The sequence below is a fragment of the Miscanthus floridulus genome, chromosome 3 (genome assembly GCF_019320115.1).
Source record: "Miscanthus floridulus cultivar M001 chromosome 3, ASM1932011v1, whole genome shotgun sequence".
NCBI classification, from domain to species: Eukaryota; Viridiplantae; Streptophyta; class Magnoliopsida; order Poales; family Poaceae; genus Miscanthus; species Miscanthus floridulus.
Genome location: NC_089582.1, coordinates 97,782,108 through 97,854,196, shown reverse-complemented (window position 1 = coordinate 97,854,196; position 72,089 = coordinate 97,782,108). Strand labels below are relative to the sequence as shown.

At 46.5% G+C, this 72,089-nt stretch overlaps 3 protein-coding genes and 1 pseudogene across 3 annotated transcripts in view; all 4 read right to left on the bottom strand.

Annotated features, from left to right (window-relative positions):
- Positions 1–27,118: 27,118 nt before the first annotated feature.
- On the bottom strand, positions 27,119–28,937 carry LOC136546222 (myb-related protein 306-like). The gene is made up of 3 exons (XM_066538186.1): positions 28,540–28,937; positions 28,292–28,421; positions 27,119–28,199 (listed from the first exon to the last, which is right to left on the bottom strand). The coding sequence occupies exons 1-3, from the start codon at positions 28,847–28,849 to the stop codon at positions 27,494–27,496; spliced, it is 1,146 nt and encodes a 381-aa protein (XP_066394283.1). The 5' UTR covers positions 28,850–28,937; the 3' UTR covers positions 27,119–27,493.
- Positions 28,938–29,232: 295 nt separating this feature from the next.
- On the bottom strand, positions 29,233–46,354 carry LOC136544095 (uncharacterized; annotated as a pseudogene).
- A 15,743-nt stretch (positions 46,355–62,097) lies between these two features.
- Positions 62,098–72,089, bottom strand: part of LOC136541950 (uncharacterized) — a 13,350-nt gene continuing 3,358 nt past the window's right edge. The window contains exon 4 of the mRNA XM_066534138.1: positions 62,098–62,674. Within this exon, the coding sequence (XP_066390235.1) occupies positions 62,206–62,674 (469 nt within the window). The 3' untranslated portion in view covers positions 62,098–62,205. The remainder of the gene's footprint in view (positions 62,675–72,089) is intronic.
- Positions 67,322–72,089, bottom strand: part of LOC136541949 (uncharacterized) — a 4,873-nt gene continuing 105 nt past the window's right edge. Inside the window, exon 1 of the mRNA XM_066534137.1 lies at positions 67,322–72,089. This exon is cut by the window's right edge and continues 105 nt beyond it. Coding sequence (XP_066390234.1) covers positions 68,801–70,699 — 1,899 coding nt within the window. The 5' untranslated portion in view covers positions 70,700–72,089 and the 3' untranslated portion in view covers positions 67,322–68,800.

Below are 72,089 nucleotides of genomic sequence, written 5' to 3'. Positions count from 1 at the left end.
CCCCCTTGCTACTCTACCCAACTGTTCGGACTTGCAGATATATAGATCGAGTTTTCTAAAGACGGTGTTCATCCTAGAAAGGTGTGTTGGGGTGTTTAGTCCCACATCGTGTATCGATGGTGGGGGAGCACAACATATAAGGCGGGAGAACCCCCACCTATCAGTCTAGTCTTTTGGGTTGAGTAAGGCCCATGGGCCTTATATGTTGTCAGCTCCGGTGGACCTGGGACCCGTGGGAGCAAAGGCTCGTGGTAACGAGCAAGCCAGCTCCAAGATCAAGAACTCGGTGGTCACCACCGTTTCCAACAATTGATATCGGAGTCCATGGTCAGAAAAGCTAAACTCGATAAAAATCTCGAGCGTCACCCCGATGTGTGACTAACAGAGAGATTGTGTTGGGGTTTAGTCCCACATCGTGTAGCGATGGTGGGGGAGCACAACATATAAGGCGAGAGAACCCCCACCTATTAGGCTAGTCTTTTGGGTTGAGTAAGGCCCATGGGCCTTATATGTTGTCAGCTCCGGTGGACCTGGGACCTATGGTAGCGAAGGCTCGTGGTAATGAGCAAGCCAGCTCCAAGATTGAGAACTCGGTGGTCACCACCGGTTCCAACAATTGGTATCGGAGCCCATGGTTAGAAAAAAGCTAAACCCGATAAAAATCTCGAGCGTCACATATATGGCGGGGGCACCCCACGATGTGTGACTGAGGAGATTGTTGGGGTGTTTAGTCCCACGTCGTGTACCGATGGTGAGGGAGCACAACATATAAGGCGGGAGAACCCCCACCTATCCGGATAGTCTTTTGGGTTGAGTAAGACCCATGGGCCTTATATGTTGTCAGCTCTGGTGGACCTGGGATCTATGGGAGTGAAGGCTCGTGGTAACGAGCAAGATAGCTCTAAGATCGAGAACTCAGTGGTCAGTACCGGTTCCAACAAGGTGTACCCTCGGTCGGCTACGTGCGGGGATAAAGATCCAACTTTGCTCAAACTCTGATAATGTAATTTCTTTAGACCCTCTGGTCATTTTGTAAGTTATCATTTATGTAGTGAACACGGCAATATATCATTACTATTGTGGTCGCATGTATGAAACTAATCCTTATATACATGTGATCGATGTGCATTCGGTTTTGTCTTTAAATCGGATGTGACATATTGGTCTCGTTCGGCTCGCTGAATTTTGGCTGAAACTGGTTGAAAACACTGTTCTGGCTGAATTGTTATGAAAAAAAATACTGTTTCGGTTGAAAAAAGAAGTCGAACAAGTCGAATATGGAGTAAACCGACCGGGACCATTATCACTGTCAATTGAAGTATGAACCAGCGGTTATATATTATCATTATCTGTTCCAAAACAAACGGCGGTGATGGGCCAATAGTAATTGTATATTCTGTATTAGTGCTTTTAGGAGACAGAGGAAGTACGTTGTATTTTCACATCACCGGTCCAGCAGCAGTTTCTAACAGGATGACACACTATCAAATCAGCCACATTTCTCCATGGCCTGGGCCGAGTCTCGGCGACTGTGAAGCCCGCCCACCCAGCAGCGAGCCTGCAAAAAACCACAACACTGCCTATCATCACATCAGCAGGGGTAGCAGTATAAAATCAAACCTGTTACTTGTCATTATTAGCAACAGTCACGGGCTCTTTTCCGTTTATCTATAAACCGCTTGCGGTGACTTATACAGCTATACCATGACTAAGTCGGCTTATAATGACAGTGAAAGAGAGTCATACATCATTTGTCTCCCTAGCGTTGGTGCAGTGAATGCAGCAGCCACGTGTCAGTGAAGTCAGTAGCTTGCTGTTTATTTATGCAGCCAGTAACGGGCCAACATTAATCCATGGCGAGCAAGCCGGCCAGCGTGATGAATGACCGATGATCCAGCTCCGGATCGATTGATGATACTACACCTTGGATGGGCACAGCTGCTGTTCTTGTTCCTGCCGTAGATTTTTCGTGAGGACAGCGGAGCTAGCTACCGATCTGTACATAGCTTCAGTGCTTTAATTTTACAGACTGGGAGAGAGATCAAAGCTAGGCACAGGACGCATGTCACACCTCGCACGCATCTGCCGATCGATGCCGTCGTCTTCGATCTCGTGTCGTTCTTCAGCTTTATGATCATCTTTACAGCCGGTGAAGAGTACTGTGGTAAAGAGGAGCAAGATAGGAAGAGAGAGGTACAGTATGCAGCTGCAGCATGCATTCAGCTGATGATGATCAGCTGCTACTCCTGATGAGTGCTGGCTAGCTGCACTACCATACCAATAAGTCACCTCACATGTGCAGTGGTGTAGGCCATGCATTTATGCCTCTTTCGTTTTCTCTTTTGCTCTGCAGCATTCAATTCCATCCCTCTGAGTATGCTCCTGCTACAGCCTTGTTTAGATTGCAAGTTTTTTTACTCTCTCTTCATCACATCAAATCTTTGGACACATGCATGAAATATTAAATGTAGATAAAAAAATAACTAATTACACAGTTTGATTGTCAAATACAAACGAAAGCGCTACAATGCCAAATACTGATTCATAACCCCAATCTAAATAAGGCCACATTGTTTTTTCTGTCTCTAATCTCTTTTCCTCTTTGTTTCTCTCTCCTTTGCATTGACCATTGTCCTGTTCGTTTATGCTAAAATTTAGCTTATGTTGATGCTTACGATAAAATGGTGCGAGAGAAAAACACACTTCAGGTCTCATTGAAGCTTTCTTCAGTAAACAACAAGCAAGGACCAGCGTTGTTCAATTCAACCATTCATGCATGTGTTCCTTCTCCATGCACCTGCATGCACTGAAATTTTTGAGTGGTTTATGAAGTATTTCTCCAAACTCTCTAGAATATGTATGTGTGTGTGTGCGCGTGTAAGGGCCAGTTTGGTTGCCGAAAAATTTGGCAAAATGCTACTATAGCGTTTTCGTTGTTATTTGGCAATTAGTGTCCGATCATAGTCTAATTAGGTTTAAAGGATTCGTCTTGTGAATTTCGTCTAAACTGTGGAATTAGTTTTATTTTTTATTTATATTTAATGCTTCATGTATGCGTCAAAGATTCGATATACGGCTGATTCAGCAGTATTGTCATTCACATGCCTCAACTGGAGCACTCATGCATGCAACGGTCGAAAGAGCTGAAACTTTCCATCAACCATCATGAGGTCATGGCTTGCATGAGATCGAGCGCCTTGGCTGTTTCTTTTTTACTACAGCGTCAGTTAGGTGTGGGCTCATGCATGCATGAAGCAGCAGGGCAATGCCGAGAAAGCAGGGAAGGAAGATGTCAATGGCGCCCTACAAAATCTGCAAGCGCGAGAGCCGGACGGCATTTACTCCGATCCCGTCCGTCCCTATAGTACGTTTCCAAGGCCGGCCGCATCCGCATGGCATTGCACTCCGTCCGGGTCTCTTGTTGCCTTGCCCTTTACTCTGATGGCTTTCTTTTTCCCCATGGCTGGTTAGTACTGTACATGCAATGCAGAGCGTCGTCACGGCAGTCGTCCCGCTGTCCCGAACCAGTGCTGCATGCCGCCACACCTGCAGAAACCAAGCGATGCTTTGGATATGTTTCCTGTGTGTTTCAGAGCGGACTTGAATGCTGAAAAGCCTCACTATATGTCATAGCAAGGGGTAGTACTTCACATGAAACAAAAACAGACACCAAATCCATGAGAGGTAAGACCGTAAGAGAATTAGAGAAGTTCATTTACTTAGGACGGTATTCTTTTCTATTAGAAAAACTACTTAGGGCCATATTCATATATATTCTTGGTGTGACTTAAAATGAAAGTTCGTTGTGGACGAGATGAACATTGGATAAAATTCCAAGGACAGTCGACTGCAACTTAATAAAATTACAATGCAAATTTTATGGTAGATAGACAAAATTGTTCCACTTTTGATTAAAACATTCAGTAGTATAAAATAATAAACTTTGCTCCATGTGTCCGACTTAATAGCTGTAAAAGGTCCTCTTAATTAAGTAACTGGTGCGTGCATTCACAAGAACGCAAAAGTAATTTCATTCACAGATAGCAAAGTATATATACCACATATGCGAATCCAGCCAGGGGTATTGTTTGATTTCAGTGTGCACAAGGGCCAAAAGGCTCATCAATTTTAGCCGAATTTGTTATTACTAACAAAAATGCCCGTGCGTTGCTACAGGACGTATAGTTTATAGTCTAGTCACTTGGACGGCATGAAGTTTAGAAGATTTGTTCAACAATCGCGTCATGCGTTCGCATTCATCTTGAAATCATACTATATAACATGTTCGGACATGCTCTACTCGAATTCATATAGGTAAAGGACATATGAAGTTTTATCCAATGATCGGGTCATACATTTCAATTGTTTTGGAATCGAACTCCCCACCGTGTCTTAACATAGTACTCTAAATCATAAAGTATGGGAGAGAGAAAATGATAACAAAAGCAATAATATTTACTCAAAATAATTATAACCTTAATTTTCATACTATCCAAGCGTTGGTATAGTTAAATATCAAGTTTTTTTTACTTATTATGAGGATTCAAAAAATCTGTAGTTCATCCTATTAAGCCCAAAATATTTACTTGTAAATATATCCTAACCTTAATTTCCATACTATCCATGTGCTAGTATACTTAAATATCAAGTTTTGTGGCTTACTTTGAGGACCCATAAAATTTATGATTCGTCTTACTAAAACTAATAAGAGTTAGTTACTGACGTATCAAGGTAGAGGTAGCCTCTAAGCGCGCTCCACTGCCAGGCATGTCTCCACCGTGTCAATGCCGTCCACTCGTTGATTTTAATCTATCTTTGTGGGGTGTTTCACCATGATTTTGGCCGATGTCGGTGGGGGAGGTGTGTACAAAGAATTTTTAATCCCTGGTCAAGACAGTGTGAATTCATAGTAGGCGGAGCGCTAGAATTTTTAGCCATCCATTGAGCCTGTTCATCTACCATATCGACATTCTCGGTGTGCAAAAGCCAATGACAAGATCTCGCAAGGCTTAGTTCATCTACTTCGTCTAGAACTTAATTGCCATCCTTCAATCACTACTACAAAAAACATTTGTAGCAACAGAATAATTTTTTTGTAGGAGCGGCTGGTGATGGAGCCACCCCTACAGTGGGCATGCTCGGGACCCACGAGACTAGCCGCCCCTACAAATGGAACAGTAGAGGCGGCTGGTGATACAAGCCACCCCTGCAAATGGGTCGATTTATAGGGGCAGCTCACTCACCAGCCGCCCCCAGTGTTGTGATTTGTAGGGGCGGCTCAATCACCAGCTGCTCCTACAAATGCCCCACATATAAATACATGTGATTTGTAGGGGGCTCAATCACCAGCTGCCCCTACAAATGACCCAAGTATAAATGCCTGCATCTCCTTCTTCCTCCACGGGTCACTCACTCTAACCCGTGAAAAAAGGTAGGGAGGTCTTGGGCACCTCCCAAAAATTGCTCTACTAAGGGAGAATGTTTTGGTCTCAAATCCTTTGGTGGAAAGGCTGTAGAAGGTAAAAAAAATGCTATTCCACACTTTTTTGAAGTTTTAATGGTTAGTTAGTGAGTAATTAGAGTTTTGCTTTTCTCTCTCTTCTATGATGCTTGAGCTACTTATGAAGCAAATTAGACCCAAGTTTTGAATGTACTAGGGTAAATTAGGTAGGGGAACAAGATCATACCCTTATTCGGCAACCTTTGTAACTTTATATTAGACCAGACTATACACGTCAAATGCACCTACCATGATCGAGATTCTAACTTAGGTAGAAATCCTCAGTACCAACACCTTCGTGAGACTGAAAGACTAGCTCTAGGCCGTTGATAACAATGTGTATGGAATTTGACATTGGTCTTATCTTGTGGGACACCTACGTCGAGCGCCATAGCCACCAAGGTGCCACTCTTGACCCACCGGTGAACTCGCCGTGAGCGCACGAAGCCGTAGAGCCTCCTAGTAGCCCTGCCTATCCACCCTAGCGTGAGAACACGCGAGCTCGCCGCCGGCGAGGAGCGCCGCCGCGAGACAGAGAGGAGAGAGAGTTGCTGCGCCACTATCGCCCCGTTCACCCAGTGCACCGTGTGCCAGAGAGAGGGGAGGGAGAAGTGGAACGAATTAGACTTGTGAATTATGTCTATTTAATGATGGATTATATATATTCTTGTGAATTGGACTTGTAATTGTAGTTTATATAATACTCTTGTGCTTGTGGTCAGATTTGAATTATATATGTTCTGGTCATATTTGAATTATATATATACATACATATATACATATGTTCGGGTCGAATTTGAATTGTAAATTTGAATATTTTTTTGTGAAAAAATATATTGTAGGGGCGGTTCTAGACTGAACCGCCCATACAAACAGGTATTATAGGAGCGGCTGGTACTACAGCCGCCCCTACAAATCGATTTTGTAGAGACGGCTGATTTTACCCGCCGCCCCTATAAATCGATTTGTAGGAGAAGTCTGGGAACCGCCCCTACAAATCGGTGATTTATAGCCACGCTTTGGTAGGGGCGGCTAGCCAAACCGTCCCTACAAATGCCCATGAGCCGCCCCTACAAAGCCTGTCTGTAGTAGTGAATCTTGTTCTTTTTTTGTCTTTGTTTTGAGACATCCATTGAGGTAGAGATGCATATGGCTGTCATACTTTTCCTTTTATTTGTCATATTTCTTTCTTCCCTTTTATTTACTTCCCTGTTTTTTATGGATTAGCTTCAATGAGCTACAATTGGACTCCATATTCAACCCCCTTCGGATTGGACAAAAAAAATCAGAAAAAGGAAAACTTAAAAAAAACGGATAAAACAAGGAAACTCCTCACGGCTTATGTATTAGAATAGGATTTGAAAGGGACTTTAACTCAAAGGCAATCCTTGTTGGCCCATATATATTTATATGCATGTTGTGGACCACTAGTACAGAAACGGGCTTTACTCCCGGTTGAGAAACCCCTTCAATCCCGGTTTCTCAACCGGGAGCACGAATCTAGGACTAAAGGGTCCCTCCTTTAGTCCCGGCTTCTCGCCCAGGACTAAAGGTGCACCTTTAGTCCCGGTTGGTAAGACCAACCGGGACTAAAGAGGCCTCCTGGCCTGGCCACGTGGGGCGGCCCTTTAGTCCCGGTTGGTATTACCAACCGGGACTAAAGGTTTCTTTTTTTTCTTTTTTTTTATTTCTATTTTCAATTGATGATTCGTTTTGGTTTTCGAATACGCACTCTACGCTGCTAGTAATATACGTATTCTACACATTTATAATGTTTGAACATTTTGTACAAACTAAAGTATCAAACTAACGTATATATTACATGCATATACATATATTGTACGTTATTTTATGTACATATAATATATATATATGTATTACAAATAAAGCTTGCATTGTATATTCTATCATATCCTTGGGATAACAAATTCACTCCATCTGGTTTGGCTTCCATGTTTCATTGATGTCATTGTAGAACTCACCGGCGGGGTTGAGGACCTAGTCATTAAGAAATTATGCTATGGTCTCTTGAATTGCTTTCAGTTGGTCACGTCGTATGACTTGTTCCTTCAACCATAGGTCTTCAATAAAAGTTAAAGAAAAAGTATTAATATATATATGCATTGGTCACGTGATTACTTATATATATGAGCAACAAAAGAAATTATGAATATATGAATATATTTATATAACGTACTTTGAGGATCTCTTCAGGAGTTCTTTTTGCGTACGCCATGATGAACTCGCAAACATAGTATCCGCAGTAGTTGTTCTCCTGTTCTTGCCTCAGAACCCACTTTTACGAGAAAAAAGATCTGGTGAATTGAAAGTATACATGGTGTTAATTGAATTATATATATATATAAATGTAGCTAGTACTTATTTTGTGTGCGATTACATCCAGTGGCGCTTTGCAATGTTTCATGTGGTGTTCCTCAATGAAACTTTTCTAAACACTGCGCCCAATAAAATAAAAAATTAATTTGGCCTTTAATAATTGTTGCAGTTAAGAGATCAGGGTATATATAGTTGCTAGGGAGACCAAATTACCCTTGGATAATATCTATCATGTCTTGGTACTCTGTTTGCTCTTTTATTAACGAGTCTAAGATGCTCAACCGACTATTGGCCATATCGATGACAATCAATATCCAGTAATTGCTGCATATGTTTTTATACACAAATATGATCGACATTAACTAGAGTCAACATATATATATATATATGTGTGTGTGTGTGGGAGATAGCTTAGCTAGTAAGTAAATAATTGAACAAATGTCCATATGATCGACATTAATTATTTAACACTCACTTGAAGTTGTAGGGGAAGAGTATGTTCTTGTTTTGTTGGTTCACTAAGAACCTCATGAGATTTTTCTCGAGTTCAGCTTTCCATTGAGGCGGGGGGTTAGAGTGTTTGAATACGACATTTGGATCAATGAAACCAACATCATTATCCTTTCTCTTTCTGAGTTCTGTCATCTCATATCTGCATATATAAAAATATAGTGTGAGGATATATAATTTATATATATACATGTAGCTTTATATATATACACTTTAATAGTAGAAAATAATCACACTTATAGACAATAGCAGCTAATGAGACTTTTGTCGAGAGAGTCCAGGTGGCATAGTTGGTGTAATTCTACAAAGTCGACATATATAACGTCGTCGCCACGGAAGTAATGTTGGTTTCTAACTATGACAGGAACAAAGGCCTCTCCCCATTCACACGCCGCCTGTACCACTTGTTTAGCAGGTACATTTGCATACCCAGTTCACCTAAGGCCTCAGGGTTGTATAGACTCTTTCCATGTTATAATTTCTTCCAAGGATCCACTTTCAGAGCAGTTGGTCCTTCAGCGAGCACTTGGGCAAGGTCCAAACCAGTTTCCTCGTAAAACCAAGCCAGCTCCTCAAAATCGACGTCTAAGTCTAAGTTCGAACCATATTCATTACGAACGACAAGAGGGGAGACTGGTTGTTGCGATTGTTGTCCGAGTTGTGCAACACCTTTCCCTAGTCTAGTCTTTTTCTGCGCCGCCTCAAATGACTTAGTGAGAGAGCGGTCGTAGTCCGATTTTGGCAGGGTTTTTTGAGATTTCCGCTTTTTCTGGTCCACCTTCTTTCTTAGAAGATCTGGAGGTAGGTAGAAGTACGGTTTCTCTGGGTTCTCCCTCGCTTCTCGTTGCTTTTTCACTTTTTCGAAGAAACTGTCCACATCTTTTTGTACTGCAACATTTAATTCCTTTTCACTTTTCTCATAAGACAGTTTTTGGGGAATAACTGGATTAGATGAGGCTTTCTTCTTTGCCGGGTGGTGGGCCAACGGCTCCGTTTATGGGGCGGACCTCTTAGGAGCTGGCTTCTTCTTAGTCATCAAGGGAGGTGGGGAAGCCGTTGGAGACCTCCTTGGAGGCATTGGAGACCTCCTTGGAGGTGGCGACGGTGGCGGCGTTGCCACCTGATTTCCTAGAGCACTATGATGATCTGGAGATTGGATAATTGGACTTAGGTTGGTGGAGACCCTGCTGTGTGAGTACAAAAAAGAATAATTAGGTATAAGAAATTGTTATTTTTAATCATGCATGTCAATAGAAAATTAGTGAAAAAAATTTATTCACTTTTGTCCACGCCTATTGTCTGGCAATTGAGGAAGCAACGGTAGACTAGAGACCCTAGGAATAATGATGTAGCGCTTGCGCCATAGTATGGATGTCTTCTCTGCTTCTCCTAGAGTCTTCTCCCCATCACCTCCTGGAATGTCAAGAGCCAGATCACTAAAACCTTTGTTAACTCTATCCACTGAGACGCTAACATATCCAGGTGGTATTATTGCCCCATGGATTCTTGGTGTCTTGGTATGATTTGGAGGAGAAAAAACACCAAGAGCCACCATGATTGTGGCATTCTCTTTTGGAATATGTAGCTCACATGATATAAACGGTGCAGTGATGTCATCCACAGAGAAATATAGCATTGCGTCATCTTGATTTGGTAACTCCATGGAAGCGCAACTACTTTTCAACTGATCAAGGGGCTAATATTAATGTTGATTCCTGGATCTGATGCCTGCCTTTGGGCACTCATTGCTATTTGCACTTGCTTTATGATTTCATCCTGCATTCTAGCTTGCATGTTTTTTCGCGCTCTTGTGCTTGAAGCAATGCCTCCCGTGACTCACGAACATATTCCTCCAACCTGCTAATCCGCGCTGCTTCCTCATTCTTCCTTCTCTACCGGCTTCTGTAGGTATCTCTATCGTTAGGGAAACCATGCTCCTAAGAAATGTTCCATCCTAAACCTCTTGTTCGGCCACTGTGTTCAGCAGTCCCAATGGCATACGTCAGTTCATCCTTCTCTCTATTGGGCCTGAACGCACCAATAGCTTTAGCTTGTAGAGCATAAGATAATCTTTGTGTTGCTCTTTCGAGTTTTGGGCCATGAACCAGCTTCCCGGTCTCTAGGTCCAGTCTTCCCCCATGAGCGAAAAACCAATTTTTCGCGTGTTTGGGCCAATTAAGTGATTTTGGTGTGATACTCTTGGCAAGAATGTCCGCTTTCATTTTTTCCCACTTAGGAATGGCAGTCGCGTAGCCACCAGATCCCATGCCATGGTGGTATAGCTTCTGTCGGGCATTTTCTTGGTTCCTTCTCACCCGTTCCTCACCCTCTTTTGATGTCTTGTACTATACAAAATCATTCTAGTAGGGCCTCAACTTCACGAGCGGGCCCCTAGTATTGAAATTGGGCGTTAGGTTCTTCTTGACGTATTTCGTGTATAGGGATTTCTTCCAAGTCTGGAATTGTGTAGCCATCTTCTTCATAGCCCACTTTTGAATTAGCTCCTTCAATTTATCATCATTGATATCATCATAATCATCCGCTTGCAACGTGAAATGTTGAAGGATATCATCCCAAATTAAATTCTTATCAAGATCAGAGACAAAACTAACATGAGGCTCGTTGATCTTTTGCTTCCATTCACGGGCACTGATCGGAAGTCTATCCCTTACAAGGTACCCACAGTGTTGCACGAATTTCCTTACATGTGGACCAAGTGGTTCGCCTGTCTCGATATTGAATTTCGATATTATGTAGCGCCCCTCCAATGGCTTTTTCGGGTCTCGAATATTTTTGCTTTTCGCCGTTGTGGCCGTCGATCCAGAGGGCTACGTATAAAAAAGAATAAATAAATATGATGTGTACACATAATAGATGATAGATATTCAAATATATATATACAATATTCAAATATATATATAAATATATATACCTCGCCAGTATTTTCTTGCACAATATTTTCTTGGTTATCTTCAAGAGCCAGGTATTGACTTCCGTCATCTACATCCTGCTGGTCACCATCGGCAAATTGAGTACCAGTGTTGATAATATTCATCATTTCTTCATCTATGTTGTCTCTTGGGGCAGCCATCTAGCTTTTACTCCACTAGATATATCTATAAAAAATAAAACATGTTTCAATAAATAACCATCTGTACTAGTTGACCTTGCTTATGTGATCATCTCGGCGAGCATTTCTCCACCGGACGACACCGTACTTGGCCAAGGAAGAGCTCCGATTCTATGAGGAAGGGAACACGGTCTTCCACGACTATTGCCGCTCTCCCTCGTAGAATTAAAGATCCTCCTTGACGTCCGTTACCGCTTGGCAGAGAACATGCTCGCCGAGATGAACACGGTCCGCAAATTCAACTAATACGGATTTTCTACAATTTTCTAACTATTTTCTAAGTTTTTCATTTCATGGAAAAATTAATTCTAAAAAATAAAAGGCATAATTTCTAAGTATTTCATTTCATGGAAAACATAATTCTAAGTGACCTGCTCGATATCGGCGAGCTCGCGGGCGTTTAGGTTGCCGAGGATAGTAACATTTGTAGATGACATTTGTAGGTCTAAAGTTATCAAATATCTATCAAATTATAGCTCAAAAACATGTTTCAATAAATAACCATCCGTACTAGTTGACCTTGCTTACGTGATCATCTCGGCAAGCATTTCTCCACCGGATGGCACCATACTTGGCCAAGGAAGAGCTCTGATTCTACGAGGAAGGGAACACGGTCTTCCACGACCGTTGTCGCTCTCCCTCGTAGAATCAAAGCTCCTCCTTGACATCCATTACCGCTCGGCAGAGAACATGCTCGTCGAGATGAACATGGTCCGCAAGTATAACTAGTACGGATTTTCTACAATTTTCTAACTATTTTTTAAGTTTTTCATTTCATGGAAAAATTAATTCTAAAAAATAAAAGACATGATTTCTAAGTATTTCATTTCATAGAAAAATAATTCTAAGTGACCTACTCAATATCGGCGTGCTCGCGGGCGATTAGGTTGCCGAGGATAGTAACATTTGTAGATGACATTTGTAGGTCTGAAGTTATCAAATATCCATCAAATTATAGCTCAAAAACATGTTTCAATAAATAACCATTCGTACTAGTTGACCTTGCTTACGTGATCATCTCGGCGAGTATTTCTCTACCAGACAGCACCGTACTTGGCCAAGGAAGAGCTCTGATTCTACGAGAAAGGGAACACGGTCTTCCACGACCATTGCCACTCTCCCTCATAGAATCAAAGCTCCTCCTTGACGTCTATAACCACTCGGCAGAGAACATGCTCGCCGAGCTGAACACGGTCTACAAGTTCAACTAGTACGGATTTTCTACAACTTTCTAACTATTTTCTAAGTTTTTCATTTTATAAAAAGTTAAAATAAAATGTTTAGTCACGGAGTCCACAGAAACGACCATATTTTGACCTAGCAATGCATTGTCAATTGTCATTGTGTTGCACTGCACCCCGGATCAGACTCTAGACAATAAAATACTATGGTCGATCGATGACGTTCTTTGTCGTACAGTCGCACGGCGACAGCCGACGGATCCATAACCACCAAATATGTCAGGCCGGCTATTCGGGCGTATCATCAAAAGAGAACGAAACTGCAGCAACGCAACAAAATCTATCAGGCCGGCTGTTCAGGCTCTGATTCTACGAGTGAAGTGCACAAGACAACAACACAACCGCAAAACCATGACAGGCAGAGCTGAACGACGACTGACGTCTGCCTGGCGCTCCCGATGGAAACAAGCCGCACCGCAGCCGCGTGGAGTCGACAGCACGAGTTCTCTGCCGTCCCACACGTTGCGTTTTCAAGTGTTACAGAAACTCAAACATATAATGCTACTGACAGGCACATACAAGAGAAACTAATTACAACATAAAATCTTTCCTTGGTTCAGTATGCAGCACGTCCGAATGAAGGAAGCACATACAAGAGAAGGCTCGACCATGCTCCGATGAGGCAGCGTGCGCGGGGAAGGCTCGGGTGAGCTCTGGTGAGGTAGCGTGGGGAAGGCTCGGCCGCCCTCCGGTGAGGCAGCACGTGCGGGAAAAGCTCGGGCGAACTTCGGTGAGGCAGCGCAGGGAAGGCTCGGCATGCTCCGGTGAGCACGAGCGAGGTGGGGGCCAGGGACGAGGATGGCGCGCGCTCTAGTGAGGACAAGCGAGGCACGCTGGCCGGTCGGAGAAGAGGCGCACTGATGAGGCGAGGCTAGGGTGGTCGCCTAGGAGCGGCGGCACTGCTGGATTGATCTAGTGGAGAAGATGAGGCGACGGCGTGGCGGAGACAGAGAGGAAGAGAACTAGGGCATGGTTTATAAAGGGATACCTTTAGTCCTAATTGAAGCTACCAACCGGGACTAAAGACTCTTTAGTCCTGGTCTATTATTAGAACCGGAACTAAAAGTCTGAGCTTTAGTCCCGGGTGTACCCACGACCCGGGAGTAAAGGGCATTTGGGCGGGCCATGAAAACTGCAGCTCCACCTTTAGTCCCGAGTGGTTGATCCACCCAGGAGTAAAGGGGGTCTGTCCCGAGTTGTGGCTACACCCAGGACTAAAGCTCCACCTTTAGTCCTAGGTGGTTGATCCACCCAGGAGTAAAGGAGGAGCTGCAGTTGGCTTTCTCCAATTACCAAAAGTTTTTTACTTTTTTTATATATTTCTTTTATATAAATATGCAAAGAGTTATTAATTACCTAATAAATAAAATATTATCCAAAAAAATTATAAAAAATTCTTGGACTTGGTTTTGCATTATTATACACAACAAAAATTTGTAAACTAAACTCTTTTATTTTACTGTATAAATATTTGACATAGTGTAAATAATAATTACAATTTACACCATGCAAAAATATACTACTTAATTAAAATCATTAAAACTATTGTTTTTTGATAGGAAATTAGTTTTCACATCTTATTAACATTCATCATTTGGTTTTTCATCACATTCTCCACGAGAAATCCACCGTCTAGCAGAAAATTCATTTAAACCGTAGAAAATATGAAAACACGACAAAAAAAATCTAAAGTCACAATTATTACATAATAGGTCTAATACATCACTATATATATCAAGCGGGCATAGTAGTGAACTTCTTCTTAACATATATCCCTTGGTTATGATCGCGCCATAACCATGGAGTGTCCTCATCATTTAGCTGGATGCTTGGGTCTTTATTCACTGTGAAGGGTGGAATTCGGTCATCCTTTTCATAATCTTCTGATGTGTCTGACTTGTCTTCAATTCCGACGATGTTTCTTCTCCCTGAAAGAACTATGTGGCACTTTGGCTCATTGATTGGGTCGTTGTTGTTTTTCCCTCTCTTCAGTTTTGTAGCTATGTCCTTGACATAGAACACCTGATTCACATCCTTAGCAAGGACAAATGGTTCATATTTATACCCAATATTGTTGAGGTCCACGGTTGTCATTCCATACTGATTGTCGACTGCTACCCTGCCTCTAGTCGCCTTTACCCATTGGCACTTGAACAAAGGTACCTTAAAAGTAGGTGCATAGTAGTTCCCATATCTCCTCTATGCGGCCATAATATGTTTGCTTATTTCCATTAGGGTCAGTGGCATCTATGCGGACACCACTGTTTTGGTTGGTGCTCCTTTTATCTTGGGCTAGTGTGTAAAATGTATTTCCATTTATCTCGTACCCTTTGTATGTGAGGATATGCCACGATGGCTACCTAGCCAACAAATAAAGTTGCTCAACAATACTCTCATCACCCTGACATTCTTTTCGCAACCAGACATAGAAAGTTTCCATATGCTGACGCATAATCCAAGCTTTAGACTTCCCTTGAAACTCGGATCGGAGCAACTCTTTATGTGTCTCGATATACGGATCCACCAAAGAGGAGTTTTGCAGAACTATATAGTGTGCTTTATTAAAATAATTGTCCTACATACCAATATATGGTTTCTTCCCTAGTGTCCCCTTTCCACTTAGTCTCCCCTCGTGTCATGATTTAGGAACACCAATCGGGTCAAGGTCGGGAATAAAGTCAACACAAAACTCAATGACCTCCTCTATTCCATAGCCCTTGGCGATGCTTCCTTCTGGTCGAGCATGGTTGTGAACATATTTCTTTAGGACTCCCATGAACCTCTCAAAGGGGAACATGTTGTGCAGGAACACATGACCAAGAATGCTAATCTCCTTGACCAGGTGAACTAGGAGGTGTGTCATGATATTAAAGAAGGAAGGAGGAAACACCAACTCAAAGCTAACAAGACATTGAACCACATCATTCTGTAGTTTAGCTAGATCCATTGGATCGATTGCCTTCTAAGAAATTGCATTGACGAATGCACATAGCTTCACGGTGGCTAGACGTACATTTGGAGGTAGAATTCCTCTTAATGCAACGGGAAGTAATTGTGTCATGAGCACGTGGCAGTCATGGGACTTTAAGTTTAGGAATTTCTTCTCTGGCACATTTATTATACCCTTTATATTCGAGGAGAATCCAGATGGTACCTTGATGCTTGCTAGGCATTCAAACATGCTTTCCTTCTCTTCTTTGCTAAGAGTGTAGCTGGCAGGACTTAAGTAATGGCGTCCATCATCTATCTTCTCTGGATGCAGGTTGTCTCATTCTTTCAAACACCGTAGGTCCTATCGTGCTTCAAGTGTGTCCTTAGGCTTCCCATACATACCCATGAAGCCTAGCAGGTTCACACAAAGATTCTTCGTTAGGTGCATCACGTCGATCGCGCTATGGACCTCTAGGACTTGCTAATAGGGTAGCTCCCAAAATATGGACTTCTTCCACATGGGTGCGTGACCGTCGGCGTCGTTCGGAATAGGTTCGCTGCCATGTGCCTTTCCAAATATGACTTTCACATCCTTGACCATATTGAGTACATCCTCACTAGTTCGGTTGCCCGGCTTGGTCTGGTGGTCTGCCTTACCTTTAAAATGCTTGCCTTTCTTTCTTAGGGGGTGATTCGCAAGAAGAAATCGATGATGGCCAAGGTACACGACCTTTCAACATTTTTTTCAAGAATATACCTTTAATGTCATCGAAACAGTGCGTGCATGCATTATATCTCTTGTTTGATTGTCCTGAAAGATTACTTAGAGCAGGCCAATCATTGTTTGTTACAAACAACAATGCTCATAGGTCAAAGTGCTTCTGTTTGTGCTCATCCCACACACGTACACCTGGTCTGTTCCACAAAAGTAGAAGTTCTTCAACTAGTGGCCTCAGGTACACATTGATGTCGTTGCTAGGTTGCCTTGTAATGGAGACGGGGATCCCAATCTTCCATCAGGTGATGGTAACTATCGTTGTGGCAGAAAATGACACACCAATCTGGCTTCAGATCAAAAGATCGAACCCTACAATCTTAGCACCATAGCTCCTCTGGTTATCAACCAAATCACAGACCAGGTTGACCTTGCCAAAAAGGCTAATCCCTACCTATGCAATGAAGAACACAAGCAAGAACAAGAAAGAAAGCAACCAAATTGCAGATAAATGATTAAACTCACGAAGTTGGGGTCTCACAAATCGATGAACGGTGAAACTGTTCTTAACAGATTAATCTAAGCAAAACCCAAAAACCTAATGATGGCAGCGGCGTATGATTATAAAGGTCTTAGGGTCATCGCCTACCCTGGACGCGCCCCCTAATGGGCCCAAACATGATACATGGCCCAACGAACCAAAAGAAGGTGTCGCAGCACCCTGGCAGATTCTGGATGCTGACTTGTTTCGACAATTCCCATTGATTTCGAAGAGATTTTGATGTGAAATGACTTGGATTGGCTTCCTTATCAAATTATCTTTCCATCCATATGTGGATCATCGAAAATGGAGTTCGGATGCGTCCTGGGTGACCAGTTTAAGGCAGACTGATCCTAGATTCCGAGGCAGACTCGAACTTGAGTTGCTTTGGGCCTACACCTCGGGGACTCGAACTGAAGTAGCCTTGGGCCTCCTTTTTGACTTAGACACCCTTGCTGGCCTCCTTCCCCTCCATTCCATGTGCCAAACATGGTCATATACATGGGTGTCATGTCCTCATCATCCTCCCCTTCCTGATGAAAAGCCGTCCTCGGCGTCGATTATGCTTGAAACTGACCCTGCACAACATAAAGGAGAACGGGGTTGCGAGGACAAAGAAAACTGAAATAATTCTAAGAAGGAATGTGACCTTGTTTCCAAGTTTCTAGCATGTCATCTCGCATAAAAATTTCAGCAAGCATGTTGACTCCATGATCCGAATGCACACGATGTATGTCAACACTATCTTGCAAAAGATTAGAACTAACCAAAGACAATGCAGGAATAGATGGTCGAGCAGACATAGGTAGCAACCAACAATGCTCCCCTTCTTGGAAGTGAACTTGTTTCTTTAATGAACATGAGAAAATGTTTGTATTATTATGGCTGCCCTCTAAACGATCATAATCTTATAAACAAAAGGAGAATTCATATTATTACGAATGTATACTCGATGTATCATATATTGTCCTTTGTTGTCATATCTACCAATAACATGATATGTGTGTTTAGAAAACCATGGTAAATCAGTATATGCATAAAGTTTCTCCTCTAAAGAACTAAGATTACACGGAACATCAAATTTAATGTAACCCAAAGTATTTAAAGAAGACAACAATTTCAGCTCATCAACTTCACTAGCATTATGAATAACAAGTCTATTTTTAGCACAAGTTCTCATTTTCAGCACACATATAGCGTGATCATTCTTCAATGATTGCATGGGTATAACATAAATATCATCATGCAAGTCATCTTTGTCACAAAAAACATCACGCAAATCATCTTGTGACAAAGGTAAATCAAGCGAAGGTTCCACTAAAATTTGCTCTATCATAGCATGATTGGTGGAAAAATTCAGCACATCAAGAGAACTCTCACCTTCCGTGAGTTTAGCATCGTGGGCTTTACCTTTGCTCTCATGATCAGCAGGAGTAATAGTTGATTATTCTGAATTGTCACATGAGACTGTGAGCATCTTATTTTCTATCACGTCATCCTCGCTCTTTTGTATATTGTCCTGCAAAAGGTTAGGCATAGCAGGAGGAATAACAAGAGATTGATCTAGTTGATGCACCTCATCATTTGAATTAATTACAAGAGATGGGTTAACAAAGGTTTCTCGCATAAGATCTTTCATATCATTCCAAGTTTGAGGTTTATCAGAAGGATCTAAAGACTCCCACCAAGATAAAGTAGAATGTCGTAAAACACTAGCTGCATTTTTTACCTTCCTCCTTGGACACATAAAGCGAGTAGCAAATATGTTATCGATAGCAATTTCCCACTCCATGTACTCATCAGCACCTATACCATCATAAGTCGGTGGATACGAACAACCTGTCATTGTAAACACAAAAATAAGGAACAAACGGTGAAAGTTATCCCTACCAAATAACTACGTGGTTGCAGTGGTGTCACTTTTCACAGCAAGTGGAAACGTCTTACCAAGCTCTTACAAAGTTCTTACCAACGCAAGCAGTGGCGGTACAACCGGCGGCTGGTTCGTGATACCTGTGAGGCAGTGGTACCGAGATTGCAAAGCCCTTTTTCTATACTAATCTAAAGAATTTGTGGAGCTTGGAAGGCAAACAAAGAGTAATATGTATATCTAGCACATAAGTCAGTAATAGACAGCAATATTGAATAAATGTCCAGAGCACTTGTCCTAGTTGCTGGCCAATACGTGTTCCTATCACCAGTTGTGATAAACAAGAGAGGAAACAAGGATGAAAGGAAATAAGTATCAAAGGTAGCAACAGATGTGAACAAGGCAAAAGGTATCACAAATAATAGAGTTGTTGAGTGTTCCTTATGTGCTCCTTTTTGATATCTTCTATTCTCTTTTACTATTTTTTTCTTTTATTTTTTGTCCAATCTTTTTTTCTTCCTTTTGCCGTTTTGATATTTTTTTCTCAGCAAGGAGCACACAAGAATAAACCACAAAAAATTTAAGCTCAATTGAATAAAAGATGTGGCCTATAGAAAATTAGGACTGTGCTAAAAAGCATACCAAAACTTATGGGCCCAGAAACTCAATTTTCCTAATCGAATTTCGCAAATTTAATTTTTCTAAACCCATCCATCCTAGGATGAAATAGATCTAAAATTTTCTAGCGTTCTTTGTAGATATAAATTTTTTCCCGTTTCGAGTTCGGATGCAAAAGTTATGACTATTTTGAGGAAGCTGCTCGAATCAGGGATTTAGTGGACACAAGATGCAAACCGATGGTGATACGGAATAGCGGCGGGTGGAGGTATCAAGACAAACTAGAAAAGAACACAATCTAAATCAACAACAAGACTTTGACCTAGGGCACAAACTCAACAAAGCGAACTTTAAAACTGAATTATGCAAAGGCTATGGCGCGGATGGTTATAGGATAGGAAACAAATATGGCATTGGACTATGGGATAAAAGCAAAAACACTAGAACTAAGGGTAAGATGCGAACTTGACGGTATACCTGAAGCTCTGATTAACACTTAATGGAGACGGGGATCCCGATCTTCCGTCAGGTGATGGTAACTATCGTTGTGGCGAAGAATGACACACCGATCCGGCTTCAGATCGAAAGATCGAACCCTGCAATCTTAGCACCATAGCTCCTCTGGTTATCAACTAAGTCATGGACTAGGTTGACCTCACCAAGAAGGCTAATCCCTGCCTATGCAACGAAGAACACAAGCAAGAACAACAAAGAAAGCAACTAAATTGTAGATGAATGATTAAACTCATGAAGTTGGGGTCTCACAAACCGATGAACGGCGAAACTGTTCTTAATAGATTAATCTAAGCAAAACCCAAAAACCTAATGACGGTGGCAGTATATGATTATAAAGGTCTTAGGGTCGTCGCCTACCCTGGACGCGCCCCCTAATGGGCCCAAACACGATACACGGCCCAACGGACCAAAAGAAGGTGTCGCAGCACCCTTGCAGATTCTGGATGCTGACTTGTTTCGACAATTCCCATTGATTCCGAAGAGATTTTGATGTGAAACGACTTGGATTGGCTTCCTTATCAAATTATATTTTGATCCATATGTGGATCATCGAAAACAGAGTCCGGATGCGTCCTGGGTGACCAGTTTAAGACAGACTGGTCCTAGATTCCGAGGCAGACTTGAACTTGAGTTGCTTTGGGCCTCCATCTCGGGAACTCAAACCGAAGTAGCCTCGGGCCTCCTTCTTGACTTGGACACCCTTGCTGGCCTCCTTCCCCTCCATCCCATGTGCCAAACATGATCATATGCATGGGTGTCATGTCCTCATCATCCTCCCCTTCTTGAAGAAAAGCCATCCTCGGCGTCGATTGTGCTTGAAACTGACCCTACACAACATAAAAAAGAACAGGGTTGCGAGGACAAAGAAAACTAAAATAATTCTGAGAAGGAACGTGACCATGTTTCCAAGTTTCTAGCATGTCATCTCGTATAAAAATTTCAGCAAGCATGTTGACTCCATGATCCAAATGCACACGATGTATGTCAACACTATTCTGCAAAAGATTAGAATTAACCAAAGACAATGCAGGAATAGATGGTTGAGCAAACATAGATAGCTACCAACAATGCTCCCCTTCTTGGAAGTGAACTTGTTTCTTTAAGTAACATAAGAAAATATTTGTATTATTATGGCTGCCCTCTAAACGATCATAATCTTGTACAACAAAAGGAGAATTCATATTATTATGAATGTATACTCGATGTATCATATATTGTGCTTTGTTGTCATATCTACCAATAACATGATATGTGTGTTTAGAAAACCATGGTAAATCAGCATATGCATAAAGTTTCTCCTCTAAAGAACTAAGATTACACGGAACATCAAATTTAATGTAACCCAAAGTATTTAAAGAAGACAACAATTTCAGCTCATCAACTTCACTAGCATTATGAATAACAAGTCTATTTTTAGCACAAGTTCTCATTTTCAGCACACATATAGCGTGATCATTCTTCAATGATTGCATGGGTATAACATAAATATCATCATGCAAGTCATTTTTGTCACAAAAAACATCACGCAAATCATCTTGTGACAAAGGTAAATCAAGCAAAGGCTCCACTAAAATTTGCTCTATCATAGCATGATTGGTGGAAAAATTTAGCACATCAAGAGAACTCTCACCTTCCGTGAGTTTAGCATCGTGGGCTTTACCTTTGCTCTCACAATCAGTAGGAGTAATAGTTGATTGTTCTGAATTGTCACATGAGACTGTGAGCATCTTATTTTCTATCACGTCATCCTCGCTCTTTTGTATATTGTCCTGCAAAAGGTTAGGCATAGCAGGAGGAATAACAAGAGATTGATCTAGTTGATGCACCTCATCATTTGAATTAATTACAAGAAATGGGTTAACAAAGGTTTCTCGCATAAGATCTTTCATATCATTCCAAGTTTGAGGTTTATCAGAAGGATCTAAAGACTCCCACCAAGATAAAGCAGAATGTCGTAAAATACTAGCTGCATTTTTTATCTTCCTCCTTGGACACATAAAGTGAGTAGCAAATATATTATCGATGGCAATTTCCCACTCCATGTATTCATCAGCACCTATACCATCATAAGTCGGGGGATACGAACAACCTGTCATTATAAACACAAAAACAAGGAACACACGGTGAAAGTTATCCCTACCAAATAACTACGTGGTTGTAGTGGTGTCACTTTTCACAGCAAGTGAAAACGTCTTACCAAGCTCTTACAAAGTTCTTACCAACGCAAGTAGTGGCGGTACAACCGGCGGCTGGTTCGTGATACCTGTGAGGCAGTGGTACCGAGATTGCAAAGCCCTTTTTCTATACTAATCTGAAGAATTTGTGGAGCTTGGAAGGCAAACAAAGAGTAATATATATATCTGACACATAAGTCAGTAACAGACAGCAATATTAAATAAATGTCCAGAGCACTTGTCCTAGTTGCTGGCCTATACGTGTTCCTATCACCAGTTGTGATAAACAAGAGAGGAAACAAGGATGAAAGAAAACAAGTATCAAAGGTAGCAACGGATGTGAACAAGGCAAAAGGTATCACAAATAATAGAGTTGTTGAGTGTTCCTTATGTGCTCCTTTTTGATATCTTCTATTCTCTTTTACTATTTTTTTTCTTTTATTTTTTGTCCAATCTTTTTTTCTTGCTTTTGCCCTTTTGATATTTTTTTCTCATCAAGGAGCACACAAGAATAAACCATAAAAAATTTAAGCTCAATTGAATAAAAGATGTGGCCTATAGAAAATTAGGACTATGCTAAAAAGCATACCAAAACTTGTGGGCCCAGAAACTCAATTTTCCTAATCGAATTTCGCAAATCTAATTTTTGCGAACCCAGCTATGCTGGGATGAAATAGATCTAACATTTTCTGGCGTTCTTCGTAGATATAAAATTTTTCCCGTTTCGAGTTCGGATGCAAAAGTTATGACTGTTTTGAGGAAGCTGCTCGAATCAGGGATTTTGTGGACACAAGATGCAAACCGATGGTAATACGGAATAGCGGCGGGTGGAGGTATCAAGACAAACTAGAAAAGAACACAATCTAAATCAGCAACAAGACTTTGACCTAGGGCACAAACTCAACAAAGCGGACTCTGAAACTGAATTATGCAAAGGCTATGGCGCGGATGGTTATAGGATAGGAAACAAATATGGCATTGGACTATGGGATAAAAGCAAAAACACTCGAACTAAGGGTAAGATGCGAACTTGACGGTATACTTGAAGCTCTGATTACCACTTAATGGAGACGGGGATTCCGATCTTCCGTCAGGTGATGGTAACTATCGTTGTGGCGGAGAATGACACACCGATCCGGCTTCAGATCGAAAGATCGAACCCTGCAATCTTTGCACCATAGCTCCTCTGGTTATCAACCAAGTCACGGACTAGGTTGACCTCGCCAAGAAGGCTAATCCCTGCCTGTGCAACGAAGAACACAAGCAAAAACAACAAAGAAAGCAACTAAATTACAGATGAATGATTAAACTCACGAAGTTGGGGTCTCACAAACCGATGAACGGCGAAACTGTTCTTAACAGATTAATCTAAGCAAAACCCAAAAACCTAATGACGGTGGCGGTATATGATTATAAAGGTCTTAGGGTCGTCGCCTACCCTGGACGCGCCCCCTAATGGGCCCAAACACGATACACGGTCCAACGGACCAAAAGAAGGTGTCGCAGCACCCTGGCAGATTCTGGACGCTGACTTGTTTCGACAATTTCCATTGATTCCGAAGAGATTTTGACATAAAACGACTTGGATTGGCTTCCTTATCAAATTATCTTTCTATCCATATGTGGATCATCGAAAATGGAGTCCGAATGCATCCTGGGTGACCAGTTTAAGGCAGACTGGTCCTAGATTCCGAGGCAGACTCGAACTTGAGTTGCTTTGGGCCTCCACCTCGGGGACTCAAACCGAAGTAGCCTCGGGCCTTCTTCTTGACTTGGACACCCTTGCTGGCCTCCTTCCCCTCTATCCCATGTGCCAAACATGGTCATATGCATGGGTGTCATGTCCTCATCACCTTGGGCCTTGGATGAACACTGGCATCATAATAAACTTACGCTTCATGCATAACCAGGGAGGAAGGTTGTAGATATATAGAGTAACAGGCCAAGTGCTATGACTACTGCTCTGCTCCTCGAAAGGATTCATACCATCCGTACTTAAAGCAAACCTTAAGTTTCTTGCGTCATTTGCAAACTCCGGGAATTCTCTATCGATTGCTCTCCACTGGGACCCATCAGCAGGGTGTCTCAACATATTGTCTACCTTACGGTCTTCTTTGTGCCATCGCAACAACTTTGCATGGTCTTTGTTTCTGAACAGACGTTTCAAGCGTGGTATTATAGGAGCATACTACATAATCTTGGCAGGGATTTTTTTTCGAATCGCGGTACAAACACAATTACCTCTAAGAACATGTGCACACATCCTACCCTTATGAGCACCTCCGAAGAAATGATACTAGGTCGGCAGATTTCGAGATTGAGGAAATCACAACAATGCATAGGCGCTTTGCTTCCTTGTACAAAAACTTGACTTCTCTTTTCACATGCTTCCTCTGATAAATAACAAGTAGTCCAACAAACCCTACGCAAGGGCATATGTCATCACGGAGACATCTCTTATAAAAATGTGATTTCATTTACTACAAAGCGTGTCCAGCAGTAGTGGTGTTCTTATCTAGTTTTATGAACTTATTGTGCCTCTACTCTCTCTGATTGGAAATAATCTCAGACCCACTCAGATTTTATACATCAATATATTAAAAACTGGTATATTGAAAATACAAAAGTAATGTCAGTAGATATACCATTTAAATTAGATAGAAGCACAGGGTAGTATTTTCATTTTTATTTCCCATATTTTATAACAATCTTCAATTAAAGTTAGTTCTATCTTATAGACCATACCAATAATATTCTACATGATGCATACGACTCATCTATTTAGTTTCTATGCATTAGGAGCAGAGGATTGCATGACCCTCTTGCTGATAGCATGCCAATTTTGATTTTCAGGAACTTCTAGTACTAGGGCATCATCATGTCAGCAACAAGGGGATAAAAATGCTAATGAGTGTGCAGCCAAACAATCCAATATATATAGCTAGCTTGGTGGTTGTCAACTATGAGCTTTTATTCTTTGTTTGGTGGCTTCCATGGACAATATGAGCTATGTGCAAGAACCAATAAGAATATGTAATTTTGGGCCTGTTTGGTTTGCACGCAGGCAAACCTGCCTGGACCAGGCAGCTCGCCCAGGCGTTGGATTTCCAGCGCCTGGGGCTGAGATGCATGCCTGGGCCTGAGATTGCATGGGGGCACCAACCAAACAGCATGTTAGTATCTATTGATCACTTTGGTAGTCTAGACTTGAGCTTATGAATGAATAAAGCTTTGATGGATGCATTAACATGGATACCAGATTGTTAGGTCTAGTGTATAGTAATTTAATGTAAATTAGCTTTCTTTTTTATCTATTTAAATGATCCCGTTGAACTATCAGTCGGTAAAAATCCTTTAGGTGCCTGATCGAGTGACCGTACGTCGGCTGGTATAACTTTTGTACCAACACTAACAACAACTGAGAGGTAGAGTCGGCATAGATATATACTGACTGTTGGTTAGTCACTATAGAGGCTTTTACTGACACTAACAAAGTCGTTATATTTTGTGTGTGATACAGTGGACAAGGATAAACTCAGCGATGCCTTTTGACGACCTATGCCCATCGGATGGAATGGGAGGAAGCATTGGTGCTTAAATCTTATTAATGCAATGCCGGTCTCAATGACTGGTTCCAGCATGGGTCACCATCCATCACAGAATGGTGGTGGGAAGGAAAATTAGGTCAAGAGTCGCCTATGAGTTATAAACCGGGGGATCTATCTAAATGATGCTATCGGATTAATAAGTAGTCACACATGGTCTCTCCAACTTGGGTGTGATAGGATGGGGTACCCTGCCCTGCAATTCCCCAGTTTATTTCAAATCCCTTTCAGGCCCCGTTTGGTTGCAGGGAAATGATTCTCAGCCACACAGATCTTTCACAAATTTGTATTAGCGCGGAAAATTTCCGGGCCCAGAATGGAACGGGGCCTCAGTGTGAGGTCAGTTTGCATTAAATGTAGTTGTCTTGGACTATTCAACATTGTGGTAAAGGAAATGTGGATTCCAGTAACATGATAGATGGGTAGTATGTCATCTTTGCTAAAAAAACATGTTAATGACCAATGTTTCAAATTAGACAGAGATATATGTTATTAACAATGAAGAAAGGGACTAGATATATCTAATAGAAACAGTTAATAGTTAAGAAATTTTGACTAGATCAGTTTGTAAAAGCGAGAAGTTTCTAGGAAACGTTTTAGGTATGCCTGTTGTTTGCGGCAGTGGCCCCGTTCGCTTCGCTGAAAAAACAAACCGAAACATTGTTCCGGTTGTTTTGTTGTGAGAGATAAAACACTATTCTAGCTGAAAAAACGGATTATAAGAGAAGCGGGCAGGGCGAATATATATAGTTTTACCAAAAAGAGAAATCAATTATTTTAAAAAAGTTTAACTAAAATCCAGATACATAGCACTAGCAGGACACTGTACTCCAGAAGAGATTAGCTGTGCCATGTGATTTTCATGCATTGAATTGGGCCAAATAAATGTAAGACAGCTCTAGGTCCAATCGAACCGAAGCTCTCAAATTTTCGAGTACACATAAATATCGCAAATTAAATGGATGTACAAGCTCACTAATTTTTGTCATGTTCGCTTGGCTTATAAGCCGTATTCTTTTAGCCAACGAACAGTATTTTTCTCTCACAATAAATTAGCCAACGGTACTTTTGCTTGTCAGCCAAGCGAACTGGGCATTTTTTTCCTCTTGGTACCCCACATGTTAAAAAAGCTATGCAATTCACACAGAAATGATTCATGAATGAGATGCATCACATCTTGGAAATCCAATTACTTACCCCGAGCTAAGAATCTCTTGCAATATCTTGATCAAAAGGCCTATTCTTTTATTTATATCTAACACAGGCTTTAATTCAAGTAATTTGGAAAAGAACCATTCAGTTACTTACATTTGAATTTGCAATAAGCTAGAATTTCATCAAAATTCCACAAGATAATCCTACAAAAGCAAACATTTGTGTAATGGAATAATAATAACACGAAGAATATATGGAGCTAGACGAAGGGGGGGTAATATAATTGAGCATCTATTATAACATCTAAATATATAGATCTTTTAATTTATAAGATGTACACTTCTTTCTAGTATCGGCCTCTCTCATGCATGGTCCATTTAGGAACCTGTCATTAGTATAAGCTTACATGATCAGTTCCAAACCCTAACATCAGAGAAACAACAACAGCGAAAAAATTTAAAAGAAGGGATTAAAACAAACTAGATCGAACACCCAACTCGATCCAAATCACCGAGAATTCAAAGACACTTAGTTTGTTCGATTTCTGCTTAACTAGTTACCTAACTCGGCGATTAATTTCTTCTTTTTGTTCTTGCATCTCTACTTGATTAATTAGCTTGCTTTTGGTTGTACTTGTACCGCGGCCTTAATTAAAAGAACTCACTGGGGTCCCCTAATGGCACCACGTCTGCCACAAGCCCCACCTCGCCGTGGCCCATGCCGTCGTCGAGCAACCAGCTCTCCAGCATCGAGAACACCGGCGGCGCGGAGGCGGAGCCCGCGCCGGCCGAGCTGCTGGCCATCTTGCTGGTCTCCGTCGAGCACTCGGGGGTCTGCGCCGCCGTGTTCGCGGCCGCCCCGCCACTGTGGCTCGCCGACGCGGACGCCGCGCCCTCACCGGAGCACTGCGACCGCTGCTGCGTCGTGGCCGTCGTCGACGTCGAACCCGACGCCTCCGGCCCCTTGCCCCCGCCGCCGCCGCCGGGGCGCAGCCACCCCTCCAGCAGCCGCGCGATGTTCTCGGCGCTAGACGCGTACGTCGTGCACCCGGGAGGAGTCGTCGGCAGAGGCTCCACCTTCGCCGGCGCCAGCGGCGCCGAAGGCTCCAGCGAGAGCGCGTCGCGCAGAGCCTGCCGCGCCGTGTGGATGTCGGTCTGCAGCCGCCGCTCCCACTGCCCCTTGGGTACGGCCGGACGATTATTCCCTCCCCCGCCTGCGGTGCCGGCGCCGCCGTCCTCTCCCCCTTCCCCTTCGCCAGCCTGCATCTTCTTCAGCTTCTTCTTGAGATGCGTGTTCCAGTAGTTCTTGATGTCGTTGTCCGTCCTCTCCGGCAAGTAGGATGCTATCGCCGCCCACCTGCACGGCAGATCAACAAGCTCATCAGCACACGAACACCTCGTGTCGTGGATGATTTGTCCATCAAAAGACGACAGGCGAGGGATCATCGCCTGTTGCCAAGGAGAGCCTGGAGGTGGATGATGAGCTTCTCCTCCTGCTCGGTAAAGTTGCCGCGCTTGATTCCCGGCCGGAGGTAGTTTGTCCACCGCAACCGGCAGCTCTTGCTGCACCGCATCAGCCCTGCACGTACGCGCACACGTGGCGGCCAAAAAAGAAAAATCAGATAAGCTTGGGAGCTTGGATCTTGGAAGGCAGGCAATTCCGTCCACCGCGTCGTCATCAGAGATTCATCACAGACCGGTGTTGGTCGGCACGGCGCGCCAGTTGCCGGGGCCGTGCTCCTGGACATAGGAGACGAGCATGAGGTCCTCCTCGGGGGTCCATGGCCCTTTTTTCACTCCCACCTTGTCGCAGCACGGCGGCCTCCCCATGCCACCGCCTCCGGCCTTTTCCGCTCCGGCCGGCCGGCAGCTACTCTCGATCTCTAGCTCTTGAGCGCGGTGGTTGGTGAGCTCGATCGTTTGCTCAGACTCAGAGAGATAAAAGCACCGATCGACCGATTCCGTGCAGACGAGTGGGGAGGTAATAGGGGTGGGGGCAGGATGCATATATATACACGCACAGCACGAGCTAGCAAAAGGAAGAGGAGGAAGACGAAGAGAAGAGAGCTAGTATGAGAGTGCAGTGGCTGCCACTGGAACACAGTTTGACCCGGGTAGAATGCTGAGCTAATAATCAACGGCGACGTGACATGTGTTACATCCACATGCCCTCATGGGCACAGATGGGCAGATGTACACAGCGCGGCAAGCGAAAAGGGCCGGGATAGAGAAACAGGCCGGTCGAGGGCAACCCGCAATGGGGGCCTGTCTCAAGTCTGAACCCGATCGACGGGTTTGGTAGCATAATAATAACCTGGACTGTTTTATTTTGCTATAAAAAAACCGCGATTGTTTTATTTGCTTTTCCATATGGATATGTTTTTTTAATTTTATGGTGCATTACAATTAAATGCGTTCTGTGCATCTTTTTCTCTTGACATGAATGGCTGACTGCACAGCGTAATGAATTTGAAATAAATGGGTGGCTGTATATATCTTGGTAAGATGCTAGTGAATACAAATGATTTTTTGTTTGCAATAATAGTTGTGTATACCTTGTCAGTGAATCTATCTGTGCCATAGTAGACGGGGTCTGTCTCTGAGCGTCTCGAATCTATTATACAGACAGATATAATGACAGGTCATACAACCCACGGATAGAAATCCGTCTCTAAGTTGTTTAATGCTTTGCATTTAGATAGGATCAACTATAAATAAATTTTTGCATACCATTGTGTGGCTATTTGATAGAAAATATATCAAGAATAAATAAGAGCAACATGATTACAATGTTTTTAAAAACCATCAATATAATAATTATATTATATATAGTTGCAACGCCTTTGGTCTAATTTCCTTTGTTTCCATAGCGTTATGTGCTCAATTAGATCCTTCTTGAGTTTCCTATGTGTTAGCCGAGCTTTGATAGCGAAATTTCTACGAAGTACCTCCGTGAAGCATGGATCAGGGTTATCGTTTGTACGCACTTCAGGTGGGAGCACTATTGTCGCACTTGATTCATTCAAATCCAAGACTTCTCTAATTGATTCCTTCTCATATTCCACTAACATATTGTGAAGGATAACACAAGCTTGCATTATGTTGATAACGTCCCACTGCTTCCATAACCTTGCTAGTCGACGAACAATATCAAAGTGTGATTGCAGCACACCAAATGCGCACTCGACATCTTTCCTCGCCCCTTCTTGCATCAATGCAAATAATTTGTCTTCTTTCGACTAAGGGGTTGTCACTATCTTCACGAATACTGCTCATTCGGGATATATTTTATAGGCATGATAGTAACCCATGTCATATTGTGTTCTGTTTACGTCATAGTGTACCACAGGAGCTTCTCCTTTTATTGCTTGAATGAATAGTTGTGACTTGTTTAGAACGTTTATGTCATTCTGAGACCCGGTGGTACCAAAGAAAGCATGCCAAATACGAAGATCCCGAGTTGCCACTGCTTCAAGGATCATAGTAGGAACACCTTTGTCACCATGTGTGAACATGCCTGCCCAACATTTCAGACAATTCTTCCATGCCCAATGCATACAATCGATGCTTCTCAGTATTCCTGGAAAACCACGAGCCTCATTTCTTGTAAGATTTTTTCTAGATCATCGCTTCTTGGAGGGCATAGATATTCTTCACCGAATTTTTCAATCACTCCTTCAACAAATTTTCCCAAAGTCTCCAAACAAGTGCTTGCAGCAATCTTTAACACCTCATCAAGTTGATTAGCCGAGGTTCCATAAGCTAGCACATCCTGATAGTCGCAGTACACTTTTGTCAGGGTCATAACCCTGGGGTGTCTCAAGGTACCGATTAGTTAGCAGGCCACGTGGCCTACAATGCAACAGTCAGCAAGGGCCCAAACGACCGAGGCCCAGCAAAACCCGAGCAGAGCGGGCTAGCCGCCAAGGCCGGGGTCATCCCTGACCTCCTCCACCCGCCTTAGAACACAACACTCATAAGACACACGACCTCTCCCCGTCACGACCCCCCGGAGGGATGGGGGGAGGTCGAGTGTAGCTAGGCGCGCCTGCTTTGACAAGAGCAAGCATGCCGCGCTGATCCCATAAGGACCGAGGTGAGAACAGTCACCTCAGCCCGGTCAGACACCATCCCTACGCCACGCCGCGCCGATGAGACAATACCGCATAGCAAAGGCAACAGGTACGAAACCCACCATCTAAATACGGATCAACAAGACGTATGTATGATCCCACCCACTATAGGATGGGATCCATGACGAAGGTCTCAGCATAGAGGCCATTCGACCGGTTGAAAGCCCCTACCCAGATGAATGGGGTCGTGGCCCTTAGCCCCATGAAGCAACCAGGCGATCGATGACCTAGGGCAGCTACCAACTCCCATACGATGCCCTGGAAAACCAGGAGATGGCAACGAAGGCCATGACTTATACCGCGTCGCACCGAACGGCTGATGAACCACCACCGTGTCTATAGTGCCACCATGGCCAACACAGTAGCACCACGTCACACCCTGCCGTGGCATGGCCTCAGGACCATGACGATAGCCATGCCTAGACAAGCACCAGAAGATGGTGTAGCTTGCATGCCTAGTTAGCTAGGACCTCCCTCAGGCTCTCGACCCTTCGGTCAGGGGAACCTCCTACTTTGTATGTGCCCTAGCCCTGAACTCTATATAAGGACAGCTAGGGCATCCTCTCTAGATATTTTGAATCCTCTACCATTCCATTCACTCACCATTGTAGTAGCGCTCCTAGGGCTTCTCTTTAGGTAGCCCTTCGCCTAGCATAGGTCCTTCCATCTCTTCCACCATTCTTGCACCCCCCATTGTAAAAACTTCAGAGCATTCAAGCAAGGAACATGCACCTGATCATTTCTCAGACTGGATGTAGGGCTCTGGCCTGAACCAATATAAATCCTCGTGTCTATTGGATGCCACCATCGTCTTCCTAGAGCAGCGCGGCAATCGTATAAGTTTACTAGTCTGGTTTACAAAACACTGACAGTTGGCACGCCAGGTAGGGGACCGTTGCGCATACTCTATTATTGAAGGAAGCGATGACTCCTCGCACTGTTGATGAACTCGCTGGTGGAATAGCCTATGGTGGCCACATCCACCACAAAAACTATGAGTTCATCAGCGTCAAAGGCCTAGCGCCCACGCCCGTCTTCAGCCACGGTCTAGACCTCCACCATGGAAATCTAGGTCCCGCGGCCTACGACGAACACACTCTCAGAACTGCCCATGGGGGCTGCATCCTAGAGTTCCCCAACGTAGAGGGCCCATTGCCCTCTCTCATTAGTGGTCGTGACCATGACTTCCACCAAGGGAGATAGATGGCCATGGCTCATGGTGACCTCGCCCGAGGAATGGCCCGTGGTGGCCACATCCTCCTAGGGACCCACGAGATCGCTCGAGTCGGTAGGGCAACACCTGTCACTAGCTCTTACCTAGTCCAGACTCGCAGCGTGGACCCTATGGTAGAATCTCACCCTAGACAACATCTCCGCCATCGGAACGCGATGATCCAGGGCACGCATGAACGACTAAGCTACCCACCACCACATGGCGTCATCGTTAGTAATCGAGCCGCTAACTGGCACCACACCATGCAGGGTCAAGCCTAAAACCAGGATCTAATCCTGCATAACGGGCAAGCTGCACAACACGCTTTGGAGGACTATCAGCCATTGCTTGGAGGCACATGCATCCAAGGAAGCAGGCCCCTAGAGCGCACCATGCACCACGACGAGTGGATCGAACCACATTACACTCAAGGCTAGCTTCCACAGCGACATGTCACAGTGGTTCCTCATCAGAAGCAGCAGCTCCACCTAGAAGCAGAGACGCGGCGACAGCGATGCTGTCGCACCAAGAAGATTCAAGCATCAGATCATGTGAGCCCTCCTAGTCTGAAGCTACAATGAGCCGGGTGTGAAGAAGCCCTCCTTAGGGGCTCATAGGCCCCTTGAGGATATAAAGCTAGCAAGGATCGGCCCAAGGCCATCCAATAGGCCAACCCACGCCAGCTATGACCACTCAAAGTGGTAAAGAAGCGTCCCGATCAGTTCATGGCCCAAGGACTATGACAACTCCATCGTGGACAAACGCTCAAGGTCTTGCAGCACCTCGAGCAATAACTCTACCATGAGTCGATGCTCGAGGGCTCACCATGCCCCGAGCTACGGCAACCAATTCATCACCAGCTTCTGGTACATCTGGCAGTCATATCCACCCTAACCTTAGCCTCACCACCCAAGCACATCCACATACACATACAAGCCTACCAATAGACGAAGAAACCCAGGGTCAATCCTTAGAGCAAACAAGGTAGTATGATATCCACGTGGTATGACCTAGTAGTGCATGACTCCCAAGTGACTCGCTACGGTTAGCGCTCATGGCCGGACATGACTCACTCGCGGGGGCTACGCTCAAAGGCACACACACACAATCCATGGTGCAACACCATTTGTCATCATCCCAGCGATCCATCCATCTCAAACTTTTTTCCGATAGCGCCCCTCGCTTGCTCGCTCAAGGCAAAAGGGACAGGAGGGAAAAGGCCATGAGCCACCTACCCACTTTCTTCTTGCATTGAGCTAGATCTATGACAGACCCTCGACGTCACGCCGCTCCAACAGGGTATGCATCATTCTAGCCTTGTGGGCCAACCCCTAGGCTAAAATATGAACCCACGAGCATGGGACTAAAGGGGATGAAGCACATTCCAATTCGAACAAAAAGAAAGTGAAAAGGCAGCCAAATGACAAAAGAATGCGTTGATCACCTATCCTCTGCACAAAAACCAAACATGTCCATTATAAATCAACCACTCGAAAAGCCCTAGGAGTCCTCGACAAAACCTTACACCCTAAAAGATTGATGCTGATGACGAATGCTCGCGCCCGACATCTTGCTCACAAGGGCTTTTTGCCTTGGGCAGTGGCACTCTCAATGGCAAGGACATCGCTCATGGTCCTCCTTAGAGCATGCCCTCACCCAATGACTTCAAAATCGACACCATTGTAGTGCGAGCCGACTAACATCAAGGCGGCAAGAGCACCACGACTAAATCCCTTAGAAATAAGGGAATCCACATGGAGGCGGGCCTTGTCGAGGTGAAGCGGCAGCAGTGCACTCCCACGACCGGCGCCTAGCATGACCTTGTAGAGAGCTTGTCCAGAGGCAGTCAACGCGGCCAGCTGGTTGTCCATCTCTAGCATCCACTGGTTCACGGTCACCTTCTCATCCTAATCTGAGAGCGCCCTCATGCGCAATCCTATGAAAAGATAACTGGTTCATAGCCAGACACAACGATAGAACAAAGACACGGCACAGAACAAAAGGGAACTTGCCGCTACTAGTGGAGCGTAGCTTCTGGCACTCAGCTTCAAGGCGCTGATGCCCCTGCTCGGCTATTTCCTGGTAAGCGCCAACCGAGGTAAGCTCAGCCCCTTGGATAGCCATCACGTCCTTGAGATAGCTACCTGGGATGTCAAAGCCTCTACCTGAGACCGAGCCTATGCCTCTTGGTGGGCCAGCTCCTCCCCTGATCTATAAGAGGCCACCAACTCCCCATGCAAGTGTTGCACCTCAGCCTCCGCCGTGGCTAGACGGTCAAGGTTGGTGGCACCTCCTACCTGTGCCTAAAAAGCCAGGTGCAAGAACTAGGACTTCTCCATTGAAGTCCTCATCCACTCCTATAGAAAAGAAGGGCGATCAGACGGCTATGACAACAGCGGCACAAGCATGGCAGAAACAGAGGGCCGAAAAACTTACACCTCGTCGATCATCTGATGATGGGCCTCTATGCTCAGTCTAGAGACCGTGGTAGCCGTGTCACCCATCTCAGCCAAGGTCGCCTAAATCCTCTCATGGCTCTAGGAAGCAACCTCCCTCACGGCTCACTCGGTCGCATCATCCACCACAAATAGTGCTTCACCAGAATTTGTTGGATGGGCCATGAAAGGCAGTCCTCACCTAGGTCAAGCTCATCCGCAAGGGGCGAGCACAAACCCACAGCAGAGGCCCGCTCGCCCATCACCCCTAAGGCAGCACCATTTCCCAACAACTCTGATTGTGTAGAGGGGCACACGCCACCTCCCGAGGGCCTGAGGACCGCAAGCTCCAGAACGGGTTCCCAGTATCATGAAGATTAACAAAGCCTCGGAAGCTAGACAACTTCGACAAGCACGACATGGAAATAATTAGAAGAATGGCATACCAAGTGGAGCGTTCCACCAAGGGTAGGGCAATCCACCCTTTTGCATATAGTTCAACAGAATGGGTCATGGCGGGAGGCGCTGACATCGATGTTGCTAAGCCAAAGGCTAGTGAGGCACCCCCGACAGTGCCGACAATCCTGGCATCCTCTGCGCTATGATCCCTGACAACCCCTACCACCCTAGGTCCTGGCGTTTCCACATGAAAGGCCAGGGAGGAAGGGGGCCTGACCACCATGCTAGCAAGAAGGCATTGAAGGAGGTCTGGGTCCTCCCCCTCGGGTATCTCTAGGGAAGGGCGGTAAGCTCCACTATCTATCCTATCTGCAACACCCATCTCTACCACATTCTCGTCGTCTCCTCCATGGGCAAGAGCCTTTGGCCCTAGTGCGGATGGGGCAACATGAGCCAACCAAGAAGAATCCTGGCCGCCAGCGGTGGTGACATACGGATGCTTCAGGCTTGGCCCCCTCAGCGGTGACGAAGCCGCTCGCTTCTAGGCAAAACTCTCCTTGGCCCCAGCGCCCACCGAGCTATTGGCATCACTCAGCCCAGCACCACCGCTGGACCCAAGCAAGGCATCAGGGATGCTTTGAAGGGCCACCAGGTCCTCATCATATTCCTCAGAGTCCTCATCATCATCATCATCATCATCATCATCCGACGATAAAGCCCCACACTTCTGACGCTCCATCTGCTTCCTCACCCTCTCCCGCCTGAGGCACTTCCGCTTCTCGGTGGCCGCCTTCTCCTGAGTGGCATGCTTGGCACCTTTGGGTCAGGCAAGACAGAAGCGAGAGTGGAGCGAGGGTACAGGCTGTGGAAACAAAATTGATTAGTTGATAACCTTCAGTGAAGAGACAAAAGATGAATCAAGGTGGCTTAGTAGATTAGGCTGATGAGTCATCGAGAACGCCTCTACAGCGCATTTAGCGGTGACAATGGTTCCAGAAGAGGCCCATCCCCCGATGCGCCTCGTGGCCTTGGAAGCATTGAGCATCTCCTTGGTCTCACGGGTTAGGTCCTCAACCCTCGAGTAATCACACAATAGGGTCACCCCACCGCTTCAAGGGTTGGACCCACCGCTCGATCATGGTCCGTAGGATCATGATGCCATCCAACCCAGCCGACACCTGGCCTTTGAGGATCTCTAGGATCTCCATTACATTCGACAACCACTTCTTGCCACACCCCCAACTCCATGAGTCCAGCCTCACCGGAGCAGAGCTGGAGAAAAGGGAAAGGGGGGCAGTGGTTCATCCCGCCCACAGGGGTAAGAACACTACCGTCCAAACCATGCGCCTTGTGCGTTTTCACCTTGAAAACCCTCCAAAACAGATGCATGTTGGGGGTAATACCCAAAAAGGCATCACACACAACGACGAAGCTCGCCAGCTGCAACACCGCATTAGGAGGGAGGTGTTGCAGCTAGACCCCGTACTCACAAAGGAAATCATGGAGGAAGTCAGACGCTGGGATCCCAAGCTCGCACTTATAGAAGCTAGTGAATGACACCACTTCCCTAGGCTCCAGATGAGGCACCACCTCACCAGTGGGGGCTCTCCATCCGGCAACCTCCTTCGGTGAAAAAAGATCCTTTGCCATGAGGCACTGCAGCTTTGCCTCTATCACCGATGAAGGAATCTACTCCCCCATCTTGCGTCGCTGGCAGAGGAACAAGCGAAGGTGTTGGTGCAAATGACGACGGCAGCGGTGCACATGATCTAAAGGTAAACAGCATGAACTTGACCCCTATCCTTCTATTTTCCATCAAGAACTATAGGTACGGTGGCAGGAGGTGAGAAATAGGTAAGAGGTTAGCTCGAGTAGAGGGAACTATTTATGTGGTAGCGATTAGGGAAGCGAACCGCACCCACATGGAGTCCACCCTAATAAGGGCCCCACGAGCCCTCGAAAGATGACCCGACAAGCTGTAATGTGCAGAGGCGCCATTAAGACGCAAAGGATTCAGGGAGACTGATTGCCTCCTGGATCCGCGCACAGAGTGACCCACAGTCATCATGACCGCAAAACACACACATGATCACACACTAAGTGAACATCAGTAAATCACAACCCTAGCAAAAGAGGCCCAAAAGCCCCCAAGCCCGTGCATAGGGAAGCTAGGTCATGGTCCTGACCCAAAATCGTACATAGGAATCCACATCTAGGTCGGTCCTTAGAAGGGCTCAAGGCCACTAAAAGGATAGGGGCAGGGAGGAGATGGGCCCCCATGGCTCTAATCGGTGGTGCGGAGCCAGACGACCATCTCTCCCCATGTTCGAGTTGTCCGCTTTGAAGTCTCCTAGGTTGACCCCTCTAAGGGAGGCATCTTGCCCTCTGGCCGTAGCGGAGGTGGCTGTGGACCAATGGGATTAACGGTCGATGATTTATGGGATGTCTCACATGAGGCATATCTGAACTCCATGTCGATTGGGGAGGATATTGGGTCCTACTCGGATTACCCATCGACCCCGACGAGGCGCACCACTTTGACCATGTGGTTACGGTGGATATGCCTCTCCCTGCGTGGGGCAAAACTAAAACCCAGCCTATAACAAAGGCATCATGACCCCCCGGGTCGCAAAGGGCATTAGGGAACAAAAAGGGAGGGCGTTAGCGCCCCCGAACCCTTGACTCTCAATCAGATGGCAACGCATCCCATGAGAAACACGACCCTGATGGAGCCATACTGAGGTGACTACCTCTGGTCAAGGAAGACACCTCTAAAACCCCAGTGCCAAGCCTAAACAAAATTTTCACCCAAATCAAGAAACAATCCTAGGTAAAAGTCCAGGAAATTACAAACTGACCTAGCCGAGCTCCATGGCACTTCACAGATAAACCCTTCTTTTGTTCCCAACAAAATGAGCACGGCCAGTGCCACATGGCCTGGCAACCTTTGGCATGGTAGCAGCGACCTGAGCTCCAGGAGCTATGGTGCTGAATAGGGGCTTGCAGGATGCTCCCCTTCGTCGTAGCAAAAAGCGATGGAGAGAAGCACCCCGCAAAACTCTATCTAGCATCGTAGCTCCCAGAGCATGGGACACGGGGGTGAGAGATGGCTTCAATGCTGCCATCTCATAAGGACAGGGATGACATGGTGGAACTATCCACAGCAAGGGACACCTCACACATCTGAGCCAGAGCACTCCAAAGGCTGGGAGAATCCCAAAGCAGTAGCTATAGTGACCAAGCTGCCTAGTCCTGACCAGATTTCAAGATCCCTCCTAGCATCGGTCGATAGATAGACAGACGTCGGTGTTTGGCCATCACAAGAAACCTTCAACAAAACAAAAACTTGTGACGTTTCTCTCTCCTATCCTTCCCTCTCTCAAGAACAAGCATCTTGAGATAACTAGTAGAACAGGTTCTCAGGCACAATCGCGGATAGCTCAAGCAAAGGGCCAATATTTATAGGCCCAAGAGAGAATCGCGAAAGACATAGCCAACACCAGATGCCTGCATAAGGTCAGGAAAATCAAAACCTCCCCAAAGGCTAGGCCGATACAGCGTTGATGAAACCACATGGCCCTGCCTAGGTCAAGGGCCCCGATAAGCAGCATGCTAACATGGCAAGGCTCAGCAATCACGTATCACTTTGATAGAATAGGATGGGGCACAACATCCAACTACCATCCTAAATGCACCAATCCCACAAAGGGTCGAGCGACGAAGCTCAAAAAAGCCATGACTATGAACCCGCGCTCTAGCACACACATGCATTAGCGCTTTCACTATCACTTCATGATCACAAAAATGCTTAGGGGCTATTTTTGGGGGTCATAACCCTGGGGTCCCTCAAGGTACCGATTAGTTAGTAGGCCGCATGACCTACAACTCAATAGTCAGCAAGGGCCCACATGACCGAGGCCCAGCAAAAGTTGAGCGAAGCAGGCTAGCCGCCAAGGCTATGGTCATCCCTGACCTCCTCCACCTGCCTTAGCACACAACGCTCATAAGACGCATGACCTCTCCCTGTCATGACCCCTGAGAGGGACAGGGGGAGGTCGAGCGTAGTTAGGCGTGCCTACTGTGACAAGAGCAAGCATGCCACGCTGACTCCATAAGGACTGAGGGGACAGTAGTCACCTCAGCCTGGTCAGACACCAACCCTATGCCACGCCGCGCCGATGAGACAATACCGCATAGCAAAGGCAACGGGTACAAAACCCACCATCCAAATATGGACCAACAAGATGTATGTACGATCCTTCCCACTACAGGATGGGATCCACGATGAAGGTCTTAGCACAGAGGCCATCCAGACCTGCTGAAAGCCCTAATCCTGATGAACGGGTCATGGCCCTCAGCCACATGAAGCGACTAGGTGATCGATGACCCGGGGTGGCTACCAACTCCCGTATGACGCTTCGGTTGGGAGAACCTCCTGCTTTGTATGCGCCCTAGCCCCAAACTCTATATAAGGGAAGCTAGGGCTGACTCTATAGATATTCTGAATCATCTACCATTCCATTCATTCACCATTGTAGTAGGGCTCCTAGAGCTTCTCTTCAGGTAGCCCTTCGCCTAGCATAGGTTCTTCCATCCCTTCCACCATTCTTGCACCCTCCATTGTAAGAACTTCAGAGCATTCAAGTGAGGAACACGCACTCGATCATCTCTAAGACTGGACGTAGGGCTCCAGCCAAAACTAGTATAAATTCTCATGTCTATTAGATGCTACCATCGTCTTCCTAGAGCAGCATGGTAATCGTATAAGTTTACTAGTCTGGTTTATAAAACACCGACAACTTTTGAAGCGGTGATAGTCTATTCCTACCAGTAGCATCGGGTGTTTGGGTGAAATAAGGAGACAAATCACTAAATGTGTACACGATACATAGGAACAATGGCTTATTCATCCTAAATCTCCTACAAAACATCTCATCGGTGTAGATAGGATTTGTAGAAAAGTAATTAGCGATAAGATCTTCATGACCTACTTCATATACATCAACCCCCTACATAACAAATCTACATCAAGTTCTTCATCGAGATAGAGCCCCAGCTCTCAATTGGTGAAGATTACTACATCTACTTCATATACATCAACCCCGCTACATCTACTATGGGCTTTGATTAGTCACTAGGATTAATTTTCATACTAAGATGAGTTGGTGATTCTATTTAGGCTCAGTTTAAGATCAAGTTATAACTAAGATTTATTTCCACATACACACCCTAAGTTTAGACTGCTACAATGGTTCATATTTATGTTCCAAAACTAATGACAAAAAAAGTGAAAACACAACAGAGGGGTAATCTATGACAATCCCATACTTGAGAAATACTTATTCAGTTATGAATAAAAAAAAGACAATGCAGTAAAATATCTAATCTAAAAGAGGATGGATTAATTCATTGCCAACCTTCACATAATAAGGCTAGTCTCAGTGGAAGTTTCATTTGGATTTCATTTGCATTGAATACTATGACACATCGGTAGATTTGATGACTTAGCAGGCTAATTATGAAGAGAGAGATAGAGAGAGTTTTATCTAGATAAAACCTATTGACGAGATCCTAACATGTGCGTATGTTAAGCCTCAGGTCCAATGGTTCCCGACCGAAAAGACCCCCCGACCCCTCGGGGCTTAGGGGCTATGCCCATCAGGCACGCTCGCATGCGCCCTCTAGCCAAGAGACCCAGCCAAGCCTGAGTTGGCCACAACCCTCGCTTGGGGCTCGAGGGCTTGCCTGAGCCCCAAGCTCATGATCTACGGCACATCCAGGCCTGGCCCTTGGCTACTAAATGGTTAACGACGCTAGCTAAGCCCCGAGTGCAAGAAGACAAGCCCCAAGCTATCGATGCTCGAGGGCTCTCTGGCGTCGCTCCCTAGGCATAGCACTACCAACCGTTCCCCCGATAGGGTCATGTTCGAGGTGTGACACAAGAAGACAAAGCTCTCCCTTGGCCTCTAGGGGCTCGAGGGCTTCTGAGCCTGCACATCAGCCCCTAGAGCCGACCTCCTTTGCCACTAGGAAGACTCTAGAAGGTACACCTAGGGGAGGCTGGTCCAAGCTGACATAGCCTGACACGTAGAGTATCAGAATAGAGCAGCTAGACGACACCCAAGGCTTCTTTGGCACCAAGACACCGCCATGGTCCATGGCGCACCGCTGCAAGACCCTCCTAGACTCTAGCGCACATAGACCATAGACTAGATCCACCAAACCACCATATACCTAACCTATCTCATTATATAACGGATAAGGTCAGACCTAGGAGGGGGAGGATCCGAGATCGATCACTAGACACTCCATTCCTTTCCATCTGCCTCTGCTTCACACCGAGACCAAGGCAACCCAGAGAGGGGCACCGAGAGCTCCTCCACTGCACCCCATCATCTTCCTCCTCTCCAACAAAGGGGAAGGCTCCATTGATGGTGAGGCAACCTTAGGATTAGCACCGAGCTAACCCCCTACCAAATCTCTCTCTACACTTTGTTGTAACCCCTCCATTTTGGATGCTTTTGAGTGTAAGGATCATCAGCTGCTGGATGTAGGGACCAAATTGGCCCGAACCAGGATAAACCATTGCGTCCTCTCTGCATGATTCTAGTGTTCTTGAGTCCACCCAAGCCACCAGAGACCCGTACTCTAACAATGACTATAACAACTATGCGTGATGTGGTTCTAACCCCACAACAGTTGGCGCGCTAGGTAGGGGGTAGCGTCAAGTGTGATTTTGGCTCTACGGTGGCTGGAGCCACCCACCTCATCACCGGAGCAAGTGGCCCCTCCCTAGACGATGGTGTCCGCTTCCCTAGCGAGTTCTCCATCATGGCCGACGCCTTTGTTCTATGTTAGGTCCTCAACTTTTGGAGCCTGGCCTACGTCGCTTACTGCTATGGTGAGTTTCATCCACTCGGCAAGGCTGCACTGGCGGGCAATGAGCCCCCGGTGTCGCCCCCTTTGCTAGGACTTCTAGGAGAAGATCTTGAGGTTTTGGCTCACTAGATCCAGCACGGTCTGGGCCTAAACCCCACCATGTTGAACCATCGCCAGATGTTCTACAAGCTAGCCAACGTTCACCATCAGGTCACCACTAGTGAAGTCGTCCCGCCGCCTGACCGCTTCTAATACTACCTCCTAGACCTTCCTTTTGAGATATGAAATGCAGTGGTGTCCATCTAACTTGAGCTAGAGCACCTCATTAGCCACGAGGCGCCATCCTCTCTGGAGCGGCAGGGACCGACGTCCCCTCGCTCCGCACCTTCCTCAAGATCCTTTTGAGGAATGGCCCAGAGTTTGACTCTGATGAAATCAACTGCGATACCACATCAATGGCGAGGATCCTATTGAGGAGGCACCTAGGCTTGCACCATTGGACTAGAGTCCTCGTAGCCATGCGGCCTGCCTTCAGAAGAAGGGGGACCGCTTGCAAGCTCGGTTGGTGGACTTGGAGGCCATCGAGCCAGAGCTCGAGCACCAAAGGTAGGACCTTTCATGGCAACAAGCTATGCTCCCTCTAAGCGATGACGACATCTGCATAGGGGCTTTCGATGGCCGCTGCTTCCCCTGAGTAGCGTACAACATGGTGGCCGCTACTTGCTACCTAGAAGACATCTCCGACACGCCAGACCCCAAGACCAACGAATGGTAGAACGAAGCAAAGCGGCTCCACTACGTCACCCTCAAGCAGCGGGACAAGAGTTCAGCCTCCCGATGCCACGCCGTGCTCTCTCGGTCATCCCAAACAACGGCCACTACCAACGGGCACCGCTCCTATGCTTATGCCCCACCAACATGGGGAAGCAGTGGCAACACCTCCAGCAATGGCTCTGATCAGCCATGGACCCGGTGCGCCAAGCCTCGGTAGGAGCGAAGGTGTGACCTTTCTCCTTGGTGTCCCCCTATGCACCACTGGATTGGTAACAACTGTGATGTCCACAACACCATCGAGGCCAAGCACAATGCTCAGGCATAGTCCCACACCCCTAGGCGGCAAGGCAGGGATGACACCCCAAATCACATCAGCCCTCTTGGCGTTCAGGGCATAATCCAAGCGGCTCCCTTACCTGGGCATTTTCGTCCACCGACGCACATCTCCAAGTACGATGGCGAGACCAACCTAGACCATTGGCTGGAGGACTATCACCTAGCCATGATGGTCGGGGGGTCAGACGATGACTTTGCCATCCAGTACCTTTCCCTGCTCCTATCAAGCTCGATCAGAGCTTGTCTCAAGCAGCTCGAGCCTAGCAACATCCGCTGCTGGGGTGACCTCCATTCAATCTTCATTGGCCACTTCTAGGGTACAGACACCTACCTAGGGAACTCCTAAGACCTCCGCAACTATAGGTAGAGGGCCAACAAGACCCTCCGAGAGTACATTTAGCGCTTCTCCAAGAAGCACAATGAGCTCCCCAACATCATCGATGCCGATGTGATCAATGCCTTCATCTACGGCATGACTAGTGAGGCGCTCATCCACGCGCTCAGCCGTGAGACCCTATCCATGACCGAGAGCTCCTGGATGTCACTACCCAGTACGCCACTGGCGAGGAGGTGGTCTAGGCCAACTTTAGTAGGAAAGCCAAGGCCACCGGTCACCTCAGTAGTGGCGATGATGGCGATGATCCCACCTCATCCAACGATGCTGCAATAAGCAGAACAAGGACTAGAAGCTCCATGGGGAGGAGATGGTGGACGCGACCGACCACGCTACCAGACCTTAGCCTCATGGGTGTGGCGCACGCTCGGAGCACTTTGAGAAGGCGCTCGAGGCCCCTTGCCTTTTCTAAGGGGGGCAAGTGAAGCATCTCCTCAAGGACTGTGCTACCATGAAGGGCTACAACCATAGCTCCCTCGGCCAATAGGGCAAGGCCTAAAAGCCTGCCTGAAGGTCGATGACCCAACAGATGGCGCCCAAGAAGAAGATAGTGAGTTCCCCAAGGCCAAGCGCTGCCTCATGATCTTTAGGGGCCCTAAGGCGTATGAGTCCCGCTAGTAGTGCCATATCACCGAGCAGGAGGTGAACGTTGTTTACACCCTCACTGCCCTGATGTGGCTCTGATGGTCCCAGACAGCCATCACCTTCGACCAAGAAAATCACCCCGATCACATCCCTCATCTAGGGCGCTACCTGCTCATGGTCAACCCGATCATGGGCACCGCGCGCCTCACCAAGGTGCTAATGGATGGGGGCAGCAGCCTCAACATACTCTACGCCAACACCCTCAACAAAATGGGCATCCCTTAGAGCAGCATACGCCCCAGTAAGGTGCTGTTCTATGGAATCATGCTAGGGAAGGAAGTTGTGCCCCTTGGGCGTATCTAGCTCAATGTCACCTTTGGCCAGCTAGACAACTTCTGCAAGGAGCCACTCACCTTTGAGGTGGTCGACTTCCCCATCATCTACCACACCCTCCTCGATTGACCATGCTTCACCAAGTTCATAGCCATCCCTAACTACACCTACCCAAAGCTCAAGATGCCTGTACCAAAGGGGGTCATCACCATAGAGGGCAACTTCGAGCAATCCTACTACTACGAGCAAGACAGCATCACCAAGGCAGTTGCACTCATCACCCCATGCGCTCCTGATGGCCCTCGCCGTGATGTAGAAAGGGCATTGGTGGAGGAATCAACCAAGGTAGTGGCTAACACTCCTAACAGCAGCGGTGGCTTGGCTGGCCCCTCCATCTAGGTGCTTAGCCCCTAGAAGGGGTTGACCCAATCGAGGTGAGTTCTGACCTTTCCCCATGAGGGAAGGCCATCGCTAAGCCATCTACCCAGAAGCGCTGTCTCTTGAGCCATGGCCCACCTACCAACCTCCTTCGCTGGCCTACCTCTCCAACAACAAAAACCAAGATAAGTTTTGTCTTCCTGACCCTCTTGCTTCGCTTATTTCTATAGTTGTCTCCCTTAACCTGAGCCACCCTAGCGGTAGCTCGGCTGCACCTAAGGATCGGCTAAGCTAACCACATGCCGACCTTTTAGAAGAAGGACTACCGTAGAAGGCCCCTGATCGAGGCAAGGATGGGATGGACGAGGCAAGAGAACCGGGTGAGGGATCAGCAAGGCACTAACAAAACGGCCTTGACAGTCATGTTACCAGCTATGTCATCTTTCCCTTCTTTTGTGTCCATTCTATTTTCTTTATAGGTATCTGCCTATCTCCCGATCCTTCATTGTATCATGCCACCCCACCACATGATAGTTCAGGGCCCCCCATAAGGGGCATTGCCAAGGGTTCTAAGGCTAGCCCACTGGCTTCAAGGTCACCCAAAGCAACTAAAAGTGTGAGGGATGTTCGGGAGATGAGCCCATGTGGCTATAACTGGGGCGCCTAGAAGCGTCCCGACCGTCTAAATGAATGATGTCTGAGTACTAACTCAGAGCCACTCATGGTGACCCAACAAGGGAGGCAGCGAGCCCCCAAGTACTGGTAGATAGGCTCAAGAACTATATGAGTGGCTCAATCGAGAAGCCAAGGATCTCCCCTTTGGGGGACATGACTAGGACATGGAACGACCATAAACCCAGGGTTCTCATGGACTTACCCGTTAGCAGCATGGGCACAGCGATCTTGGCTAATGAGGGACTAAGTCTCTGAGCATGACTCAAGAGCAAATGGGATTACAAATAAAAGTAATTTCATTCCATTAATTGGGAATGACCCGATTACAATATACGGCGGCAAGAACTGTGACAGGTGTAGGGTTTCGATGCCTCGGCTGGATGTCGAGCAAAGCCCACTGGTGACCAGCCATGCAAGTGACCCCACCTCCTCCAGAGGGTCAGCCTTCATTGAGACTAAAGAAGAGGGTCGGGGCCCTCGAGCCCAGAAGCTAGAGGGCCTCCCATAGGAGGGGCGGAGCGCACTAAGAAAAGGTAGAGATCTCCCTACGACAGCTTGGAGATTGGCACCATCCACAACAGCCCGAGCCCTCTGGAGGGCACCACGTCTAGCTCGACCACAGGCTTGGGACAACGTGATGCAACCTGTGGATAGCGCCAAACGACCTAGGCATACCCGAGCCCTACAGGCAGTCAGGGGCTTGTGAGAGCCCACATGGCACCTCCTCACCCCTGATGTCGCCACCTCTGAAGATGAGCATATGGAGATGGTGCAAGACCGTAGGTCTGCTAGCCCGTTATCCCACGTTGACATGGATACTATGCCACTCCGACAACAAACCATCGAGCAATGAGCCCAATAGCCTCAGCCTATGCTGCTCAGCTCACTAGAGTCCTTCCACCCTCTAAGATGTAGATGCCCGGCGGACAAGACCAAGCTCACCCAGAAGGAAGCGTCGTAGTTCATCGCCGTCGCCATCGCCGCCTAGAAGACAGATCTAAAGAAGAAGAAGAGAAGGGGCCAGAGAAAAGGATTGGAGGCATCATGTCCCCTAGGGGCTCCCCTTTATAGCCTAGATGATTTGCTGTGAGTGGCTCTAGGCCCTCCGATCAGCCATCAATGGCTAGAAGGGGCCCCAGGGAACCAGCTAGGCGTCCTTTCAACCCTCGCAGCGCACCTCCAGGCGGTTGTGTAATGGTGGCCGCATAGTAAAGGTAGAGTCAGGGAACCGCTGACAAACGAGTCAAGTCCCCGCTCCACTTTGCACCACGCACGTCGCCCACTCTGCGCACTCCTCCTCACGGGACTTAGGGGGATCCGTCTCCCCCTAGGCCCATCAGCTACCATCAATGGCCTAGATCTGCCTGCACCAAGTGTAGTGGCTCCTCCTCCACTAGATCTGCTTCACGTGGCCCTAACGTCCCATCTCCCAGATGAGACGGGACGGTGCAAGGGTGCACACCATAACTCTTCCACTAGGTACGACGTCCTAGACGCCATCAACCACATGCACAAGGCGTCAATGGACGGACATGCCTAGAAGCTGCCCCTTCCGCTGGCAAGGGGGGCCCACAGTGGCCTCAGGGGCTATGCTGGCTCCACAGACAGAGCAACCTGACCCCCCCCTGATCAACAGGAGCTTGGGTGATGCATCTCCCAAATCCAACCAACTCCTTGGAGTTGGGTCGAGAGCCGCTGAGCAGTTGGCCTAATGAGGCCTCCGTCCAAGGCTCAGCACGCTCCTCGCTCCCCAATCTATGGCCATAAGAGGTCGAAAGGCCAGCTCAAGAAGATCAAGGCCTGCTACCGCAGCCCTTAGAAGGGCGTGGCGCTTTGGATGATCAGATGGCCCTGAGCTAGAGCCCAGCACTCTTGATCACCCAGCCCACGGTAGGCTTTGATAAAAAAGGAGGGTGCCCCCGGGCCAAAAGTTAGCAACTCCTAGACAAGTTCACCGAGCCCTCACTCGAGTCGAAGACCCATGCGACATAAACTCGCGAAGGGATCGATACCATCTTTGCTCGGCCCCAACAACTGAGCAACACCCATCACATTGAAGAAGAAGGCCTCAAGCAGGGCGCAGCACTCTTGCTAGCAGAAGCTATCCCCGCCAAGGAGGGTTCTATCACCATAAGATCGAATTCAGCCCTTCGTCGCCATTACGCCAGGTGAGGCCACGAAGGGCTCAAGGGCTCCTGACGAGATCCTAACATGTGGATATGTTAAGCCTCGGGTCCAATGGTTCCCAACCAAAGAAGACCCCTGATCGACCCCTTTAGGATCACCCGGGGGCTCAGGGGCTATGCCCATCTGGCACGCTCATGCGCGCCCTGTGGCCAATAGACCCCGCCAAGCCTGACTTGGCCACAACCTCTGCTTGGGGCGTGGGGGCTCGCCCGAGCCCTAGGCTCATGATCTATGGCACATTCGGGCCTGGCCCTTGGCTCCTACACGGCTAACGACGCCAGCCAAGGCCCGGGCACAAGAGGACAAGCCCCAAGCTATCGATGCTCAGGGGCTCTCTGGCGCCACTGTGGGGGTATAACCCCAGGTACCCAAGGTAAGGGACATGGGCCACACCATCAGGGATGGTCCAACCCATGATATCAAGACTTGCAGCGCATGGCACTGCTTGACGTACAGTGCAAGACACCTAGAAGATCCTGATTGGATACTATAGATATTATAATCTAAATAGAATACTTGCCATGTAACCAACTAGGATACTTTTTTTGTAACCCTACCTCTTCAGAGTATATAAGGAGGGGCAGGGTCCCCTAGTCGACATGGAGATCCAGATCCTAGGCTTAGCCTAGGGTTATCTCATATCAATATACAATCCACCAAAGACATAGGACATAGGGTATTACATCAAGCTGACGGCCTAAACCTACATAATCATTGTCTCTTGCGTTCTATGTCACCATCTAGTTCTCATCACGCGCACCTCCACCGATTCATCTACTACCATGGGCATACCCCTTGGTAGACTGTTGACTAGATTTCGTCGACAATGACATGCCAGGTAGGGGATGTGCGTGCTGATCTCACAACGAACCATATGGGAATTTTCTTCTTCAACAACATCATGGCACAACACGTCGCAAACTTGGCTTGCTATGGTGGCGTCCTTCAACACCTGCTAGGGGTTCAACGTCTCTAGGCGATTTGCGGCGGCATGTCATCGGTGGGATCAACCTTGATCTTTGGTCCCTCGACCATCACAGTGACTCGTCGGCTCGAGGCGGCATCTCACAACGTCGTGTGTGCGCGGTATCCTTCCATGGCCATTGATGGAATTCGTCTCGAAGAAATTCAAAGCTGCACTCAGATATCTCCGTCGATCTGGCATCCCACAGTAACTCAACGGATCAGCGTAGCAATGATATCGTTGGGTGATGGACCATCATACGTCTCACGCGGAGGATAGTCGGCGTTTCATCTAAATTGGACTCGCTTCGTATGGCTCGGAGAAGGATGTATCTGCTCTGGAGCTAGTTTCAAGCTGACCGAGTCTTTTACGGCATCTACACCCCTGACGGACAAGATCTGGCGACAAGTTCTAGATTAGTTTTCCTGGCCGCTACGCATGCCCAGGACGACCATGCAGGCCAACCAGAGTGAAGCAATGCATGCGTATACATGTATGTCATCCATGGAGCAATTCTCCAGCAGTCGATCGGTCGGCGCCTCCGCTTGACCTCGCAAAGCTAAGTCAATTTTTTAATCTTCAATCTAATATTCCTATGATATAGTACGTGTCCATATATCTGCATATGCGCATGATTATTTTGGCAGGAATCCAACTATGCTTGTCGTCGTTCTGCGTTGTCTCGCATTGGTGACACAGATCTCATCGGCAAGCCTCTGGCTCATTCGTGAGAGCATCGAATTCGATGCTGAAGCACAACTCGAACAAGCACAGTCTAAAACACGGAGGTCTGGCGATGGCCTTGTTCGTCTATGCAGTGCGGAGAAGCCCATGAAGATCGAAAGCAGAGAGGAGGACGAGGACACGGTGTTCACTCACCAACTCCCACTCCTACACGGTCGACGCTCCCGAGGCGTTCCACAAACTGGAGGCGCGCTATGTCAAGGACGATCGGTTGCGGATCCGCTGCCCCATCTGCATCGGGTGGAGTCAGATCCGACCAGGACCAAACATGGCAAGCAAGAAAGCTAATTAAGGAAATAATAAAGATATTGACGATCATGCATGTACGTCAGGCATGCAAGGCATGGAATAATTTTTCCATGCTTGCCTATGCTTGCATGATCCGTCGCAAGTCCAATCTCCTAATACGGTGGCTCAACGCCTGAAGGAAATGTAGTTCTGAGTCCGAGTCCATCAGGCACGTAACCTGCATCGACTCCAGCTGAAGCACTACATGCAAGTCGTAATCAAGCGAGCCGCTAAGCGAGTCGCTCGAGCCACCAAAAAGCCGTGCTGCATCGTAATGATGATCACCACGAAGAAAGGTGCTATGACATCTGCGACTGCCGTCATGATGACAGGCCAAAAAGTTCGAGGGCTGGGCAATTTTGTCGACGCCGACCAGATAACGGCATACGTCGCCGACCCGGCATTATGAATATTTAATAAAGTTTTCATCTTGGTGCTTCTTTAAGTTGTTTTCTCCATGTTTATTCACTAAGCGATCTTTCTCCATGTATAACAACTTAAAGACATACCACTAAGCCTAAGGCAAATCACCGAACAGTTACGTTGGTGTTCGGATATCCCCAGAGATGGCCCTGTCCCTGATTTCTTCCTACACGTGCATGAGCGTCTATCCTCTAGGTTATGGGTGGTCGGCAGTGGCTCTTTGGTGATGCTTTGTTCTTCCTACATGCACATGAGCTCCGCGCTCCACGTTATGGTTAACGAGCTAGCTAGAACTGGAGACTCAGCTACAAACTAACTAGCCGGATGGTTTATATTAAATATAAATGCATCACCAATTGATTTTTTTCCACTCATTATCCATGCTTAATATCTTTAAAATATTCTCCACCGACTCGCCGACCGGCCATGTTCTCATTTGTGTTATCCAGAAGTGGCTCTATTCTCGATCTCAGACCTACACATGCACGAGCGACAGCTCTCTACGTTATGAATGGTCGGCAACGGCTCCTCAGCGACGCCTGTGCTCTTATGCGTAAACAGGTGCTAAGCACTCTACGCTATGGGGTATGAGCTACTCGGGGCTGGTGATGCGATACAGAACAAACTGGAAGGAAGTTACTTATATTTAAAATATGAACAACTTCAAAATAAACATAATGTTTATCTACAATTGATTGGCAAGATACATCATGTACTACCCGTTCTACATATTTATTTTACAGAGGTCTGGTTCAGTCCATGAGCTTATTTTTTACGCTCGGGGACTGGATCACCCAGGAACGACAAAAGGATCATCATCTGGGTGGTCGCGTCACCTGGCAGTTAGACTTCTCCACCGATCAACTAGTTGGACCGCTAGGTTTATGGACTTCATCATTGACCAGTTGGTCAGACTATTCAGCGCTCACTTCACCGCCGACCAGTTGGTTGGGCTGCTCGGTGCTCGATTCTTCACCAACCAGCTAGTCGGATTGTTCATCGCTTCATCGTCAGCTATGCTGGGGGTTCGTCAGCTAAGCTGGGGACTCCTCGGTGTTTGTATTCTTTGTGCAAGCATCTCCAGTTAAGCTAGGGACTCCTTTGGTGGTTGGATTTTGCTACGTCTCATCGGTCTGCTATCAAGTTGCTCCATGCTGTTCGGATCAGGGTGTTGATCTTGGATAGCACGTTCGGGGTCCTTATAAGTACATGGCAGACGACGTTGCCAAGCTTTCATTAAAATTCTTTGATCCTGCTATAGGATTTATTTATTTATCTTCTAGCAGGCTCGGGGACTAAGTGGCTATGCTTTACCTAGCGGTGAATGTAGTATTTTTTCTTGATTTACCCTCCTTATTGACTAAGTCATGGAAACGAAGTCTAAGTGACTACACTTCTCCTAAGGGGAAGAATTTTCAAATTTTATCTTGAGCCCCTTACATCCTTCTGGCAAGCCTTATTTGGCTAAGTCCGAGATCTCCTAACCTGTTAAACTAGTCGGTATCCATTTTCACCGCTCAGGTTACCAGTTAAATTGGTTGGATTACCAGTTAAACTGGTCGGCTTCAAGTTAAACTGCTGGGCTCCTAGTTAAACTGGTTGGACGCCTGCTCCTGTTGATCAGTTACAAGTTGAACTGCTCGGACAATCTCAAGGTGGCGTTGCTCAGTGGATACAAGGCGTTCGGGGACTAGCTGTGGGGGTATAACCCCAGGTACCCACGGCAAGGGACATGGGCCACACCATCAAGGACGGTCCAACCTATGACATCAAGACTTGCGGCGCGCGGCACTGCTCGGTGTACACCGCAAGGCACCTAGAAGATCATCATCGGATACTATAGATATTGTAATCTAAATAGAATACTTGTCATGTAACCAGCTAGGATACTTTTCTTATAACCCTACCCCTCTAGAGTATATAAGGACGAGCAGGGGTCCCCTAGTCGACATGAAGATCCAGATCCTAGGCTTAGCCTAGGGTTATCTCATATCAATATACAATCCACCAAAGACACAGGACGTAGGGTATTACGTCAAGCTGACAGCCTAAACCTGCCTAATCGTTGTCTCTTGCGTTCTGTGTCACCATCTAGTTCTCATCACGCGCACCTCCACCGATTCATCTACTACCATGGACATACCCCTCGGTAGACTGCCGACCAGATTTCATCGATGCTCCCCAGGCGCGGCCCTACCAAATGCTCCCCTGACAGGGTCACGTCCGAGGCGTGACACAAGAAGACAAAGCTTTCCCTTAGCCTTTAGGGGCTCGGGGGCTTCCGGGCCCGCACGTCAGCCCCTAGAGTTGACCTCCTTCGCCACCAGAAAGACTCCAGAAGGTCCACCCGGGGGAGGCCGGTCAAAGCCGACACAGCCTGACACGCAGAGTATCAGAATAGAGCAGTCGAATGATGCCCAAGGCTTCTTCGGCACCAAGACACCGCCACGGTCCACGGCACACCGTTGCAAGACCCTCCTGGACTCCGACGCACTTAGACTGTAGACTAGATCCCCAAACAGCCATGTACCTAACCTATCTCGTTATATAAGGGATAAGGTCGGACCTAGAAGGGGGAAGATCCGAGATCGATCACCAGACACTCCATTCCTTTTCATCCGCTTCCGCTCTGCACCGGGAGCAAGGCAACCTAGAGAGGGGCACCGAGAGCTCCTCTACCACACCCCGTCGTCTTCCTTCTCTCCGACAAGGGAGAAGGCTCCACCGACGGCGAGGCAACCTTAGGATTAGCACCGAGCTAACCCCCTACTAAATCTCTCTCTACACTCTGTTGTAACCCGATTTTGGGTGCTTTTGAGTCTAAGGATCATCAACTGCTAGACGTAGGGACCAAATTGGCCCGAACCGGATAAACCGTTGCGTCCTCTTTGCTTGATTCTTGTGTTCTTGAGTCTACCCGAGCCATCGGAGACCCGTACTCTGACACCGACTCGAACAACTATGCTTGTAGCGGTTCCGACCCCGCGACACCTGTTGTCAGAGTTATCAACACAAATGCTGATGTCACAATCTTACTAATTGTGTTATGAAACTTCTCATTGAGACTGACCTAAGACTAGTCTTAGTGGGAGTTTCATGTGGAGCTTCATCCGCATTTAATAGACTGCTACATAGACATTTTTTATGACATGGCAAAGTCTTTAAGAAGAGAGAGAGAAGAAATGAATGAAACTCTCTTCGCACGATTACCAACTCTATTTGAGAACGGATTAAATATATATGAAATTATAGAATAAAACTATGCACTGAGAACGGATGTTGTATCCATGTTTCATTTCATTGTACATGATATGGCATTCTTGAAGACAATGTTATGAAACTCCCCATTGAGAATGGCCTAATGCACAATTGCATGGATTTCTAATGATTATAGTAGATTTCCTAATCAAACATTGTTTATTAGAGCTTGTCTCCGACAAATATACTTTTATTTAGAGCTTTATTAGGTTTTCTCTAGAACACCTTGGCATTAAATCTATTTTGTCGATTAGTTTCTTTCAAAATGCTCCAAACATTTTGTTGTGTGTACAAATACGGCTTCAAAGTAGCGTGGTAGTTAGATGTTTGAGTGCTGCATTAACTCTAATAATTAATAAAATCAACCCATAACAACCAAGTTTACTTTCTTAATTAGAATGACGTTGACTACCCAAACCATATGTTTATCATATTTTTTAAAGGGGGCGGTCACAAATCAGTGCTACTTTGGGCATTGGCATGTTTTTCATAACACTATTTTGATTTTGTAATATATTTAGCAAAAAAATATATTATGCTTTACAAACTAAACTTTAATTTGAAATGGTGAAATATATTGGACATCATTTTCAAATATCGAAGCTCAGCACATGTGGTCTCGGGTGCCATCACTAAAGCCAAAAGTGACAACTGAGCAGGGTGGGTTGAGTCGACTACTCAGAGGAAGTATAGACCGAGAGTACATCTAGTCCCTCCATTCTTTTTTACATATCACATTAGCTTTATTCTAAGTTAAACATTACTATCTTTAACTATCTATTTAAAAAATCATTATAGTTGCACAACAAACGAATTATGGATTATGAAAGCATTTCTCATAGTGAATCTAAAAACATAAACCTTGTGCCATCAATTTATATATATATTTTGAAATTGATGTTCAAAAATATAAATATTTGACTTAGGACAAAGCTAATACGACATGTAAATAAAAACGGGTGGAGTACTTGGTGAACAAGGAATATGCAAGATACACATAAAAGTCAACTCTATCTATTATAAACAAGTAGAAAACTAATTAATCTGTAACCCGATTATGATTCTATATGTAACCCTACTGCTGAAACTATATAAGTAGTGTAGGGAGCCCCTAATTGGCATCCGTATAGATGCCAACTCACATACGCATAGTTGTGATCTGCTACTCACAACGGCACCTAGTGCACAACGCACAAGCAATACAAACACATATGATACACTGGACATAATGCACTTCATGCTTGAACATATATAAATTTGTGTCTTATACTCCGATCCACATGGTCAGATGTAAAAAAATGACGACAGTTGGATTAGTTGACTAGAGATGCAAAACCAGAATGTCACTTATTTGTTAGTGGATAACTGGATGGAATAACTTTTTGATGTGACACGACGACGAACCTATCAATACGATAAATTGTCTTCTATAAAACAGTGACACCATTTTATGCTTTATAGCGACAGGTAGTACAAATGATTTCAGCCATATATCTCATGTCAAGAGGCTGGAATAGTTGTTGTATGCCGTTATCTTAAAAACATGTAACAATGATTTAATTCATATGAAAACCGTGGTTCATTCTTGAACTCAAATTGAGTACATGCGTATTTTTTTTAGCTTTTTTATCACAATATCTTCATAAATTACTGACTAGTGATATTCTAGTACTATGGTGTACACCCTGGAGTCACATATACGAAGTGATGTTTTAATGCTTTCTAAAGTTAACTATTTCAATCTCAGTTTCCAAATTATTTTTATATATTGAGTTTGGATATTTGAAAATGATAGAAGTAGATTTGTATCAAAAGGTAATTTAATGATAGTATACTTTTTTGCTACGTGTTATAACCATACTCCTAGTAAAATAAAAAAAACTAATGGCCACGGTTGTATTTGGAGTAAATCTCACTTATATTTGTAAACAGAGAGAATACATAGCTTCTGTCTCTACTTTTATTGTTTGCTGTGTGTAACAGTAACAGATCAGAAAGAAAGAACTACAAAATGGCAGGTTGCATTTAGTCCGAAGGGGTTAGCTACCGTCAGCTTTTATTGGAGTGAACTGGGCCGCCTGCATTTAGCCTTGAATGCTATCATGATCTTTCTTGAGTTTTGTTGGAAACTTGACATCTTGTTTACCTTTGGTGTTTGCCAACACTTTTATTGGAGTGAACTGGGCCGCCTGCATTTAGCCTTGAGTGCTATATATCATGATCTTGCTTGAGTTTTTTTGGAAACTTGATGGCTTTATACCTTGGTGTTTGCCGCAGTGTGGAGAACCGACCCTGGGTTTTAGATGGGCCCTACACATGATTTGACGTGAGCTGTTATCGACCTGTTTTTTTTGCTTATAAGCCATACTTTTTCGGTTAACGAACAGTATTTTTATCTCATAATAAATCAGTCAACAATACTTTCAGCCATGGCTTATCAGCGAGGCGAACGGGACATATATTGCGAGCAATGTTTAGGACCAGGACCTGGTTCACCAATAAAAAAAATCCCATGGACGGTTCTTTGGAGGCCAACAGCAGGAGAGAGAAGTTTTTTTTTATTGCCAGGAGAGAGAAGTTGAGTGGGAAGCAAAGCGCAGCTTTTTTTTTTTTTTTTTTTGTTCTTGGAGGCAGGTTCGATGGAAGGAAGCGACTTCTTCATGGGATCGACCTTGCAGTGTATAGAACCAGGTTCGATCATCGTATTTAATGCATGGAGTCGGCTTAGGCTGACCCAATAGAAAATCTATAAGGAGGTCTAAATTTAAAATAGGTCTCCAATATAATACATATAGCCTTTAACAGAGTACCTATATAGAAGACCTATTTTAGGTGTTAAGAGAGGTATAACCTAAATCTGAGTATTCTCTCAGCTGAAGACCCATTTGCAGAAAAGGTTCTCTTTTGGATCTTATTGTTGAAGAAGACTAAAAATGGGTATTGAACCATTTAACTGTAGCGCTACCCAAACGTGAAATGGGTCTTGTGTTTTGGGTATCGATCGTCGGAGGCCCCGTTCGGCTGACAGAATTTTGGCTGAAATTAGCTGAAAATTACTATTCTAACTAAATTGTTGTGAAAGAAAAATACTGTTTTGACTGAAAAAATAAGCCGAACAAATCGAATATGGGATAAGCCGAATCAGTCTGAGGAGCGCACACTGCTTACGTGGAGGACTCGATGACTTGTCTAATTCGTTGAAGTAGCTCGGTAGATCGATGTTCTCATAGTGTTTTCATTAATAACTCTCGAGCAATAATTGACGGAGCTCTGTTTTCATTAACTGTTGCACTGCAAGAAAACGGTGCCCCCACAAACCCTAATCAACCAATTGTTTCAGACATGCTGCCAGACTATTCACCGTTTCATTAACCTAGCAGCAAATTACCGAACAACTACCCAGTACGACAAACACAATCGATCAATAAATAAATATAGTCCAAGTGCAAGTATCGTCCTCTTTCTTCCTGTGTGATGTGATGACGAGGTTGTTAAACTTAAGAGCTCGACTCCGTGAGACCATTAATTGTGATTCGAACCCATTCCTCATACATTATTTATATTTTCTAAAGACAGCATAAGAGCATCAACTTACAGTTCATATAAATTTAAAAAGATGAAAATAAAGTAACCCAACATGTTAGCATACATTATTCTGTTTCTATTTTACATCAACAAAGATTTGATGAAATTTTTACCAAAAAAAAAAAAAAAAAAAAAAAAAAAAAAAAAAAAAAAAAGAGGACAGACTTTTGCATGAGAACGAAGGGTTTTAATAAAGGAAACAAATTTGAGAAGGGCCGACTTCCAATTGCATGAGAAGATAAGGGGAAGTAATAGCGTGGGCCACATGTCATTCATTCGGGCCTTGATGGTGGTGGCATTTGGTTCGAAAAGCCTGGTTGCGAAACGAGTTTGTAGAGAGTGATGATCTCTATCTTGTAAATAGAAGATCTGATAAATAACTAATTAAAAATAATGGCCTAGTAAAGGCCCATTGGCCCACGGAAATGACACGTGGTTGATGTACATGTATGTAGTATAGAGACAGACGTGCCTACCATAAGTTATTTGGTTTTCAATTTTTTATTTCTTGTCTTTAATTTAAATTGTGCACGTCATGTACAATCAAATTGACCATTTATAGCCTGACTTGACAACCCTACTCGACCGTGACGTATGACACGTATGTATATTGTATATATATAGGGAGTACTTTGCTTTGCACATATTACAAATGTTCGCGTGAACTCTGCCTGGAGTATCTAGAAGAGTGAAATCTCTCTGGATATGTTACCCTTTTGTCCTTGCATCGATCTAGATTTTCAGTACGTGCGGCGAACTCTCTTTAAAAATCATTGATAGTGAAGTCATGCAAGATTTGATAATTTGAAAGTAAACACTGTTTTTTTGTTTCAATGTATCTCTTTATCAATTGGTTGTTGTTTTCCTCTCATCTATCAAATGTGTATCTGTCGGATTTGCTTTGAGGTTCATGGATCTCCCTCACGTTTGCATCAATAGGGCAGACTGTACATTATTATTAAAGCCTCAACCGCATCCTCTGATCTGGTAGATAACACTGGCACATGCGAACGTAGACGATAAACATGACAAGGTCCGTTTAAAAAAAACAAGTACAATACTAAACATCACGAGGGAACAAAGCAATATAGTCAGCGTAGAAGAAATAGCGTGTTCATATGTACAACATGACACAAATAAACGACTACAAATGTGTATTCCAGCTCCGAAAAAAAAGAAAAGAGAACCGGTGTACTCAATATATATATATATCGTCATGTGTCCCAAACCGTTCATTGAAACGACCCACAACAATGCATCGTGTCATAGGCGTCGTTATTTGAAAGTGGACTTTTGTACGTTGGTACAAAAAAGGACAGACGAGACGACGGCAGATGCACTGTCAGCAGAAATGAACCCGTTGCACGCAATTCATATGCCTGTCAGCCGGTCGCGCTGCCTGCCGTCGCAAATTGAAAGCACCTGCACGATCCTCCCTCGCACGGTTGCACCAGCTTCGTCAGCGGGGAAATTCAGCAGGAAGCTTCTCATGCCACCAAACATGAGGATTGGCAGCATCTGCATATGTATTATTACCTCTAGCACTCGAAAGGCCCGTAGCAGCATCATATCCACAAAGGCATGAATTTCACACGAAGCTGTTCGATTTGCATGGACGATCGAGTTTTAGAGAAGTATATATACACACACAGCGTACATATATACATATCAAACTAGCAAACGGAGCAGGACAGATATGACTTTTTTGTCAAGAGTTTCAACAGCTAGCAGGGTTTTATTTCCGATGGACATGCCGACGATGTGTAATATAATGTAACGAAAAGGACCCAGGACATGTGTGAACCGGGGCCTCCACGGACGTGCCGGATTGTCAAGGCTGTGGCGCGGATGTGACGCTGCGCCGGCGACACTTGCTGCAACGGGCACTGACTCATGTGCGTCACCGAGTCAATGGTGAGTGCAACACCGCTTTTACTGCGGTCCACGACCTAGGAGGATTCGGTTAGCTGTCTGTCTGTCTTATTTACTACGACACCGTTACGGCTCGCAGCTCTCTCTGTCATCTATCCATCGATGATTATGCTTCTCAAAAAAGAATTTTGTGCTTATCTCTATCAGGCGTCCCCATGCATAAGGTTCAGAACAGGAGTGGTAGCGTTTCTGTTCGTTCCTGCACGCTCGGAGAGCAACAACCCCACAAGGAAATCACTGGAAACAAACATGTTTCTCGCAACACTCGTGCAACTAGCAGGAACACGTGATTGATTAAAAAAGAGTTAAATGCGCCAAAGGTCCATTAACTTGTGAGGAGGTTTTAGTTAGGTCCATCAACTTCTAAATGGCCTTTTGGATCCATAAACTTTTATACCGTATCACTTAGACCCACATCCCTCCACGTGGGCTTCTCATGCTGACGTGGCCTCTTGACGTGTCCATTTGAACCAGCTCTTGCTCGTGGTCAACGGCTGCAGGAAGATCCACATGCTCGTGCTCGTCTCCGTGCTCCCCGACGGCGCTCCTCCTCCCCGACACCGGAAGCGTGACGACCGCACCCGCGGTGGACGACGCGGCCTCAGGGACAACGGCGGCTGCGGTTGCGACCTGCTGCTGCTGGTCTTGCTCCTACGCCACGACGACGACATGCACCTCGACCTCGGAGAAGCAGTGCGATGACGAGGACGCGAGCGAGCCCTGTCCCTGTGCGCCACCGGACACGCCCGTGCCCGCCCCTGCACCCGGCCGGCGGAAGCTCCACTGCCTCTTCTCCCTCACGGGAGGCCGCACAGGAGGCAGCCGGCCGCGGAGTCGCCACCGCTACGCCGTCGGGGAGCATGGAGACGAGCACGAGCATGTGGATCTTCCTGCAGCCGCTGACCACCGGCCTGTGGCTCGCCAGCCGCTGACCACGAGCAAGAGCTGCTTCAGATGGACACGTCAAGAGCCCACGTCAGCATGAGAAGCCCACGTGGAGGGACGTGGGCTTAAGTGATACGGTATAAAAGTTTATGGATCCAAAAAGCCATTTTGAAAGTTGATGGACCCAACTAAAACATCCTCACAAGTTAATGGACCTCTGGTGCATTTAACTCATTAAAAAAGATGTAGTGTAGACGATGTTCGGATTTTGGCTAGCGTTTAGTCCACAACCACTTTGAAAGGTTTTAAAAGGCTACCCGCGATCCCAATGTCTTGTTGCCAAATTTACAGCCAAAGCTGAGTAGTACTTCCTCCGTCCAGGAAAGAATGCAATTCTAGCACAGTGTCATGGTTTTGTATTCTAAGTTCGATCAATTATAGATTAACTACGAAATGTATTTTCATAATAAATTATTTTGAAGCCATAAATGTGAATAGTGTTCACTAGAAATTTGGTCAAACGTGAACCACTTATACTGACACGCAACCGGTAGTTGCATTCTTTTCTGGATAGAGGAAGTACCATAAAGGGGGATGAGGAACCAAAACTTTGTTTGGACATGACAAGGAAGTCTCTGGATGACAAGGGTGAGCTAGGAACCTGTGTGTGTATGATCATCATGATGAATCGGCCATCATTTTGTGGCAAGCTGATGATGGGAGCACCATCGAAAGGGGTTTATGGAGATAGCGAAGCAACTTGGATTTGTTGGAAGAGTTGGTGGGACTTGGCAGCCAGCCCAGGTCGCTGACGCAGCGACGTACTGTAGCAGCAAGCCAGTTATCAATCATATGCATCCAAACAGCTCTTGTTTCGTTTGTCAGGACGCGAGCAAAGAGATTTATCAGAAACCTTTTTGCCATTTGCAATGTGGAGCAGATTGCATATACTCATCTCGTCCTTGGTTCAGAAATCAGAATGGACTTGACAACGCTGCTACCAAACTAAAAACCCTCCCTTTTCTTTGTCATGGCTATACGTGTCAAGATGAAGAAGGAAAAAGGGTTTGATCAGAGCCATCGCCATGGCTGCCTTTTCCCCGTTCGGTCGGTTTGGGGAGATAAAAACTGAATCAACTGATCGCAAAAGGAACGGGATGGAAGCTGACACGATTGAAGGCCTACTACAACCCTACTGAAACGAATCACCACCCCTGGGTAGCAGCAAGAAACTACCAAATCTCGTCGAGGCCGTATGGAGCACAGGAGTTTCATATCACAAACGTATCTTATCTTACCTACTACCATGTGTAATGTGTTCAAATAAAAGCGATCGCTGTCACCGACGGAGTTTTATAGTTTTGGTTTCAGTCTCTCTCAGGATTTCGCAGTGTTCTTTTCCGCATTTCAGCACTGGTGCCCCTGGCGAGAAACATTGCAACGGCGATAGCTGAATGCTGATCCTCCACCAGCTTGATTCTCTCCAAAGTTCACAAACACTGCACCGCTGCGGCGCTGCGTGCGTGCCATCTGGACCACGCAATCTTAAACAATGAAGTACCATCATTCACCACACGTATACGATGCGGGGCCTGTATCTGTATCCTACCAATCCGTTCAGGCAAATCAAGGGCCCTATCGTGCCGCATTTAATCGACCGGCGACGACGCGGCGGTGTCCCGCCCGCTCCATCGCCGCTCAACGCCGGGGCACGTGGCAGGCCACGGCCTGGGATGCCGACGGGCGACGGCGATTGCCGCTGCAGCTTCAGCGGCCTGGCCAGACCAGACCGAGCAACCACCGTCAGCCAGGCGAATGAGCCCAACGAGGATGCACGGCGAGGTTCCGTGCCCGGGGCCGCCGCTGGCCTGGCCTGGCCTGGGAGGCTTCAGTAAATGCGGCATTGATAGCCGCGGCACGGCCAGCCACTGGAATCATGCGCCAATGATTGATCAGAATCTGTATATTGCTCCGCAGTGTACTCTGTCCTGTGCCTGCTTCTAGCGGCACAGCACAGGAGGGGAGCACTTCTCAGTCTCAACTCTCAAGGCATTGATGCCAGCCCCAGTGAAAGCTGAGCGCAGAGCGCTAAGAACTCACAGCACAGCAAAAAGACCTCACCTAGCTGAAATGTATTGGAGGGAGAGGAGAAAAGTTTTACCTCAGGAGACCACTGACCAGCGTCGTTCAGGCGTTGTACTTCGGCCATTCAATTGCAAAGAACCAGGACCAGAGGCAGAGAAGTGTAGGACGAACTGCTGCGACCATGTGCAATGAATGGACGCCACCGGACCAAAGGGTTAGGCTCTGATGCAGATCAGGCACGAACCATGACGTGCCTGATCGAAATCTGCAATCACTGATATCATGGCGGCACGCTTTGCGCACACCGGCGATGTTATGGGATGTCTGCTTTGTCAAAAGCAGGCTTGGAATCGTGGTACCAGGGAAGAGGGGAGTGAACAGGTGATGCTGCTTTATTGTTGCTAAAACCTCCAGTACACTGTAGCAGGTTAATGAATTTACTCACAAAGTGTGGGACTTGTCAATTGTGCGCACACATTCATCTTCTTGTTGCGAATGATTCCTGAAGGAAGCTGTAGAGTTCCTCCCCGACTGCCAAGGGGTACTCTTCCTGCGGTAGAAGAGCGCCTTCAACCTCCACGAACTTTGTCACGCCTTTAGAGCCCTTGAGAGCCTCCATCTCAGCCTTGGACCTCTTGGGAGCATTGAGCGTTGACACCACCAGAATTGGCACATCTCCGTCTAACTTGGCAAACAACTGCAGAAATTCCTCCCTTGATTGGACAGGATCGAGGAGGCCTGTCAGGAAGGCCGCAGGGACGAACCGTGCGCCTTTTCTTTTGGTTAACTCGTATCGGCTCTCGATGATATCAGGTGTCACGTTGTCAGGGTTGGCATAGACGTGGGACTTGTACTGAGATTGGATCGACTTTTCATTGCTCACCAGAACATTGTACATCATCCAGCCCAGGGCTGGAGCCCTGAGGGTTCCTCGTAGAAGCCCATATCTATCAATAAGAGTAGAGAAAAATTAGTTTCAGTAGAATCAATTGGAATCTTAAGCATTGATAGGCCAATATATCTGTAGCCTGGTGGTAACGAGAAGATCTCTTTTTTTTTTGAATCATTATTGTTTGTATCATTTAACACATGATTCAGGATACTGATTAAACCCCACTGGTAAATGACTGATGTAGCTTGATACTATCCACATAAAAATGAAAGAAATATAACTGCTGGACAGCAGAACTGGTGAATGATGATCTCCACAATCAAGGCCCCCTTTAGAACAAAGGAATTTTATTTTCTATTTCCTGTGTTTTTACTGTGAAAATGAACTGATTCCTGCAAAATTCCTGCATTCCAAAGGGGCCCTCTGATCCATTAATGCAAGTGCATGCAAAACCATGCTATTGCCACTTTCTCTACAAAAGAATACAGATAAATTTATTGCAATGAGAACTGCACTTTGTTGCATGGCAATCTGTATATGGATGAGAACCATTTGTATGCAGAGCAGCACTGCACTACTAAACACAGGAAACAAATGCATTGTTCATCGAATGTGATAGCCTAATCAGAACATGCAATACAATTAAAAACATGAACATTGCACAACAAATGGCAATATGAGGTACGCAAAGCAAAATTCACAAATGCATTGTGTGCCTATCAGGATGACTTCCAGGTCATATTACTGTCTTGATGACTTCACAACTTACAAGGTTCTGTATGCCCTTCATGCCTATCAGGATGCTACACCAGATGTATCTGTGGCACACTATTGCATGCCATGGTCGTCTGTAAGAATGTATGCACTGGTGATAGCCATGCATCAAGCAAAAAGAATGTTCTGAAGGGAAGGAGTCGAGAACATATGCTACAGGCATGCATGAGACATGTAACTGAAGCATGCACTTTATAGTAAAGTAGGTGCAAAAAATCCAAAATGTTGTTGAAAAAACTAACAGCAATCAACATTATTTCAGTTCTCTTAACAGGAAAAGTGCTTCCACCCAAATGTTAAGAATATAAGAAATGTCACAGGCCACAGGTGTATCTTAATGGGATTCCCTGACAAAGATTATGTGATAAAGGTAGTTCATACACACATAGTAATGCATGATCCAGAATATCGCTTCAACCCTAGCAAACCACTATCACAAGTTTTTTTTTTTCTCGAAAACGCAGGAGAACTGCGCTTCATTGTATTAAGAAGATAATAAGAAGGGGGGTAAGAACCCATACAACACAACACACACAAAACACATTGCAGCAGCTGCTGCTGCTACTAGGAAGCTAACGCGCCTTAGACATAGAGGACGCTAACCACCCGGAGCGAGGGCATCCAAGAGGGATAATCCTCGAGCCCCCGCCAAAGACCACGACCTTCTGTCATCTTCCGCTACAGCAAGAGCGCCTGCAACACTTGGGGCTGCACCATCAAAAACACAACTGTTGCGGTGTCTCCATAAGGTCCAAGCTCCAAGGATCACGAGAGAGTTGATTCCTTTCCTTGCCATGTCACTAGCAGCACTGTTTACTCTCTCCCACCACGAGTGAAAGGATATTTCTGTGGACCGCGGGGAAAGGGCTTGGAGTCCCATCCGAGAAAAGAAGCGGAACCAGAATTCTCTTGCAAAGACACACTAAACTAAGAGGTGATCAATGGTTTCTACAGCCTAATCACACAAAGGGCAGTGCTCAGGATGAGGTAGTCCACGGCGTGCAAGGCGATCCGCTGTCCAACAACGGTTGTGAGCCACCAACCGAACAAAGAAGCGGCATTTGGGCGGCGCCCAGGTCTTCCAAATTCTTTCACAGGGCTCAAAAGATATAGACCCCACAAAAAATCCCTTGTATGCAGTCTTGGCCGAATACTTTCCATCTGAGGAAAACCGCCAAATATGCCTATCTTCAACACCCGGTTGCAAAGAGAAATCAGACAGGACGTCCCAAAGGAGGAGGAAGTCAACCATTACACCGACCGTGCGAGCCCCTTTTATATCAGAAATCCAAGCCTGGTTGGTAAGGGCATCCTGGACAGTTCGTTGTTTGGTCCTCCTTTTAGGGATAGCGGCGAAAAGACGAGGTGCAAGATCTGCGATACATTGGCCATGGAGCCAACGGTCTGTCCAGAAAAGGGTGTTCGCTCCATTCCCAACTTCGGAGTACACAACCACTGCAAAGAAGGCTCTAACTTGATCTGGCATATGAATTGGAAGATTAGCCCATGGGTGATATGGTTCTGTTTTTTTGTAACCAGGCCCATCTCATTCGCAATGCCCAGCCAAGGGATTTAAGGTCTGAAATTCCTAGACCCCCAAGTTCTTTAGGGATACAAACCTTACCCCAAGCAAGAAGACAATGCCCTCCTTTTGCATCTCTGTGGCCTCTCCAAAGGAACCCACGCCGAATTTTATCCACTGCTTTAATAGCCCAAGGTGGAAAGTCGATGGCCATAATTAGATAGACGAGCATACCGGTGAGCACAAACTGAACCTGAACCATTCTTCCAACCTTGGTCATCAAATCTGCCTTCCAGCCAGAAAGCTGATCAGCAATACGGTCAATAATAGGCTGAATTTGAGCCTTGGTAAGCTTCTTCAAAGCGAGAGGTAGTCCCAAATATCTGCATGGGAAGTCAGTGAGTGCACAGGGCAGCAGGTTTTGCACTGCTGCAAGCTCCACATCACCACATCTGATGGGCAATACATTGCTCTTTTGTAAGTTTGTCTTGAGCCCCGTTGCTTCTCCAAATAAATTGAGGATATCCAAGGTTACAGCAATGTCACCAGCTTCTGGATGGAGGAACATAACCACATCGTCCGCATAAATGGATATTCTGTGGTGTAAGCTGCTCCTAGATAGTGGCTGCAGCAAGCCTTCATTTTCAGCCTTCAAAATCATGTGCCCCAATACATCCATAACCAGGATGAACAACATCGGGGAGAGGGGGTCGCCTTGCCGAAGCCCTCGTCGATGTGCAATCCTGTCACCTGGGATCCCATTTAACAAGACTTGAGTTGAAGAAGAGGATAGCAGCCCGCTGATTATATCCCGCCAAATTTGTCCAAAACCGAGCTGCTGCAATATCTCAAGTAGGAAGGGCCAGGATACGGAATCAAATGCCTTCGAAATATCCAACTTGAGTAAAATTCGGGACTGCTTCTGCTGATGAAGGAACCTTGCTGTTTGTTGCACTAACATGAAGTTATCATGTATAAAACGCCCTTTTATGAAGGCGCTTTGGTAAGGAGAGACAATCTGTTGCAGCCTAGGGGCAAGACGATTAGCAAGCAGCTTTGTTACTAGCTTGGCGAAGCTGTGGACCAAGCTTATGGGCCTGAAATCCTTGGGTTGTTCAGCACCTTCTTTTTTGGGGAGAAGGGTGATGTAAGCTGAATTCAGAGCTTCAAAATTTACCATCTTCCTACTCCATACCGCTGAAATTGCTACCATGATGTCTTCTTTTATAATAGTCCAGCATGCTTTGTAGAAACGACCCGTGTACCCGTCCGGCCCGGGGGCCTTATCTGAAGGTAACTGCTGGATCGTCCTCCACACCTCATCTTCGGTGAAGGGAAGATCAAGCTCTGACATGTCTTGCGCATTAATTCCCAAATCAGCCAAGTTGATTGTGTGCTCTCTAGCTGTACAGATTCCCAGCAGGTTTTCATAAAAATCATCAATGACTGAAGCCTTGTCCTCATGGCTGGTGCAAATTCGATCACCTAAAATAAGTTTCCCAATAAAATTCTTCCTTTTTCCGGTGCCGGGCGTGCATATGGAAGATTCTTGTATTAGCATCACCATCTTTGAGCCAGCTGATCCTTGAGCGTAATCGAGCCATTGTGCGCTTGAGGGATGCGAGGGCCAAGTTATGCTTCTTCAGATTGTTCTTGAGCCAAATTTCTCCAGGGGAAAGCTGACGGTTATCTTGGGCGATCTCGAACTGATGCAAAATCTCTCTTGCCAAAGCAAGCTGAAAGCTAACCTGTCCCACCGCCTTGTCACTCCAACTCTGCAGGCCCTTGGTAACAGCTTTGAACTTCTTGTTCAGAGTTAAAAAAGGGCATGGACCAGCAGGGACTGAAGTCCAAGCTGAAGCAACAGCCTCCTGAAAACCATCGAGTTTAGTCCAAAAGGATTCAAAGTGAAATCTGGGTCGTCCTGGTTTATTATCTTGGAGGCCTAGCAGGAGAGGGCAATGATCAGAATCATCTGAAGCCAAACTTTGAAGCAAGAAGTTGGGAAATTTCTCCTCCCAGTCAACTGAACATAACACTCGATCCAGTTTCACCAGGGTAGGAGAGTTTTGCTGGTTTGACCATGAGTACTTGCGACCATGCAGCGGTATCTCTTTAAGAGCCAAATCATTGATAAACCTCCTAAAACGACCCATCATTGCCCTGTTATAATTGGTATTATTCTTGTCTTCATCCCTGTAAATTAGATTGAAATCCCCAGCCACCATCCATGGTCCCGGGCATGTTGCATGAATATCCCGTAATTCCTGAAGAAACTGAATTTTGTCCTCATTACCTTGAGGTCCATAAACACAAGTCAACCACCAAGACTGCCCATTTTCCGGGGAGAACTGAACTGTTACACTATGATTGTCAACCCGTTGAGCTACGGAAAAACCAATATGTCGTCTCCAAGCAACCAAGATTCATCCGCTGGCACCAACAGAGGGGGCAGCAACGAAGTATGAGAATTCCGAGCCTAGGGTAGATAGTATAATTCTGCGAGATATACCTGCAATTTTGGTTTCCTGAATACACACAATGTCCGACCGAGTTGAGTCCACAATAGAGCGTACAGAGTCTTGCCTGGGGATAGAATTTAATCCCCTAACATTCCAAATTAGAATTTTTTCAGGATCCATAAATACATGATCAAAGGCGACCACCCATGCATCAGACAATTAACTCAACATTTCCAATTCCTCCCCCTGCCCAAGTTCATCAGGCAGGGACCAACAAAACAAGGCAGCTAGTGCTTGAAGCTGTGAATCAGATAGGGGTTGCCCAAATAATTTTGCATAATCATCTAGAGCCTGTTGGCCAATACCTTTATTTTCATCAAGGATGCCCAGAGATCGCATTGCCTTCTTCGTCCTCCCGCCCAGGTCATTCAGAGGAAATTCCACAGCAACCCCAGCAAGCCGACGACTACGACGCGGTGTGGCCCTAGACAACTAGGACTTGTATCTTCACTTGTTGATTACCGGCATCGGAAGCAGGGCATCTGTACACCGAGCAAGGCCGTTGAGGAAGGCAGCTCGGGCTTCCGAAGACGGGAGACTCCCAGCCCGGGGCGGAGTCGCCAATGGGACTACAACGCCCGGGACTTGGGTCTGCTGTTCAGGGCCCCCCCAAATCCGAGCCAACTGCGGTATGGGTGCCAGAGGGGGTCGGAGACCCTGGCTGATGCGCTTCTGAGGGGGGCCGGTCATCCACTCCTTGGACCGCACCAGGGAAGGAGACCGAGGATGGAGCTGCTACTGCCGCTACCACATCCCCGGCCATCGTGGGATCAATTCTTCCAGCTTCCAAATCCAGAATCTCCTGGCACGGGTGTGGGGAGGACCCACGACGGCAGCCGGAGCGCTGGCGCTGCCGTGAGCGGAGACGGCGCCTGGAATAGACCCGGAGCCGCTTAGCCGAAGACTTGGATTTTAGATAAGGCGGTGGCAGGGGTGTTCGTGGGGATCGTGGGGAGGCCGGTAAGACCGTCGCCTCCTCGAACAATAGGGGTGAGCGTGGTGAGGCCGGCCTTTCCGTTGCCCCCATCAACGCCCAACACACCCTGTAAATCTGAAACCACACCCAGGCCCAACTTTTTAAGCCCATTAGGAGACACCTGCATGCTTGACTCAAAATTCCCACCAGGAACCAATTCACTTACGGCCCAGGGGAGGGCTGATTGCTCCTCAACCACAAAGGACGTAAGCACGGGAGAAGATGCCGAGGGGGCCAGCAAGTCCGGCTCGGCCCCACTGATGGCTAAAGGGCTTCCGCAATTAAGTTCCTGCAAACTGCCAACCATCTCCACCTCCTCGTTATTTTTTGCCGGGGACACGGTGCATTGACGGCTGCCGCTTAGGGGCACCCGCACGTCATCAATGGTCATGGACGCCTGGGTTGCTGCACACAGCTCCTTGGAAACGACCGAAGCCGCAACAGCCTTGAGTGAGGGGCCTCCACTTTCCTGGGCAGGCGTGCACCCCAAAGCGCCGCTGCCAGTCTCCCTGCCATCCGCCGGACCAGAAGCAGAGGGGGCGGCAGAGGAGCCGAGAAACGACATCGCTGCCGCGAAGAGCCGTCCTCCCTGCTGTCATCACCGCCGTTGTCTCCATTGGAAGGAGGGGCATCAGGAAGAATCACAACTGAAGCATGAACGTCAATGGGATATACCAGAATCCTCTTCACTTGAGGGTCTTCCACAACGGCAGATGGGGGTTCAGTAACCCATAGTTCCTTAGAACGCGGAATTGAACTTAAATCCGAGCACCACGCCGAGCACCGAAAGGTGGACAAATCAACCAAATCAAGAGTATCTAAATGCACGTGATCAATCCAGGCATGAGGGCTTAGGAATTGTTCCACTATTGAAGTTTCCCAAACATGGGCAGGAATGCCACGGAGCTCAATGTCGACTAGGCACGGTAGAGTCCTCCCAATCGCGCCAGCCAGTCTGCTCCATCGTTTGCACAGAAGGCTGAATTCCAGCGAGTGTAGAGGCTGCCGTAGACTGACCAGACGATCCACCGATTCGGCATTTGGGAGAAAGAGCAGGTAGGTAGACGAAGAGGCACGACGCAGGACCAACGAAGCCGCCTCAACCTCCAACCTGGTTGCAATCGCTGCCGCAACAGCATTAGCCGGCGCGAGCGGGGTAGAGCCGATGACTGTCACGACCACCGCCCGCGCAAGGTCTTCCTCCGCATAAGCCACCTGATCACTCCAACTGATGATGCAAGGAGGAGGCATCTCAGGGGCTTGATCTTGCATGGTTGTCAGAGCGAGCGCAACATCCGGTGCGGGGGCAGCTGCTGGAGATGAGTCCGAGCGCCCAGAGTCCTCCCGCCGTCGGTGACGTGGATGCCGGCGTCGACGCTGCCGACCAGCCCGGCCATCAGCACCATCAGCGTGAGGCGCTACTGATGACGAATCCATCATGCCGCCCGGACAAGTTGCCGGAGCCGCCGCACCACACACCGAGCCCGCCGGGATAGACCGTTGCGGGGGGGCAGTGATAGCAGGCTCCTGGGCCGGGGAGATTCGCCGCCAGACAGACCTGCGCTCGGGCTGGGAGGTACGTCCACCTCGCACTATCCCGGGGCACTCGTAGGATCGGTGTCCCAGGGAGCGGCAGCGGAAACACCTCACCTGCAGATGGCACCGAGCAGCAGTGTGTGTGGCGGAGAAACAATTGAAACACTTGCCAACAAGATCAGCAGGGACCCGGCGGCGAGGACGAGTAGAACGCCGCCAATCCAGATGCTCCCTGCCAGACCTGAACCTTTGCCACCCTTCGGGGTCAAGACGAGAGGCCCTGCGCTGCCTAACGAAGCGCACGCGCCCAGCAGCAGAACGAGGCGAAGCACAACCGACCTTACATGCAGGAGCAGGTATCTGGCCAAGAGGCGGCCGGCCCGCCGCGGCACTCCCTGCCGAGGCACCCGTTGCCGAACCCGCCGCGGCGCCTGACGCCGAGAACGTGCCTGAGCCTACTGCACCGTCGCTAGGGGAAGCCCGACCCGTGTTGGATAGGAGGACTTCCAGATAGGATGGAGGCGGCCCGTTGTCCTCCGAAGAAGTCGGGCTGGAGTCGCCCCAGCACTCCTGCTTGGAGCGACCACACGTGCGGGGGGAGGAAGGTTCCAGAGAGGACAAGGAGGGGGTGGCGACCGACGTCCTGGGAGAAGAACCGGGGTTGGTGGCCGCCGGGCTCGGAGTGATCTCCGGCGTGGGGTTGAGGGGAGGCGGGACGTCGAGAGGGGAGTTGGAGAGACAGAGAGCCATCGTCTGGATTATGACATCGTATTTACTCTTTTGACTATCACAAGTTTTGTTAGCTAGTTATACATATTTATATTAAATGAATGGTAATAGTGCACATGAAATGAATGAAAAATAGCAGTGGAAAGTAAAACTGATCTTGATCAAATTAAGCCATGGGATCAATTTGGAAAATGGTGTGCCTGGAACATGCTAATGCCACTGTCTATACAACATATAAAATTTCATAAATGAAAACAAAGGTCAAATATTCCTAATAGCCGCTGCACCAATGCACACTCAGTAATACGAACAAACATTCTAAATCGGTCCCCAGCCATCAGGTCATCAGGACAGTGGTATACATACAAATATATCTGTACACAACAGCAATGCACTACTAAACCATGGAAACAAACGCACCATTCTTTGAATACATTGTACACATAAAAGCACTGCATTACAAAACAATGGAAACAAGCAGCACAACTTGTGGTAACTGGAATAGGCAGGGGTTGGCTGGCACACAGAGAGGCGACAAAGGGCCAGGGTTAAGCCCCAACTGCTCTGCGCTTGGTAGAATAAGGTGGAGGAAATAGATTAAACTTGTTTGCCTGTTTCAGATTGCATCAAGACCTTTATATAGACGTATTTACCCCATGCGCAAGATAACAACCAAGTTCTAACCAACTCAATATAAACAAACTTAATCTCTAAATGAACTCAATTGCTAAATGAACTTATCTCCTAACCAAATCTTCTTGAACTAACTCTGAATGTTTATCCAACTAACCCTGCTGAACTACTTCTGAATCTTGTGCCAACGCTGATACTTGCTGCCATAGGTATTTGGACCAGACCGGGAATTAGACCGGTGAAGCCCTCGGTTCATGGTTTGATTGTTGGTCTAACCAGTTGGACCGACAGTCTGAAATGGCTAGGGAATGAGCTCCCCAACCTATAAGTCTCATGTTCAAACCCCATACTAGGCCTATTTTTTCTCTATTTCCCTCCCTAAAAAACAGGGCTTCAACCACTTTTTCCCAGTTCAACTGCACACCTGGTCTTTTAAGTGGACCGAACTGGCCAGGGTTCTGGTTCCGGTTTTTTGCGGTCGGACCACCAGTCCGATCCGGTCCAAATAATTATGCTTGCAGCCCCCACATAACAGTAACATCACAGGACAAGCAGCAATATGCCACATGCAAATAATTTAAATGGTTAGATAGAAAGTCAGGATCATTATAATGATTTTAAAACTGAAATGGGAGCATCTCTCATCTGTTCCTACTGCATGACTGCCACAGCAAATCTGGTACACTTTTGTGTAGCAGCATACTTATGTGCAGTCATGAGAGTCTGACACATAATGAACCACAGAAGATACTAAATGTGGTAAGGAAAGGATTCGAGA

Excerpts from the sequence above, each read along its gene's own strand:
- LOC136546222 (XM_066538186.1), bottom strand. The coding sequence starts at position 28,849 with ATGCATCCTGCCCCCACCCCTATTACCTCCCCACTCGTCTGCACGGAA. Across the intron at positions 28,422-28,539 it reads CGCCGTGCCGACCAACACCG|GGCTGATGCGGTGCAGCAAG; the intron begins GTCTGTGATGAA and ends GCGTACGTGCAG. Across the intron at positions 28,200-28,291 it reads CAGGCTCTCCTTGGCAACAG|GTGGGCGGCGATAGCATCCT; the intron begins GCGATGATCCCT and ends TCTGCCGTGCAG.